This window comes from Balaenoptera physalus (genome assembly GCF_965194825.1).
Source record: "Balaenoptera physalus genome assembly, chromosome: 17".
Taxonomy (NCBI): domain Eukaryota; kingdom Metazoa; phylum Chordata; class Mammalia; order Artiodactyla; family Balaenopteridae; genus Balaenoptera; species Balaenoptera physalus.
The window spans coordinates 34,824,157-34,895,285 of NC_138895.1; positions in this window are offsets into that span (position 1 = coordinate 34,824,157).

The following is a 71,129-nucleotide window of genomic DNA, read 5'->3' on the forward strand; positions in this document are numbered from 1 at the left end:
TCATTGCCCTAGGCTGAGCAGCTCTGAGAAACCAAAACTGCTTCGCATTCCTTCTACAAAGTCATACCTTAAGACCCCATCCTTACAGGAGAAAGTCAGCTTGCGTTTCTGCTGTAACCAAAGCACAGATCTTCCTCTTACACTGCAGGGTTTTAGAAGAAGCTAAGCCAGATAGCCTACCTAGAGCGCTCCTTGGGGGAGGCTGTTGGCTACACGCAGAACTCCTTGCCAAATAAACTTTATTCAAGGAAGGGACCAGTGTTTAGCTAGAGTGTATATTTACTTGGTAGAAATCACAAGTAGGTAGGCCGCGTGTTCGCTGGAAACGGTGACCTTATGGCACAAGCCTTGCTTTCCCATTTGAATGCTCCATGCATGCTGCCTTGAAGTTACCTAAATAACAGTTTTAGGACCAGTCTTTAGTCATTGTAGGCAGGCCTCTGGGAAGGGAACGAGTGTTCTCTGCATCAACAGGGTGCTTTCATAGCCTGGGTGGGAGCCTCTCCTCAGACGCCCTAGAGATAAAGGAAACTTGAAGTGAGTTCTTTCCTCCAGGTAAAGCCTTGACTAGCCCTGCCGAAGCTGAGCTTGAAGCAGTTTCCTTGTGGCATTTGTTTTAGGTCTGTTTTCTTTTAAGGTTAGTAAGCTTGTCAAGACACCGAGGACCTCTCGTGGGCACCCTATTCCCTGCAAGAGCACCGAGTACCAGCAGGCTCCACTGGGCTACTAAGAAACATCCAGGCCCGGAAACGTTTCCCAGTCACTGTGTATTTTGTGTGTAGGGCAACACACTGCACTCTTCCTTGGAAGAGCTAGATTTCCTCAGCTCTCCAACAACTCCAGGCAATGTGTTCTCTCAATTCCTATATGTCATGCAAATCTCCCTCATTGCCCTAGGCTGAGCAGCACTGAGAAACCAAAACTGCAACGCATTCCTTCTTTAAAGTCAAACCTTAAGACCCCATCCTTACAGGAGAAAGTCGGCTTGCTTTCCTGCTGTAACCAAAGCACAGTTCTTCCTCTTACACTCCAGGGTTTTAGAAGAAGCAGAGCCCGATAGCCTACCCAGAGCGCTCCCAAGGGGAGGCGGTTGGCTACACGCAGAATTCCGTGCCAAATAAACTTTATTCAAGGAAGGGACCAGTGTGTAGCTAGAGTGTATATTTACTTGGTAGAAATCACAAGGAGGTAGGCTGCATGTTCGCTGGAACCGGGGAACTTATGGCACAAGCCTTGCTTACCACTTTGAATGCTCCCTTCAAGCTGCCTTGAAGCTACCTAAATTACAATGTTAGGACGGGTCTCTAGTGTCTGTAGGCAGGGCTCTGGGAAGGGAACGAGTGTTCTCTACATCAACAGGGTGCTTTCATAGACTGGGTAGGAGCCTCGCCTGAGACACTCTAGAGCTAAAAGGAAACTTGACGTGAGTCCTCTCCTCAAGGTAAAGCCTAGAAAAGCCCTGCCGAAGTGGAAGCTTGGAGCGGAGTTCTTGAGGCATTAGTTTCAGGTCTGTTTTCTTTTAAGGTTAGTAAGCTTTTCAAGGCCCTGAGGACCTCGCCTGGGCACCCTATTCCCTGCAAGAACACCCAGTACCGGCAGGCTCCACTGGGCTACTAAGAAACATCCAGGCCCGGAAACTTTTCCCATTCACTCTTTGTATTTTGTGTGTTGGCCAACGCACTACACTCTTCCTTGGAAGAGCTAGATTTCCTCAGCTCTCCAACAGCTCCAGGAAATGTGTTCTCTCACGTCCTACATATCATGCAAATCTGCCTCATTGCCCTAGGCTGACCGGCACTGAGAAACCAAAACTGCTTCACATTCCTTCTACAAAGTCATACCTTAACACCCCATCCTTACAGTAGAAAGTCGGCTTGCGTTTCTGCTGTAACCACAGCACAGTTCTTCCTCTTACACTCCAGGGTTTTAGAAGAAGCTAAGCCCGATAGCCTACCCAGAGCGATCCCTGGGGGAGGCGGTTGGCTACACGCAGAATTACGTGCCAAATAAACTTTATTCAAGGAAGGGACCAGTGTGTAGCTAGAGTGTATATTTACTTGGTAGAAATCACAAGGAGGTAGGCTGCATGTTCGCTGGAAACGGGGAACTTATGGCACAAGCCTTGCTTACCCATTTTGAATGTTCCATTCAAGCTGCCTTGAAGCTGCCTAAATAACAATTTTAGGACGGGTCTCTAGTCTCTGTAGGCAAGGCTCTGGGAAGGGAACGAGTGTTCTCTACATCAACAGGGTGCTTTCATAGCCTGGGTGGGAGCCTCTCCTCAGACGCTCTACAGCTAAAAGGAAACTTGACGTGAGTCCTTTCCTCAAGGTAAAGCCTAGAATAGCCCTGCCGAAGTGGAAGCTTGGAGCGGAGTCCTTGAGGCATTAGTTTCAGGTCTGTTTCCTTTTAAGGTTAGTAAGCTTTTCAGGACACCGAGGACCTCGCCTGGGCACCTTATTCCCTGGAAGACCACCGAGTACCGGCAGTCTCCACTGGGCTACTAAGAAACATCCAGGCCCGGACACCTTTCCCAGTCACTCTGTGTATTTTGTGTGTAGGCCAACACACTGCACTCTTCCTTGGAAGAGCTAGATTTCCTCAGCTCTCCAACAGCCCCAGGAAATGTGTTCTCTCACGTCCTACATATCATGCAAATCTGCCTCATTGCCCTAGGCTGAGCAGCTCTGAGAAACCAAAACTGCTTCGCATTCCTTCTACAAAGTCATACCTTAAGACCCCATCCTTACAGGAGAAAGTCAGCTTGCGTTTCTGCTGTAACCAAAGCACAGATCTTCCTCTTACACTGCAGGGTTTTAGAAGAAGCTAAGCCAGATAGCCTACCTAGAGCGCTCCTTGGGGGAGGCTGTTGGCTACACGCAGAACTCCGTGCCAAATAAACTTTATTCAAGGAAGGGACCAGTGTTTAGCTAGAGTGTATATTTACTTGGTAGAAATCACAAGTAGGTAGGCCGCGTGTTCGCTGGAAACGGTGACCTTATGGCACAAGCCTTGCTTTCCCATTTTGAATGCTCCATGCATGCTGCCTTGAAGTTACCTAAATAACAGTTTTAGGACGAGTCTTTAGTCATTGTAGGCAGGGCTCTGGGAAGGGAACGAGTGTTCTCTGCATCAACAGGGTGCTTTCATAGCCTGGGTGGGAGCCTCTCCTCAGACGCCCTAGAGATAAAGGAAACTTGACGTGAGTTCTTTCCTCCAGGTAAAGCCTTGACTAGCCCTGCCGAAGCTGAGCTTGAAGCAGTTTCCTTGTGGCATTTGTTTTAGGTCTGTTTTCTTTTAAGGTTAGTAAGCTTGTCAAGACACCGAGGACCTCTCGTGGGCACCCTATTCCCTGCAAGAGCACCGAGTACCAGCAGGCTCCACTGGGCTACTAAGAAACATCCAGGCCCGGAAACGTTTCCCAGTCACTGTGTATTTTGTGTGTAGGGCAACACACTGCACTCTTCCTTGGAAGAGCTAGATTTCCTCAGCTCTCCAACAACTCCAGGCAATGTGTTCTCTCAATTCCTATATGTCATGCAAATCTCCCTCATTGCCCTAGGCTGAGCAGCACTGAGAAACCAAAACTGCAACGCATTCCTTCTTTAAAGTCAAACCTTAAGACCCCATCCTTACAGGAGAAAGTCGGCTTGCTTTCCTGCTGTAACCAAAGCACAGTTCTTCCTCTTACACTCCAGGGTTTTAGAAGAAGCAGAGCCCGATAGCCTACCCAGAGCGCTCCCAAGGGGAGGCGGTTGGCTACACGCAGAATTCCGTGCCAAATAAACTTTATTCAAGGAAGGGACCAGTGTGTAGCTAGAGTGTATATTTACTTGGTAGAAATCACAAGGAGGTAGGCTGCATGTTCGCTGGAACCGGGGAACTTATGGCACAAGCCTTGCTTACCACTTTTGAATGCTCCCTTCAAGCTGCCTTGAAGCTACCTAAATTACAATGTTAGGACGGGTCTCTAGTGTCTGTAGGCAGGGCTCTGGGAAGGGAACGAGTGTTCTCTACATCAACAGGGTGCTTTCATAGACTGGGTAGGAGCCTCGCCTGAGACACTCTAGAGCTAAAAGGAAACTTGACGTGAGTCCTCTCCTCAAGGTAAAGCCTAGAAAAGCCCTGCCGAAGTGGAAGCTTGGAGCGGAGTTCTTGAGGCATTAGTTTCAGGTCTGTTTTCTTTTAAGGTTAGTAAGCTTTTCAAGGCCCTGAGGACCTCGCCTGGGCACCCTATTCCCTGCAAGAACACCCAGTACCGGCAGGCTCCACTGGGCTACTAAGAAACATCCAGGCCCGGAAACTTTTCCCATTCACTCTTTGTATTTTGTGTGTTGGCCAACGCACTACACTCTTCCTTGGAAGAGCTAGATTTCCTCAGCTCTCCAACAGCTCCAGGAAATGTGTTCTCTCACGTCCTACATATCATGCAAATCTGCCTCATTGCCCTAGGCTGACCGGCACTGAGAAACCAAAACTGCTTCACATTCCTTCTACAAAGTCATACCTTAACACCCCATCCTTACAGTAGAAAGTCGGCTTGCGTTTCTGCTGTAACCACAGCACAGTTCTTCCTCTTACACTCCAGGGTTTTAGAAGAAGCTAAGCCCGATAGCCTACCCAGAGCGATCCCTGGGGGAGGCGGTTGGCTACACGCAGAATTACGTGCCAAATAAACTTTATTCAAGGAAGGGACCAGTGTGTAGCTAGAGTGTATATTTACTTGGTAGAAATCACAAGGAGGTAGGCTGCATGTTCGCTGGAAACGGGGAACTTATGGCACAAGCCTTGCTTACCCATTTTGAATGCTCCATTCAAGCTGCCTTGAAGCTGCCTAAATAACAATTTTAGGACGGGTCTCTAGTCTCTGTAGGCAAGGCTCTGGGAAGGGAACGAGTGTTCTCTACATCAACAGGGTGCTTTCATAGCCTGGGTGGGAGCCTCTCCTCAGACGCTCTACAGCTAAAAGGAAACTTGACGTGAGTCCTTTCCTCAAGGTAAAGCCTAGAATAGCCCTGCCGAAGTGGAAGCTTGGAGCGGAGTCCTTGAGGCATTAGTTTCAGGTCTGTTTCCTTTTAAGGTTAGTAAGCTTTTCAGGACACCGAGGACCTCGCCTGGGCACCTTATTCCCTGGAAGACCACCGAGTACCGGCAGTCTCCACTGGGCTACTAAGAAACATCCAGGCCCGGACACCTTTCCCAGTCACTCTGTGTATTTTGTGTGTAGGCCAACACACTGCACTCTTCCTTGGAAGAGCTAGATTTCCTCAGCTCTCCAACAGCCCCAGGAAATGTGTTCTCTCACGTCCTACATATCATGCAAATCTGCCTCATTGCCCTAGGCTGAGCAGCTCTGAGAAACCAAAACTGCTTCGCATTCCTTCTACAAAGTCATACCTTAAGACCCCATCCTTACAGGAGAAAGTCAGCTTGCGTTTCTGCTGTAACCAAAGCACAGATCTTCCTCTTACACTGCAGGGTTTTAGAAGAAGCTAAGCCAGATAGCCTACCTAGAGCGCTCCTTGGGGGAGGCTGTTGGCTACACGCAGAACTCCGTGCCAAATAAACTTTATTCAAGGAAGGGACCAGTGTTTAGCTAGAGTGTATATTTACTTGGTAGAAATCACAAGTAGGTAGGCCGCGTGTTCGCTGGAAACGGTGACCTTATGGCACAAGCCTTGCTTTCCCATTTTGAATGCTCCATGCATGCTGCCTTGAAGTTACCTAAATAACAGTTTTAGGACCAGTCTTTAGTCATTGTAGGCAGGCCTCTGGGAAGGGAACGAGTGTTCTCTGCATCAACAGGGTGCTTTCATAGCCTGGGTGGGAGCCTCTCCTCAGACGCCCTAGAGATAAAGGAAACTTGAAGTGAGTTCTTTCCTCCAGGTAAAGCCTTGACTAGCCCTGCCGAAGCTGAGCTTGAAGCAGTTTCCTTGTGGCATTTGTTTTAGGTCTGTTTTCTTTTAAGGTTAGTAAGCTTGTCAAGACACCGAGGACCTCTCGTGGGCACCCTATTCCCTGCAAGAGCACCGAGTACCAGCAGGCTCCACTGGGCTACTAAGAAACATCCAGGCCCGGAAACGTTTCCCAGTCACTGTGTATTTTGTGTGTAGGGCAACACACTGCACTCTTCCTTGGAAGAGCTAGATTTCCTCAGCTCTCCAACAACTCCAGGCAATGTGTTCTCTCAATTCCTATATGTCATGCAAATCTCCCTCATTGCCCTAGGCTGAGCAGCACTGAGAAACCAAAACTGCAACGCATTCCTTCTTTAAAGTCAAACCTTAAGACCCCATCCTTACAGGAGAAAGTCGGCTTGCTTTCCTGCTGTAACCAAAGCACAGTTCTTCCTCTTACACTCCAGGGTTTTAGAAGAAGCAGAGCCCGATAGCCTACCCAGAGCGCTCCCAAGGGGAGGCGGTTGGCTACACGCAGAATTCCGTGCCAAATAAACTTTATTCAAGGAAGGGACCAGTGTGTAGCTAGAGTGTATATTTACTTGGTAGAAATCACAAGGAGGTAGGCTGCATGTTCGCTGGAACCGGGGAACTTATGGCACAAGCCTTGCTTACCACTTTGAATGCTCCCTTCAAGCTGCCTTGAAGCTACCTAAATTACAATTTTAGGACGGGTCTCTAGTGTCTGTAGGCAGGGCTCTGGGAAGGGAACGAGTGTTCTCTACATCAACAGGGTGCTTTCATAGACTGGGTAGGAGCCTCGCCTGAGACACTCTAGAGCTAAAAGGAAACTTGACGTGAGTCCTCTCCTCAAGGTAAAGCCTAGAAAAGCCCTGCCGAAGTGGAAGCTTGGAGCGGAGTTCTTGAGGCATTAGTTTCAGGTCTGTTTTCTTTTAAGGTTAGTAAGCTTTTCAAGGCCCTGAGGACCTCGCCTGGGCACCCTATTCCCTGCAAGAACACCCAGTACCGGCAGGCTCCACTGGGCTACTAAGAAACATCCAGGCCCGGAAACTTTTCCCATTCACTCTTTGTATTTTGTGTGTTGGCCAACGCACTACACTCTTCCTTGGAAGAGCTAGATTTCCTCAGCTCTCCAACAGCTCCAGGAAATGTGTTCTCTCACGTCCTACATATCATGCAAATCTGCCTCATTGCCCTAGGCTGACCGGCACTGAGAAACCAAAACTGCTTCACATTCCTTCTACAAAGTCATACCTTAACACCCCATCCTTACAGTAGAAAGTCGGCTTGCGTTTCTGCTGTAACCACAGCACAGTTCTTCCTCTTACACTCCAGGGTTTTAGAAGAAGCTAAGCCCGATAGCCTACCCAGAGCGATCCCTGGGGGAGGCGGTTGGCTACACGCAGAATTACGTGCCAAATAAACTTTATTCAAGGAAGGGACCAGTGTGTAGCTAGAGTGTATATTTACTTGGTAGAAATCACAAGGAGGTAGGCTGCATGTTCGCTGGAAACGGGGAACTTATGGCACAAGCCTTGCTTACCCATTTTGAATGTTCCATTCAAGCTGCCTTGAAGCTGCCTAAATAACAATTTTAGGACGGGTCTCTAGTCTCTGTAGGCAAGGCTCTGGGAAGGGAACGAGTGTTCTCTACATCAACAGGGTGCTTTCATAGCCTGGGTGGGAGCCTCTCCTCAGACGCTCTACAGCTAAAAGGAAACTTGACGTGAGTCCTTTCCTCAAGGTAAAGCCTAGAATAGCCCTGCCGAAGTGGAAGCTTGGAGCGGAGTCCTTGAGGCATTAGTTTCAGGTCTGTTTCCTTTTAAGGTTAGTAAGCTTTTCAGGACACCGAGGACCTCGCCTGGGCACCTTATTCCCTGGAAGACCACCGAGTACCGGCAGTCTCCACTGGGCTACTAAGAAACATCCAGGCCCGGACACCTTTCCCAGTCACTCTGTGTATTTTGTGTGTAGGCCAACACACTGCACTCTTCCTTGGAAGAGCTAGATTTCCTCAGCTCTCCAACAGCCCCAGGAAATGTGTTCTCTCACGTCCTACATATCATGCAAATCTGCCTCATTGCCCTAGGCTGAGCAGCTCTGAGAAACCAAAACTGCTTCGCATTCCTTCTACAAAGTCATACCTTAAGACCCCATCCTTACAGGAGAAAGTCAGCTTGCGTTTCTGCTGTAACCAAAGCACAGATCTTCCTCTTACACTGCAGGGTTTTAGAAGAAGCTAAGCCAGATAGCCTACCTAGAGCGCTCCTTGGGGGAGGCTGTTGGCTACACGCAGAACTCCGTGCCAAATAAACTTTATTCAAGGAAGGGACCAGTGTTTAGCTAGAGTGTATATTTACTTGGTAGAAATCACAAGTAGGTAGGCCGCGTGTTCGCTGGAAACGGTGACCTTATGGCACAAGCCTTGCTTTCCCATTTTGAATGCTCCATGCATGCTGCCTTGAAGTTACCTAAATAACAGTTTTAGGACGAGTCTTTAGTCATTGTAGGCAGGGCTCTGGGAAGGGAACGAGTGTTCTCTGCATCAACAGGGTGCTTTCATAGCCTGGGTGGGAGCCTCTCCTCAGACGCCCTAGAGATAAAGGAAACTTGACGTGAGTTCTTTCCTCCAGGTAAAGCCTTGACTAGCCCTGCCGAAGCTGAGCTTGAAGCAGTTTCCTTGTGGCATTTGTTTTAGGTCTGTTTTCTTTTAAGGTTAGTAAGCTTGTCAAGACACCGAGGACCTCTCGTGGGCACCCTATTCCCTGCAAGAGCACCGAGTACCAGCAGGCTCCACTGGGCTACTAAGAAACATCCAGGCCCGGAAACGTTTCCCAGTCACTGTGTATTTTGTGTGTAGGGCAACACACTGCACTCTTCCTTGGAAGAGCTAGATTTCCTCAGCTCTCCAACAACTCCAGGCAATGTGTTCTCTCAATTCCTATATGTCATGCAAATCTCCCTCATTGCCCTAGGCTGAGCAGCACTGAGAAACCAAAACTGCAACGCATTCCTTCTTTAAAGTCAAACCTTAAGACCCCATCCTTACAGGAGAAAGTCGGCTTGCTTTCCTGCTGTAACCAAAGCACAGTTCTTCCTCTTACACTCCAGGGTTTTAGAAGAAGCAGAGCCCGATAGCCTACCCAGAGCGCTCCCAAGGGGAGGCGGTTGGCTACACGCAGAATTCCGTGCCAAATAAACTTTATTCAAGGAAGGGACCAGTGTGTAGCTAGAGTGTATATTTACTTGGTAGAAATCACAAGGAGGTAGGCTGCATGTTCGCTGGAACCGGGGAACTTATGGCACAAGCCTTGCTTACCACTTTTGAATGCTCCCTTCAAGCTGCCTTGAAGCTACCTAAATTACAATGTTAGGACGGGTCTCTAGTGTCTGTAGGCAGGGCTCTGGGAAGGGAACGAGTGTTCTCTACATCAACAGGGTGCTTTCATAGACTGGGTAGGAGCCTCGCCTGAGACACTCTAGAGCTAAAAGGAAACTTGACGTGAGTCCTCTCCTCAAGGTAAAGCCTAGAATAGCCCTGCCGAAGTGGAAGCTTGGAGCGGAGTTCTTGAGGCATTAGTTTCAGGTCTGTTTTCTTTTAAGGTTAGTAAGCTTTTCAAGGCCCTGAAGACCTCGCCTGGGCACCCTATCCCCTGCAAGAACACCCAGTACCGGCAGGCTCCACTGGGATACTAAGAAACATCCAGGCCCGGAAACTTTTCCCATTCACTCTTTGTATTTTGTGTGTTGGCCAACGCACTACACTCTTCCTTGGAAGAGCTAGATTTCCTCAGCTCTCCAACAGCTCCAGGAAATGTGTTCTCTCACGTCCTACATATCATGCAAATCTGCCTCATTGCCCTAGGCTGACCGGCACTGAGAAACCAAAACTGCTTCACATTCCTTCTACAAAGTCATACCTTAACACCCCATCCTTACAGTAGAAAGTCGGCTTGCGTTTCTGCTGTAACCACAGCACAGTTCTTCCTCTTACACTCCAGGGTTTTAGAAGAAGCTAAGCCCGATAGCCTACCCAGAGCGATCCCTGGGGGAGGCGGTTGGCTACACGCAGAATTACGTGCCAAATAAACTTTATTCAAGGAAGGGACCAGTGTGTAGCTAGAGTGTATATTTACTTGGTAGAAATCACAAGGAGGTAGGCTGCATGTTCGCTGGAAACGGGGAACTTATGGCACAAGCCTTGCTTACCCATTTTGAATGCTCCATTCAAGCTGCCTTGAAGCTGCCTAAATAACAATTTTAGGACGGGTCTCTAGTCTCTGTAGGCAAGGCTCTGGGAAGGGAACGAGTGTTCTCTACATCAACAGGGTGCTTTCATAGCCTGGGTGGGAGCCTCTCCTCAGACGCTCTACAGCTAAAAGGAAACTTGACGTGAGTCCTTTCCTCAAGGTAAAGCCTAGAATAGCCCTGCCGAAGTGGAAGCATGGAGCGGAGTCCTTGAGGCATTAGTTTCAGGTCTGTTTCCTTTTAAGGTTAGTAAGCTTTTCAGGACACCGAGGACCTCGCCTGGGCACCTTATTCCCTGGAAGACCACCGAGTACCGGCAGTCTCCACTGGGCTACTAAGAAACATCCAGGCCCGGACACCTTTCCCAGTCACTCTGTGTATTTTGTGTGTAGGCCAACACACTGCACTCTTCCTTGGAAGAGCTAGATTTCCTCAGCTCTCCAACAGCCCCAGGAAATGTGTTCTCTCACGTCCTACATATCATGCAAATCTGCCTCATTGCCCTAGGCTGAGCAGCTCTGAGAAACCAAAACTGCTTCGCATTCCTTCTACAAAGTCATACCTTAAGACCCCATCCTTACAGGAGAAAGTCAGCTTGCGTTTCTGCTGTAACCAAAGCACAGATCTTCCTCTTACACTGCAGGGTTTTAGAAGAAGCTAAGCCAGATAGCCTACCTAGAGCGCTCCTTGGGGGAGGCTGTTGGCTACACGCAGAACTCCGTGCCAAATAAACTTTATTCAAGGAAGGGACCAGTGTTTAGCTAGAGTGTATATTTACTTGGTAGAAATCACAAGTAGGTAGGCCGCGTGTTCGCTGGAAACGGTGACCTTATGGCACAAGCCTTGCTTTCCCATTTTGAATGCTCCATGCATGCTGCCTTGAAGTTACCTAAATAACAGTTTTAGGACGAGTCTTTAGTCATTGTAGGCAGGGCTCTGGGAAGGGAACGAGTGTTCTCTGCATCAACAGGGTGCTTTCATAGCCTGGGTGGGAGCCTCTCCTCAGACGCCCTAGAGATAAAGGAAACTTGACGTGAGTTCTTTCCTCCAGGTAAAGCCTTGACTAGCCCTGCCGAAGCTGAGCTTGAAGCAGTTTCCTTGTGGCATTTGTTTTAGGTCTGTTTTCTTTTAAGGTTAGTAAGCTTGTCAAGACACCGAGGACCTCTCGTGGGCACCCTATTCCCTGCAAGAGCACCGAGTACCAGCAGGCTCCACTGGGCTACTAAGAAACATCCAGGCCCGGAAACGTTTCCCAGTCACTGTGTATTTTGTGTGTAGGGCAACACACTGCACTCTTCCTTGGAAGAGCTAGATTTCCTCAGCTCTCCAACAACTCCAGGCAATGTGTTCTCTCAATTCCTATATGTCATGCAAATCTCCCTCATTGCCCTAGGCTGAGCAGCACTGAGAAACCAAAACTGCAACGCATTCCTTCTTTAAAGTCAAACCTTAAGACCCCATCCTTACAGGAGAAAGTCGGCTTGCTTTCCTGCTGTAACCAAAGCACAGTTCTTCCTCTTACACTCCAGGGTTTTAGAAGAAGCAGAGCCCGATAGCCTACCCAGAGCGCTCCCAAGGGGAGGCGGTTGGCTACACGCAGAATTCCGTGCCAAATAAACTTTATTCAAGGAAGGGACCAGTGTGTAGCTAGAGTGTATATTTACTTGGTAGAAATCACAAGGAGGTAGGCTGCATGTTCGCTGGAACCGGGGAACTTATGGCACAAGCCTTGCTTACCACTTTTGAATGCTCCCTTCAAGCTGCCTTGAAGCTACCTAAATTACAATTTTAGGACGGGTCTCTAGTGTCTGTAGGCAGGGCTCTGGGAAGGGAACGAGTGTTCTCTACATCAACAGGGTGCTTTCATAGACTGGGTAGGAGCCTCGCCTGAGACACTCTAGAGCTAAAAGGAAACTTGACGTGAGTCCTCTCCTCAAGGTAAAGCCTAGAATAGCCCTGCCGAAGTGGAAGCTTGGAGCGGAGTTCTTGAGGCATTAGTTTCAGGTCTGTTTTCTTTTAAGGTTAGTAAGCTTTTCAAGTCCCTGAGGACCTCGCCTGGGCACCCTATCCCCTGCAAGAACACCCAGTACCGGCAGGCTCCACTGGGCTACTAAGAAACATCCAGGCCCGGAAACTTTTCCCATTCACTCTTTGTATTTTGTGTGTAGGCCAACGCACTACACTCTTCCTTGGAAGAGCTAGATTTCCTCAGCTCTCCAACAGCTCCAGGAAATGTGTTCTCTCACGTCCTACATATCATGCAAATCTGCCTCATTGCCCTAGGCTGACCGGCACTGAGAAACCAAAACTGCTTCACATTCCTTCTACAAAGTCATACCTTAACACCCCATCCTTACAGTAGAAAGTCGGCTTGCGTTTCTGCTGTAACCACAGCACAGTTCTTCCTCTTACACTCCAGGGTTTTAGAAGAAGCTAAGCCCGATAGCCTACCCAGAGCGATCCCTGGGGGAGGCGGTTGGCTACACGCAGAATTACGTGCCAAATAAACTTTATTCAAGGAAGGGACCAGTGTGTAGCTAGAGTGTATATTTACTTGGTAGAAATCACAAGGAGGTAGGCTGCATGTTCGCTGGAAACGGGGAACTTATGGCACAAGCCTTGCTTACCCATTTTGAATGCTCCATGCATGCTGCCTTGAAGTTACCTAAATAACAGTTTTAGGACCAGTCTCTAGTCTCTGTAGGCAAGGCTCTGGGAAGGGAACGAGTGTTCTCTGCATCAACAGGGTGCTTTCATAGCCTGGGTGGGAGCCTCTCCTCAGACGCCCTAGAGATAAAGGAAACTTGACGTGAGTTCTTTCCTCCAGGTAAAGCCTTGACTAGCCCTGCCGAAGCTGAGCTTGAAGCAGTTTCCTTGTGGCATTTGTTTTAGGTCTGTTTTCTTTTAAGGTTAGTAAGCTTGTCAAGACACCGAGGACCTCTCGTGGGCACCCTATTCCCTGCAAGAGCACCGAGTACCAGCAGGCTCCACTGGGCTACTAAGAAACATCCAGGCCCGGAAACGTTTCCCAGTCACTGTGTATTTTGTGTGTAGGGCAACACACTGCACTCTTCCTTGGAAGAGCTAGATTTCCTCAGCTCTCCAACAACTCCAGGCAATGTGTTCTCTCAATTCCTATATGTCATGCAAATCTCCCTCATTGCCCTAGGCTGAGCAGCACTGAGAAACCAAAACTGCAACGCATTCCTTCTTTAAAGTCAAACCTTAAGACCCCATCCTTACAGGAGAAAGTCGGCTTGCTTTCCTGCTGTAACCAAAGCACAGTTCTTCCTCTTACACTCCAGGGTTTTAGAAGAAGCAGAGCCCGATAGCCTACCCAGAGCGCTCCCAAGGGGAGGCGGTTGGCTACACGCAGAACTCCGTGCCAAATAAACTTTATTCAAGGAAGGGACCAGTGTTTAGCTAGAGTGTATATTTACTTGGTAGAAATCACAAGTAGGTAGGCCGCGTGTTCGCTGGAAACGGTGACCTTATGGCACAAGCCTTGCTTTCCCATTTTGAATGCTCCATGCATGCTGCCTTGAAGTTACCTAAATAACAGTTTTAGGACCAGTCTTTAGTCATTGTAGGCAGGGCTCTGGGAAGGGAACGAGTGTTCTCTGCATCAACAGGGTGCTTTCATAGCCTGGGTGGGAGCCTCTCCTCAGACGCCCTAGAGATAAAGGAAACTTCACGTGAGTTCTTTCCTCCAGGTAAAGCCTTGACTAGCCCTGCCGAAGCTGAGCTTGAAGCAGTTTCCTTGTGGCATTTGTTTTAGGTCTGTTTTCTTTTAAGGTTAGTAAGCTTGTCAAGACACCGAGGACCTCTCGTGGGCACCCTATTCCCTGCAAGAGCACCGAGTACCAGCAGGCTCCACTGGGCTACTAAGAAACATCCAGGCCCGGAAACGTTTCCCAGTCACTGTGTATTTTGTGTGTAGGGCAACACACTGCACTCTTCCTTGGAAGAGCTAGATTTCCTCAGCTCTCCAACAACTCCAGGCAATGTGTTCTCTCAATTCCTATATGTCATGCAAATCTCCCTCATTGCCCTAGGCTGAGCAGCACTGAGAAACCAAAACTGCAACGCATTCCTTCTTTAAAGTCAAACCTTAAGACCCCATCCTTACAGGAGAAAGTCGGCTTGTTTTCCTGCTGTAACCAAAGCACAGTTCTTCCTCTTACACTCCAGGGTTTTAGAAGAAGCAGAGCCCGATAGCCTACCCAGAGCGCTCCCAAGGGGAGGCGGTTGGCTACACGCAGAATTCCGTGCCAAATAAACTTTATTCAAGGAAGGGACCAGTGTGTAGCTAGAGTGTATATTTACTTGGTAGAAATCACAAGGAGGTAGGCTGCATGTTCGCTGGAACCGGGGAACTTATGGCACAAGCCTTGCTTACCACTTTTGAATGCTCCCTTCAAGCTGCCTTGAAGCTACCTAAATTACAATTTTAGGACGGGTCTCTAGTGTCTGTAGGCAGGGCTCTGGGAAGGGAACGAGTGTTCTCTACATCAACAGGGTGCTTTCATAGACTGGGTAGGAGCCTCGCCTGAGACACTCTAGAGCTAAAAGGAAACTTGACGTGAGTCCTCTCCTCAAGGTAAAGCCTAGAATAGCCCTGCCGAAGTGGAAGCTTGGAGCGGAGTTCTTGAGGCATTAGTTTCAGGTCTGTTTTCTTTTAAGGTTAGTAAGCTTTTCAAGGCACTGAGGACCTCGCCTGGGCACCCTATCCCCTGCAAGAACACCCAGTACCGGCAGGCTCCACTGGGCTACTAAGAAACATCCAGGCCCGGAAACTTTTCCCATTCACTCTTTGTATTTTGTGTGTAGGCCAACGCACTACACTCTTCCTTGGAAGAGCTAGATTTCCTCAGCTCTCCAACAGCTCCAGGAAATGTGTTCTCTCACGTCCTACATATCATGCAAATCTGCCTCATTGCCCTAGGCTGACCGGCACTGAGAAACCAAAACTGCTTCACATTCCTTCTACAAAGTCATACCTTAACACCCCATCCTTACAGTAGAAAGTCGGCTTGCGTTTCTGCTGTAACCACAGCACAGTTCTTCCTCTTACACTCCAGGGTTTTAGAAGAAGCTAAGCCCGATAGCCTACCCAGAGCGATCCCTGGGGGAGGCGGTTGGCTACACGCAGAATTCCGTGCCAAATAAACTTTATTCAAGGAGGGGACCAGTGTGTAGCTAGAGTGTATATTTACTTGGTAGAAATCACAAGGAGGTAGGCTGCATGTTCGCTGGAAACGGGGAACTTATGGCACAAGCCTTGCTTACCCATTTTGAATGCTCCATTCAAGCTGCCTTGAAGCTGCCTAAATAACAATTTTAGGACGGGTCTCTAGTCTCTGTAGGCAAGGCTCTGGGAAGGGAACGAGTGTTCTCTACATCAACAGGGTGCTTTCATAGCCTGGGTGGGAGCCTCTCCTCAGACGCTCTACAGCTAAAAGGAAACTTGACGTGAGTCCTTTCCTCAAGGTAAAGCCTAGAATAGCCCTGCCGAAGTGGAAGCTTGGAGCGGAGTCCTTGAGGCATTAGTTTCAGGTCTGTTTCCTTTTAAGGTTAGTAAGCTTTTCAGGACACCGAGGACCTCGCCTGGGCACCTTATTCCCTGGAAGACCACCGAGTACCGGCAGTCTCCACTGGGCTACAAAGAAACATCCAGGCCCGGACACCTTTCCCAGTCACTCTGTGTATTTTGTGTGTAGGCCAACACACTGCACTCTTCCTTGGAAGAGCTAGATTTCCTCAGCTCTCCAACAGCCCCAGGAAATGTGTTCTCTCACGTCCTACATATCATGCAAATCTGCCTCATTGCCCTAGGCTGAGCAGCTCTGAGAAACCAAAACTGCTTCGCATTCCTTCTACAAAGTCATACCTTAAGACCCCATCCTTACAGGAGAAAGTCAGCTTGCGTTTCTGCTGTAACCAAAGCACAGATCTTCCTCTTACACTGCAGGGTTTTAGAAGAAGCTAAGCCAGATAGCCTACCTAGAGCGCTCCTTGGGGGAGGCTGTTGGCTACACGCAGAACTCCGTGCCAAATAAACTTTATTCAAGGAAGGGACCAGTGTTTAGCTAGAGTGTATATTTACTTGGTAGAAATCACAAGTAGGTAGGCCGCGTGTTCGCTGGAAACGGTGACCTTATGGCACAAGCCTTGCTTTCCCATTTTGAATGCTCCATGCATGCTGCCTTGAAGTTACCTAAATAACAGTTTTAGGACGAGTCTTTAGTCATTGTAGGCAGGGCTCTGGGAAGGGAACGAGTGTTCTCTGCATCAACAGGGTGCTTTCATAGCCTGGGTGGGAGCCTCTCCTCAGACGCCCTAGAGATAAAGGAAACTTGACGTGAGTTCTTTCCTCCAGGTAAAGCCTTGACTAGCCCTGCCGAAGCTGAGCTTGAAGCAGTTTCCTTGTGGCATTTGTTTTAGGTCTGTTTTCTTTTAAGGTTAGTAAGCTTGTCAAGACACCGAGGACCTCTCGTGGGCACCCTATTCCCTGCAAGAGCACCGAGTACCAGCAGGCTCCACTGGGCTACTAAGAAACATCCAGGCCCGGAAACGTTTCCCAGTCACTGTGTATTTTGTGTGTAGGGCAACACACTGCACTCTTCCTTGGAAGAGCTAGATTTCCTCAGCTCTCCAACAACTCCAGGCAATGTGTTCTCTCAATTCCTATATGTCATGCAAATCTCCCTCATTGCCCTAGGCTGAGCAGCACTGAGAAACCAAAACTGCAACGCATTCCTTCTTTAAAGTCAAACCTTAAGACCCCATCCTTACAGGAGAAAGTCGGCTTGCTTTCCTGCTGTAACCAAAGCACAGTTCTTCCTCTTACACTCCAGGGTTTTAGAAGAAGCAGAGCCCGATAGCCTACCCAGAGCGCTCCCAAGGGGAGGCGGTTGGCTACACGCAGAATTCCGTGCCAAATAAACTTTATTCAAGGAAGGGACCAGTGTGTAGCTAGAGTGTATATTTACTTGGTAGAAATCACAAGGAGGTAGGCTGCATGTTCGCTGGAACCGGGGAACTTATGGCACAAGCCTTGCTTACCACTTTTGAATGCTCCCTTCAAGCTGCCTTGAAGCTACCTAAATTACAATTTTAGGACGGGTCTCTAGTGTCTGTAGGCAGGGCTCTGGGAAGGGAACGAGTGTTCTCTACATCAACAGGGTGCTTTCATAGACTGGGTAGGAGCCTCGCCTGAGACACTCTAGAGCTAAAAGGAAACTTGACGTGAGTCCTCTCCTCAAGGTAAAGCCTAGAATAGCCCTGCCGAAGTGGAAGCTTGGAGCGCAGTTCTTGAGGCATTAGTTTCAGGTCTGTTTTCTTTTAAGGTTAGTAAGCTTTTCAAGGCCCTGAGGACCTCGCCTGGGCACCCTATCCCCTGCAAGAACACCCAGTACCGGCAGGCTCCACTGGGCTACTAAGAAACATCCAGGCCCGGAAACTTTTCCCATTCACTCTTTGTATTTTGTGTGTAGGCCAACGCACTACACTCTTCCTTGGAAGAGCTAGATTTCCTCAGCTCTCCAACAGCTCCAGGAAATGTGTTCTCTCACGTCCTACATATCATGCAAATCTGCCTCATTGCCCTAGGCTGACCGGCACTGAGAAACCAAAACTGCTTCACATTCCTTCTACAAAGTCATACCTTAACACCCCATCCTTACAGTAGAAAGTCGGCTTGCGTTTCTGCTGTAACCACAGCACAGTTCTTCCTCTTACACTCCAGGGTTTTAGAAGAAGCTAAGCCCGATAGCCTACCCAGAGCGATCCCTGGGGGAGGCGGTTGGCTACACGCAGAATTACGTGCCAAATAAACTTTATTCAAGGAAGGGACCAGTGTGTAGCTAGAGTGTATATTTACTTGGTAGAAATCACAAGGACGTAGGCTGCATGTTCGCTGGAAACGGGGAACTTATGGCACAAGCCTTGCTTACCCATTTTGAATGCTCCATTCAAGCTGCCTTGAAGCTGCCTAAATAACAATTTTAGGACGGGTCTCTAGTCTCTGTAGGCAAGGCTCTGGGAAGGGAACGAGTGTTCTCTACATCAACAGGGTGCTTTCATAGCCTGGGTGGGAGCCTCTCCTCAGACGCTCTACAGCTAAAAGGAAACTTGACGTGAGTCCTTTCCTCAAGGTAAAGCCTAGAATAGCCCTGCCGAAGTGGAAGCTTGGAGCGGAGTCCTTGAGGCATTAGTTTCAGGTCTGTTTCCTTTTAAGGTTAGTAAGCTTTTCAGGACACCGAGGACCTCGCCTGGGCACCTTATTCCCTGGAAGACCACCGAGTACCGGCAGTCTCCACTGGGCTACTAAGAAACATCCAGGCCCGGAAACCTTTCCCAGTCACTCTGTGTATTTTGTGTGTAGGCCAACACACTGCACTCTTCCTTGGAAGAGCTAGATTTCCTCAGCTCTCCAACAGCCCCAGGAAATGTGTTCTCTCACGTCCTACATATCATGCAAATCTGCCTCATTGCCCTAGGCTGAGCAGCTCTGAGAAACCAAAACTGCTTCGCATTCCTTCTACAAAGTCATACCTTAAGACCCCATCCTTACAGGAGAAAGTCAGCTTGCGTTTCTGCTGTAACCAAAGCACAGATCTTCCTCTTACACTGCAGGGTTTTAGAAGAAGCTAAGCCAGATAGCCTACCTAGAGCGCTCCTTGGGGGAGGCTGTTGGCTACACGCAGAACTCCGTGCCAAATAAACTTTATTCAAGGAAGGGACCAGTGTTTACCTAGAGTGTATATTTACTTGGTAGAAATCACAAGTAGGTAGGCCGCGTGTTCGCTGGAAACGGTGACCTTATGGCACAAGCCTTGCTTTCCCATTTTGAATGCTCCATGCATGCTGCCTTGAAGTTACCTAAATAACAGTTTTAGGACGAGTCTTTAGTCATTGTAGGCAGGGCTCTGGGAAGGGAACGAGTGTTCTCTGCATCAACAGGGTGCTTTCATAGCCTGGGTGGGAGCCTCTCCTCAGACGCCCTAGAGATAAAGGAAACTTGACGTGAGTTCTTTCCTCCAGGTAAAGCCTTGACTAGCCCTGCCGAAGCTGAGCTTGAAGCAGTTTCCTTGTGGCATTTGTTTTAGGTCTGTTTTCTTTTAAGGTTAGTAAGCTTGTCAAGACACCGAGGACCTCTCGTGGGCACCCTATTCCCTGCAAGAGCACCGAGTACCAGCAGGCTCCACTGGGCTACTAAGAAACATCCAGGCCCGGAAACGTTTCCCAGTCACTGTGTATTTTGTGTGTAGGGCAACACACTGCACTCTTCCTTGGAAGAGCTAGATTTCCTCAGCTCTCCAACAACTCCAGGCAATGTGTTCTCTCAATTCCTATATGTCATGCAAATCTCCCTCATTGCCCTAGGCTGAGCAGCACTGAGAAACCAAAACTGCAACGCATTCCTTCTTTAAAGTCAAACCTTAAGACCCCATCCTTACAGGAGAAAGTCGGCTTGCTTTCCTGCTGTAACCACAGCACCGTTCTTCCTCTTACACTCCAGGGTTTTAGAAGAAGCAGAGCCCGATAGCCTACCCAGAGCGCTCCCAAGGGGAGGCGGTTGGCTACACGCAGAATTCCGTGCCAAATAAACTTTATTCAAGGAAGGGACCAGTGTGTAGCTAGAGTGTATATTTACTTGGTAGAAATCACAAGGAGGTAGGCTGCATGTTCGCTGGAACCGGGGAACTTATGGCACAAGCCTTGCTTACCACTTTTGAATGCTCCCTTCAAGCTGCCTTGAAGCTACCTAAATTACAATTTTAGGACGGGTCTCTAGTGTCTGTAGGCAGGGCTCTGGGAAGGGAACGAGTGTTCTCTACATCAACAGGGTGCTTTCATAGACTGGGTAGGAGCCTCGCCTGAGACACTCTAGAGCTAAAAGGAAACTTGACGTGAGTCCTCTCCTCAAGGTAAAGCCTAGAATAGCCCTGCCGAAGTGGAAGCTTGGAGCGGAGTTCTTGAGGCATTAGTTTCAGGTCTGTTTTCTTTTAAGGTTAGTAAGCTTTTCAAGGCCCTGAGGACCTCGCCTGGGCACCCTATCCCCTGCAAGAACACCCAGTACCGGCAGGCTCCACTGGGCTACTAAGAAACATCCAGGCCCGGAAACTTTTCCCATTCACTCTTTGTATTTTGTGTGTAGGCCAACGCACTACACTCTTCCTTGGAAGAGCTAGATTTCCTCAGCTCTCCAACAGCTCCAGGAAATGTGTTCTCTCACGTCCTACATATCATGCAAATCTGCCTCATTGCCCTAGGCTGACCGGCACTGAGAAACCAAAACTGCTTCACATTCCTTCTACAAAGTCATACCTTAACACCCCATCCTTACAGTAGAAAGTCGGCTTGCGTTTCTGCTGTAACCACAGCACAGTTCTTCCTCTTACACTCCAGGGTTTTAGAAGAAGCTAAGCCCGATAGCCTACCCAGAGCGATCCCTGGGGGAGGCGGTTGGCTACACGCAGAATTCCGTGCCAAATAAACTTTATTCAAGGAAGGGACCAGTGTGTAGCTAGAGTGTATATTTACTTGGTAGAAATCACAAGGAGGTAGGCTGCATGTTCGCTGGAAACGGGGAACTTATGGCACAAGCCTTGCTTACCCATTTTGAATGCTCCATTCAAGCTGCCTTGAAGCTGCCTAAATAACAATTTTAGGACGGGTCTCTAGTCTCTGTAGGCAAGGCTCTGGGAAGGGAACGAGTGTTCTCTACATCAACAGGGTGCTTTCATAGCCTGGGTGGGAGCCTCTCCTCAGACGCTCTACAGCTAAAAGGAAACTTGACGTGAGTCCTTTCCTCAAGGTAAAGCCTAGAATAGCCCTGCCGAAGTGGAAGCTTGGAGCGGAGTCCTTGAGGCATTAGTTTCAGGTCTGTTTCCTTTTAAGGTTAGTAAGCTTTTCAAGACACCGAGGACCTCGCCTGGGCACCTTATTCCCTGGAAGACCACCGAGTACCGGCAGTCTCCACTGGGCTACAAAGAAACATCCAGGCCCGGACACCTTTCCCAGTCACTCTGTGTATTTTGTGTGTAGGCCAACACACTGCACTCTTCCTTGGAAGAGCTAGATTTCCTCAGCTCTCCAACAGCCCCAGGAAATGTGTTCTCTCACGTCCTACATATCATGCAAATCTGCCTCATTGCCCTAGGCTGAGCAGCTCTGAGAAACCAAAACTGCTTCGCATTCCTTCTACAAAGTCATACCTTAAGACCCCATCCTTACAGGAGAAAGTCAGCTTGCGTTTCTGCTGTAACCAAAGCACAGATCTTCCTCTTACACTGCAGGGTTTTAGAAGAAGCTAAGCCAGATAGCCTACCTAGAGCGCTCCTTGGGGGAGGCTGTTGGCTACACGCAGAACTCCGTGCCAAATAAACTTTATTCAAGGAAGGGACCAGTGTTTAGCTAGAGTGTATATTTACTTGGTAGAAATCACAAGTAGGTAGGCCGCGTGTTCGCTGGAAACGGTGACCTTATGGCACAAGCCTTGCTTTCCCATTTTGAATGCTCCATGCATGCTGCCTTGAAGTTACCTAAATAACAGTTTTAGGACGAGTCTTTAGTCATTGTAGGCAGGGCTCTGGGAAGGGAACGAGTGTTCTCTGCATCAACAGGGTGCTTTCATAGCCTGGGTGGGAGCCTCTCCTCAGACGCCCTAGAGATAAAGGAAACTTGACGTGAGTTCTTTCCTCCAGGTAAAGCCTTGACTAGCCCTGCCGAAGCTGAGCTTGAAGCAGTTTCCTTGTGGCATTTGTTTTAGGTCTGTTTTCTTTTAAGGTTAGTAAGCTTGTCAAGACACCGAGGACCTCTCGTGGGCACCCTATTCCCTGCAAGAGCACCGAGTACCAGCAGGCTCCACTGGGCTACTAAGAAACATCCAGGCCCGGAAACGTTTCCCAGTCACTGTGTATTTTGTGTGTAGGGCAACACACTGCACTCTTCCTTGGAAGAGCTAGATTTCCTCAGCTCTCCAACAACTCCAGGCAATGTGTTCTCTCAATTCCTATATGTCATGCAAATCTCCCTCATTGCCCTAGGCTGAGCAGCACTGAGAAACCAAAACTGCAACGCATTCCTTCTTTAAAGTCAAACCTTAAGACCCCATCCTTACAGGAGAAAGTCGGCTTGCTTTCCTGCTGTAACCAAAGCACAGTTCTTCCTCTTACACTCCAGGGTTTTAGAAGAAGCAGAGCCCGATAGCCTACCCAGAGCGCTCCCAAGGGGAGGCGGTTGGCTACACGCAGAATTCCGTGCCAAATAAACTTTATTCAAGGAAGGGACCAGTGTGTAGCTAGAGTGTATATTTACTTGGTAGAAATCACAAGGAGGTAGGCTGCATGTTCGCTGGAACCGGGGAACTTATGGCACAAGCCTTGCTTACCACTTTTGAATGCTCCCTTCAAGCTGCCTTGAAGCTACCTAAATTACAATTTTAGGACGGGTCTCTAGTGTCTGTAGGCAGGGCTCTGGGAAGGGAACGAGTGTTCTCTACATCAACAGGGTGCTTTCATAGACTGGGTAGGAGCCTCGCCTGAGACACTCTAGAGCTAAAAGGAAACTTGACGTGAGTCCTCTCCTCAAGGTAAAGCCTAGAATAGCCCTGCCGAAGTGGAAGCTTGGAGAGGAGTTCTTGAGGCATTAGTTTCAGGTCTGTTTTCTTTTAAGGTTAGTAAGCTTTTCAAGGCCCTGAGGACCTCGCCTGGGCACCCTATCCCCTGCAAGAACACCCAGTACCGGCAGGCTCCACTGGGCTACTAAGAAACATCCAGGCCCGGAAACTTTTCCCATTCACTCTTTGTATTTTGTGTGTAGGCCAACGCACTACACTCTTCCTTGGAAGAGCTAGATTTCCTCAGCTCTCCAACAGCTCCAGGAAATGTGTTCTCTCACGTCCTACATATCATGCAAATCTGCCTCATTGCCCTAGGCTGACCGGCACTGAGAAACCAAAACTGCTTCACATTCCTTCTACAAAGTCATACCTTAACACCCCATCCTTACAGTAGAAAGTCGGCTTGCGTTTCTGCTGTAACCACAGCACAGTTCTTCCTCTTACACTCCAGGGTTTTAGAAGAAGCTAAGCCCGATAGCCTACCCAGAGCGATCCCTGGGGGAGGCGGTTGGCTACACGCAGAATTACGTGCCAAATAAACTTTATTCAAGGAAGGGACCAGTGTGTAGCTAGAGTGTATATTTACTTGGTAGAAATCACAAGGACGTAGGCTGCATGTTCGCTGGAAACGGGGAACTTATGGCACAAGCCTTGCTTACCCATTTTGAATGCTCCATTCAAGCTGCCTTGAAGCTGCCTAAATAACAATTTTAGGACGGGTCTCTAGTCTCTGTAGGCAAGGCTCTGGGAAGGGAACGAGTGTTCTCTACATCAACAGGGTGCTTTCATAGCCTGGGTGGGAGCCTCTCCTCAGACGCTCTACAGCTAAAAGGAAACTTGACGTGAGTCCTTTCCTCAAGGTAAAGCCTAGAATAGCCCTGCCGAAGTGGAAGCTTGGAGCGGAGTCCTTGAGGCATTAGTTTCAGGTCTGTTTCCTTTTAAGGTTAGTAAGCTTTTCAGGACACCGAGGACCTCGCCTGGGCACCTTATTCCCTGGAAGACCACCGAGTACCGGCAGTCTCCACTGGGCTACTAAGAAACATCCAGGCCCGGAAACCTTTCCCAGTCACTCTGTGTATTTTGTGTGTAGGCCAACACACTGCACTCTTCCTTGGAAGAGCTAGATTTCCTCAGCTCTCCAACAGCCCCAGGAAATGTGTTCTCTCACGTCCTACATATCATGCAAATCTGCCTCATTGCCCTAGGCTGAGCAGCTCTGAGAAACCAAAACTGCTTCGCATTCCTTCTACAAAGTCATACCTTAAGACCCCATCCTTACAGGAGAAAGTCAGCTTGCGTTTCTGCTGTAACCAAAGCACAGATCTTCCTCTTACACTGCAGGGTTTTAGAAGAAGCTAAGCCAGATAGCCTACCTAGAGCGCTCCTTGGGGGAGGCTGTTGGCTACACGCAGAACTCCGTGCCAAATAAACTTTATTCAAGGAAGGGACCAGTGTTTAGCTAGAGTGTATATTTACTTGGTAGAAATCACAAGTAGGTAGGCCGCGTGTTCGCTGGAAACGGTGACCTTATGGCACAAGCCTTGCTTTCCCATTTTGAATGCTCCATGCATGCTGCCTTGAAGTTACCTAAATAACAGTTTTAGGACGAGTCTTTAGTCATTGTAGGCAGGGCTCTGGGAAGGGAACGAGTGTTCTCTGCATCAACAGGGTGCTTTCATAGCCTGGGTGGGAGCCTCTCCTCAGACGCCCTAGAGATAAAGGAAACTTGACGTGAGTTCTTTCCTCCAGGTAAAGCCTTGACTAGCCCTGCCGAAGCTGAGCTTGAAGCAGTTTCCTTGTGGCATTTGTTTTAGGTCTGTTTTCTTTTAAGGTTAGTAAGCTTGTCAAGACACCGAGGACCTCTCGTGGGCACCCTATTCCCTGCAAGAGCACCGAGTACCAGCAGGCTCCACTGGGCTACTAAGAAACATCCAGGCCCGGAAACGTTTCCCAGTCACTGTGTATTTTGTGTGTAGGGCAACACACTGCACTCTTCCTTGGAAGAGCTAGATTTCCTCAGCTCTCCAACAACTCCAGGCAATGTGTTCTCTCAATTCCTATATGTCATGCAAATCTCCCTCATTGCCCTAGGCTGAGCAGCACTGAGAAACCAAAACTGCAACGCATTCCTTCTTTAAAGTCAAACCTTAAGACCCCATCCTTACAGGAGAAAGTCGGCTTGCTTTCCTGCTGTAACCAAAGCACAGTTCTTCCTCTTACACTCCAGGGTTTTAGAAGAAGCAGAGCCCGATAGCCTACCCAGAGCGCTCCCAAGGGGAGGCGGTTGGCTACACGCAGAATTCCGTGCCAAATAAACTTTATTCAAGGAAGGGACCAGTGTGTAGCTAGAGTGTATATTTACTTGGTAGAAATCACAAGGAGGTAGGCTGCATGTTCGCTGGAAACGGGGAACTTATGGCACAAGCCTTGCTTACCACTTTTGAATGCTCCCTTCAAGCTGCCTTGAAGCTACCTAAATTACAATTTTAGGACGGGTCTCTAGTGTCTGTAGGCAGGGCTCTGGGAAGGGAACGAGTGTTCTCTACATCAACAGGGTGCTTTCATAGACTGGGTAGGAGCCTCGCCTGCGACACTCTAGAGCTAAAAGGAAACTTGACGTGAGTCCTCTCCTCAAGGTAAAGCCTAGAATAGCCCTGCCGAAGTGGAAGCTTGGAGAGGAGTTCTTGAGGCATTAGTTTCAGGTCTGTTTTCTTTTAAGGTTAGTAAGCTTTTCAAGGCCCTGAGGACCTCGCCTGGGCACCCTATCCCTTGCAAGAACACCCAGTACCGGCAGGCTCCACTGGGCTACTAAGAAACATCCAGGCCCGGAAACTTTTCCCATTCACTCTTTGTATTTTGTGTGTAGGCCAACGCACTACACTCTTCCTTGGAAGAGCTAGATTTCCTCAGCTCTCCAACAGCTCCAGGAAATGTGTTCTCTCACGTCCTACATATCATGCAAATCTGCCTCATTGCCCTAGGCTGACCGGCACTGAGAAACCAAAACTGCTTCACATTCCTTCTACAAAGTCATACCTTAACACCCCATCCTTACAGTAGAAAGTCGGCTTGCGTTTCTGCTGTAACCACAGCACAGTTCTTCCTCTTACAATCCAGGGTTTTAGAAGAAGCTAAGCCCGATAGCCTACCCAGAGCGATCCCTGGGGGAGGCGGTTGGCTACACGCAGAATTCCGTGCCAAATAAACTTTATTCAAGGAAGGGACCGGTGTGTAGCTAGAGTGTATATTTACTTGGTAGAAATCACAAGGAGGTAGGCTGCATGTTCGCTGGAAACGGGGAACTTATGGCACAAGCCTTGCTTACCCATTTTGAATGCTCCATTCAAGCTGCCTTGAAGCTGCCTAAATAACAATTTTAGGACGGGTCTCTAGTCTCTGTAGGCAAGGCTCTGGGAAGGGAACGAGTGTTCTCTACATCAACAGGGTGCTTTCATAACCTGGGTGGGAGCCTCTCCTCAGACGCTCTACAGCTAAAAGGAAACTTGACGTGAGTCTTTTCCTCAAGGTAAAGCCTAGAATAGCCCTGCCGAAGTGGAAGCTTGGAGCGGAGTCCTTGAGGCATTAGTTTCAGGTCTGTTTCCTTTTAAGGTTAGTAAGCTTTTCAGGACACCGAGGACCTCGCCTGGGCACCTTATTCCCTGGAAGACCACCGAGTACCGGCAGTCTCCACTGGGCTACTAAGAAACATCCAGGCCCGGACACCTTTCCCAGTCACTCTGTGTATTTTGTGTGTAGGCCAACACACTGCACTCTTCCTTGGAAGAGCTAGATTTCCTCAGCTCTCCAACAGCCCCAGGAAATTTGTTCTCTCACGTCCTACATATCATGCAAATCTGCCTCATTGCCCTAGGCTGAGCAGCTCTGAGAAACCAAAACTGCTTCGCATTCCTTCTACAAAGTCATACCTTAAGACCCCATCCTTACAGGAGAAAGTCAGCTTGCGTTTCTGCTGTAACCAAAGCACAGATCTTCCTCTTACACTGCAGGATTTTAGAAGAAGCTAAGCCAGATAGCCTACCTAGAGCGCTCCTTGGGGGAGGCTGTTGGCTACACGCAGAACTCCGTGCCAAATAAACTTTATTCAAGGGAGGGACCAGTGTTTAGCTAGAGTGTATATTTACTTGGTAGAAATCACAAGTAGGTAGGCCGCGTGTTCGCTGGAAACGGTGACTTTATGGCACAAGCCTTGCTTTCCCATTTTGAATGCTGCATGCATGCTGCCTTGAAGTTACCTAAATAACAGTTTTAGGACGAGTCTTTAGTCATTGTAGGTAGGGCTCTGGGAAGGGAACGAGTGTTCTCTGCATCAACAGGGTGCTTTTATAGCCTGGGTGGGAGCCTCTCCTCAGACGCCCTAGAGATAAAGGAAACTTGACGTGAGTTCTTTCCTCCAGGTAAAGCCTTGACTAGCCCTGCCGAAGCTGAGCTTGAAGCAGTTTCCTTGTGGCATTTGTTTTAGGTCTGTTTTGTTTTAAGGTTAGTAAGCTTGTCAAGACACCGAGGACCTCTCGTGGGCACCCTATTCCCTGCAAGAGCACCGAGTACCAGCAGGCTCCACTGGGCTACTAAGAAACATCCAGGCCCGGAAACGTTTCCCAGTCACTGTGTATTTTGTGTGTAGGGCAACACACTGCACTCTTCCTTGGAAGAGCTAGATTTCCTCAGCTCTCCAACAACTCCAGGCAATGTGTTCTCTCAATTCCTATATGTCATGCAAATCTCCCTCATTGCCCTAGGCTGAGCAGCACTGAGAAACCAAAACTGCAACGCATTCCTTCTTTAAAGTCAAACCTTAAGACCCCATCCTTACAGGAGAAAGTCGGCTTGCTTTCCTGCTGTAACCAAAGCACAGTTCTTCCTCTTACACTCCAGGGTTTTAGAAGAAGCAGAGCCCGATAGCCTACCCAGAGCGCTCCCAAGGGGAGGCGGTTGGCTACACGCAGAATTCCGTGCCAAATAAACTTTATTCAAGGAAGGGACCAGTGTGTAGCTAGAGTGTATATTTACTTGGTAGAAATCACAAGGAGGTAGGCTGCATGTTCGCTGGAACCGGGGAACTTATGGCACAAGCCTTGCTTACCACTTTTGAATACTCCCTTCAAGCTGCCTTGAAGCTACCTAAATTACAATTTTAGGACGGGTCTCTAGTGTCTGTAGGCAGGGCTCTGGGAAGGGAACGAGTGTTCTCTACATCAACAGGGTGCTTTCATAGACTGGGTAGGAGCCTCGCCTGAGACACTCTAGAGCTAAAAGGAAACTTGACGTGAGTCCTCTCCTCAAGGTAAAGCCTAGAATAGCCCTGCCGAAGTGGAAGCTTGGAGACGAGTTCTTGAGGCATTAGTTTCAGGTCTGTTTTCTTTTAAGGTTAGTAAGCTTTTCAAGGCCCTGAGGACCTCGCCTGGGCACCCTATTCCCTGCAAGAACACCCAGTACCGGCAGGCTCCACTGGGCTACTAAGAAACATCCAGGCCCGGAAACTTTTCCCATTCACTCTTTGTATTTTGTGTGTAGGCCAACACACTACACTCTTCCTTGGAAGAGCTAGATTTCCTCAGCTCTCCAACAGCTCCAGGAAATGTGTTCTCTCACGTCCTACATATCATGCAAATCTGCCTCATTGCCCTAGGCTGACCGGCACTGAGAAACCAAAACTGCTTCACATTCCTTCTACAAAGTCATACCTTAACACCTCATCCTTACAGTAGAAAGTCGGCTTGCGTTTCTGCTGTAACCACAGCACAGTTCTTCCTCTTACACTCCAGGGTTTTAGAAGAAGCTAAGCCCGATAGCCTACCCAGAGCGATCCCTGGGGGAGGCGGTTGGCTACACGCAGAATTACGTGCCAAATAAACTTTATTCAAGGAAGGGACCAGTGTGTAGCTAGAGTGTATATTTACTTGGTAGAAATCACAAGGAGGTAGGCTGCATGTTCGCTGGAAACGGGGAACTTATGGCACAAGCCTTGCTTACCCATTTTGAATGCTCCATTCAAGCTGCCTTGAAGCTGCCTAAATAACAATTTTAGGACGGGTCTCTAGTCTCTGTAGGCAAGGCTCTGGGAAGGGAACGAGTGTTCTCTCCATCAACAGGGTGCTTTCATAGCCTGGGTGGGAGCCTCTCCTCAGACGCTCTACAGCTAAAAGGAAACTTGACGTGAGTCCTTTCCTCAAGGTAAAGCCTAGAATAGCCCTGCCGAAGTGGAAGCTTGGAGCGGAGTCCTTGAGGCAATAGTTTCAGGTCTGTTTCCTTTTAAGGTTAGTAAGCTTTTCAGGACACCGAGGACCTCGCCTGGGCACCTTATTCCCTGGAAGACCACCGAGTACCGGCAGTCTCCACTGGGCTACTAAGAAACATCCAGGCCCGGACACCTTTCCCAGTCACTCTGTGTATTTTGTGTGTAGGCCAACACACTGCACTCTTCCTTGGAAGAGCTAGATTTCCTCAGCTCTCCAACAGCCCCAGGAAATGTGTTCTCTCACGTCCTACATATCATGCAAATCTGCCTCATTGCCCTAGGCTGAGCAGCTCTGAGAAACCAAAACTGCTTCGCATTCCTTCTACAAAGTCATACCTTAAGACCCCATCCTTACAGGAGAAAGTCAGCTTGCGTTTCTGCTGTAACCAAAGCACAGATCTTCCTCTTACACTGCAGGGTTTTAGAAGAAGCTAAGCCAGATAGCCTACCTAGAGCGCTCCTTGGGGGAGGCTGTTGGCTACACGCAGAACTCCGTGCCAAATAAACTTTATTCAAGGAAGGGACCACTGTTTAGCTAGAGTGTATATTTACTTGGTAGAAATCACAAGTAGGTAGGCCGCGTGTTCGCTGGAAACGGTGACCTTATGGCACAAGCCTTGCTTTCCCATTTTGAATGCTCCATGCATGCTGCCTTGAAGTTACCTAAATAATAGTTTTAGGACGAGTCTTTAGTCATTGTAGGCAGGGCTCTGGGAAGGGAACGAGTGTTCTCTGCATCAACAGGGTGCTTTCATAGCCTGGGTGGGAGCCTCTCCTCAGACGCCCTAGAGATAAAGGAAACTTGACGTGAGTTCTTTCCTCCAGGTAAAGCCTTGACTAGCCCTGCCGAAGCTAAGCTTGAAGCAGTTTCCTTGTGGCATTTGTTTTAGGTCTGTTTTCTTTTAAGGTTAGTAAGCTTGTCAAGACACCGAGGACCTCTCGGGGGCACCCTATTCCCTGCAAGAGCACCGAGTACCAGCAGGCTCCACTGGGCTACTAAGAAATATCCAGGCCCGGAAACGTTTCCCAGTCACTGTGTATTTTGTGTGTAGGGCAACACACTGCACTCTTCCTTGGAAGAGCTAGATTTCCTCAGCTCTCCAACAACTCCAGGAAATGTGTTCTCTCAATTCCTATATGTTATTCAAATCTCCCTCATTGCCCTTAGGCTGAGCAGCACTGAGAAACCAAAACTGCAACGCATTCCTTCTTTAAAGTCAAACCTTAAGACCCCATCCTTACAGGAGAAAGTCGGCTTGCTTTCCTGCTGTAACCAAAGCACAGTTCTTCCTCTTACACTCCAGGGTTTTAGAAGAAGCAGAGCCCGATAGCCTACCCAGAGCGCTCCCAAGGGGAGTTGGTTGGCTACACGCAGAATTCCGTGCCAAATAAACTTTATTCAAGGAAGGGACCAGTGTGTAGCTAGAGTGTATATTTACTTGGTAGAAATCACAAGGAGGTAGGCTGCATGTTCGCTGGAAACGGGGAACTTATGGCAGAAGCCTTGCTTACCACTTTTGAATGCTCCCTTCAAGCTGCCTTGAAGCTACCTAAATTACAATTTTAGGACGGGTCTCTAGTGTCTGTAGGCAGGGCTCTGGGAAGGGAACGAGTGTTCTCTACATCAACAGGGTGCTTTCATAGACTGGGTAGGAGCCTCGCCTGCGACACTCTAGAGCTAAAAGGAAACTTGACGTGAGTCCTCTCCTCAAGGTAAAGCCTAGAATAGCCCTGCCGAAGTGGAAGCTTGGAGAGGAGTTCTTGAGGCATTAGTTTCAGGTCTGTTTTCTTTTAAGGTTAGTAAGCTTTTCAAGGCCCTGAGGACCTCGCCTGGGCACCCTATTCCCTGCAAGAACACCCAGTACCGGCAGGCTCCACTGGGCTACTAAGAAACATCCAGGCCCGGAAACTTTTCCCATTCACTCTTTGTATTTTGTGTGTAGGCCAACACACTACACTCTTCCTTGGAAGAGCTAGATTTCCTCAGCTCTCCAACAGCTCCAGGAAATGTGTTCTCTCACGTCCTACATATCATGCAAATCTGCCTCATTGCCCTAGGCTGACCGGCACTGAGAAACCAAAACTGCTTCACATTCCTTCTACAAAGTCATACCTTAACACCTCATCCTTACAGTAGAAAGTCGGCTTGCGTTTCTGCTGTAAGCACAGCACAGTTCTTCCTCTTACACTCCAGGGTTTTAGAAGAAGCTAAGCCCGATAGCCTACCCAGAGCGATCCCTGGGGGAGGCGGTTGGCTACACGCAGAATTACGTGCCAAATAAACTTTATTCAAGGAAGGGACCGGTGTGTAGCTAGAGTGTATATTTACTTGGTAGAAATCACAAGGAGGTAGGCTGCATGTTCGCTGGAAACGGGGAACTTATGGCACAAGCCTTGCTTACCCATTTTGAATGCTCCATTCAAGCTGCCTTGAAGCTGCCTAAATAACAATTTTAGGACGGGTCTCTAGTCTCTGTAGGCAAGGCTCTGGGAAGGGAACGAGTGTTTTCTACATCAACAGGGTGCTTTCATAGCCTGGTTGGGAGCCTCTCCTCAGTCGCTCTACAGCTAAAAGGAAACTTGACGTGAGTCCTTTCCTCAAGGTAAAGCCTAGAATAGCCCTGCCGAAGTGGAAGCTTGGAGCGGAGTCCTTGAGGCATTAGTTTCAGGTCTGTTTCCTTTTAAGGTTAGTAAGCTTTTCAGGACACCGAGGACCTCGCCTGGGCACCTTATTCCCTGGAAGACCACCGAGTACCGGCAGTCTCCACTGGGCTACTAAGAAACATCCAGGCCCGGACACCTTTCCCAGTCACTCTGTGTATTTTGTGTGTAGGCCAACACACTGCACTCTTCCTTGGAAGAGCTAGATTTCCTCAGCTCTCCAACAGCCCCAGGAAATGTGTTCTCTCACGTCCTACATATCATGCAAATCTGCCTCATTGCCCTAGGCTGAGCAGCTCTGAGAAACCAAAACTGCTTCGCATTCCTTCTACAAAGTCATACCTTAAGACGCCATCCTTAAAGGAGAAAGTCAGCTTGCGTTTCTGCTGTAACCAAAGCACAGATCTTCCTCTTACACTGCAGGGTTTTAGAAGAAGCTAAGCCAGATAGCCTACCTAGAGCGCTCCTTGGGGGAGGCTGTTGGCTACACGCAGAACTCCGTGCCAAATAAACTTTATTCAAGGAAGGGACCAGTGTTTAGCTAGAGTGTATATTTACTTGGTAGAAATCACAAGTAGGTAGGCCGCGTGTTCGCTGGAAACGGTGACCTTATGGCACAAGCCTTGCTTTCCCATTTTGAATGCTCCATGCATGCTGCCTTGAAGTTACCTAAATAACAGTTTTAGGACGAGTCTTTAGTCATTGTAGGCAGGGCTCTGGGAAGGGAACGAGTGTTCTCTGCATCAACAGGGTGCTTTCATAGCCTGGGTGGGAGCCTCTCCTCAGACGCCCTAGAGATAAAGGAAACTTGACGTGAGTTCTTTCCTCCAGGTAAAGCCTTGACTAGCCCTGCCGAAGCTGAGCTTGAAGCAGTTTCCTTGTGGCATTTGTTTTAGGTCTGTTTTCTTTTAAGGTTAGTAAGCTTGTCAAGACACCGAGGACCTCTCGTGGGCACCCTATTCCCTGCAAGAGCACCGAGTACCAGCAGGCTCCACTGGGCTACTAAGAAACATCCAGGCCCGGAAACGTTTCCCAGTCACTGTGTATTTTGTGTGTAGGGCAACACACTGCACTCTTCCTTGGAAGAGCTAGATTTCCTCAGCTCTCCAACAACTCCAGGAAATGTGTTCTCTCAATTCCTATATGTCATGCAAATCTCCCTCATTGCCCTAGGCTGAGCAGCACTGAGAAACCAAAACTGCAACGCATTCCTTCTTTAAAGTCAAACCTTAAGACCCCATCCTTACAGGAGAAAGTCGGCTTACTTTCCTGCTGTAACCAAAGCACAGTTCTTCCTCTTACACTCCAGGGTTTTAGAAGAAGCAGAGCCCGATAGCCTACCCAGAGCGCTCCCAAGGGGAGGCGGTTGGCTACACGCAGAATTCCGTGCCAAATAAACTTTATTCAAGGAAGGGACCAGTGTGTAGCTAGAGTGTATATTTACTTGGTAGAAATCACAAGGAGGTAGGCTGCATGTTCGCTGGAAACGGGGAACTTATGGCACAAGCCTTGCTTACCACTTTTGAATGCTCCCTTCAAGCTGCCTTGAAGCTACCTAAATTACAATTTTAGGACGGGTCTCTAGTGTCTGTAGGCAGGGCTCTGGGAAGGGAACGAGTGTTCTCTACATCAACAGGGTGCTTTCATAGACTGGGTAGGAGCCTCGCATGCGACACTCTAGAGCTAAAAGGAAACTTGACGTGAGTCCTTTCCTCAAGGTAAAGCCTAGAATAGCCCTGCCGAAGTGGAAGCTTGGAGCGGAGTCCTTGAGGCAATAGTTTCAGGTCTGTTTCCTTTTAAGGTTAGTAAGCTTTTCAGGACACCGAGGACCTCGCCTGGGCACCTTATTCCCTGGAAGACCACCGAGTACCGGCAGTCTCCACTGGGCTACTAAGAAACATCCAGGCCCGGACACCTTTCCCAGTCACTCTGTGTATTTTGTGTGTAGGCCAACACACTGCACTCTTCCTTGGAAGAGCTAGATTTCCTCAGCTCTCCAACAGCCCCAGGAAATGTGTTCTCTCACGTCCTACATATCATGCAAATCTGCCTCATTGCCCTAGGCTGAGCAGCTCTGAGAAACCAAAACTGCTTCGCATTCCTTCTACAAAGTCATACCTTAAGACCCCATCCTTACAGGAGAAAGTCAGCTTGCGTTTCTGCTGTAACCAAAGCACAGATCTTCCTCTTACACTGCAGGGTTTTAGAAGAAGCTAAGCCAGATAGCCTACCTAGAGCGCTCCTTGGGGGAGGCTGTTGGCTACACGCAGAACTCCGTGCCAAATAAACTTTATTCAAGGAAGGGACCACTGTTTAGCTAGAGTGTATATTTACTTGGTAGAAATCACAAGTAGGTAGGCCGCGTGTTCGCTGGAAACGGTGACCTTATGGCAGAAGCCTTGCTTTCCCATTTTGAATGCTCCATGCATGCTGCCTTGAAGTTACCTAAATAATAGTTTTAGGACGAGTCTTTAGTCATTGTAGGCAGGGCTCTGGGAAGGGAACGAGTGTTCTCTGCATCAACAGGGTGCTTTCATAGCCTGGGTGGGAGCCTCTCCTCAGACGCCCTAGAGATAAAGGAAACTTGACGTGAGTTCTTTCCTCCAGGTAAAGCCTTGACTAGCCCTGCCGAAGCTGAGCTTGAAGCAGTTTCCTTGTGGCATTTGTTTTAGGTCTGTTTTCTTTTAAGGTTAGTAAGCTTGTCAAGACACCGAGGACCTCTCGTGGGCACCCTATTCCCTGCAAGAGCACCGAGTACCAGCAGGCTCCACTGGGCTACTAAGAAACATCCAGGCCCGGAAACGTTTCCCAGTCACTGTGTATTTTGTGTGTAGGGCAACACACTGCACTCTTCCTTGGAAGAGCTAGATTTCCTCAGCTCTCCAACAACTCCAGGAAATGTGTTCTCTCAATTCCTATATGTCATGCAAATCTCCCTCATTGCCCTAGGCTGAGCAGCACTGAGAAACCAAAACTGCAGCTCATTCCTTCTTTAAAGTCAAACCTTAAGACCCCATCCTTACAGGAGAAAGTCGGCTTGCTTTCCTGCTGTAACCAAAGCACAGTTCTTCCTCTTACACTCCAGGGTTTTAGAAGAAGCAGAGCCCGATAGCCTACCCAGAGCGCTCCCAAGGGGAGGCGGTTGGCTACACGCAGAATTCCGTGCCAAATAAACTTTATTCAAGGAAGGGACCAGTGTGTAGCTAGAGTGTATATTTACTTGGTAGAAATCACAAGGAGGTAGGCTGCATGTTCGCTGGAACCGGGGAACTTATGGCACAAGCCTTGCTTACCACTTTTGAATGCTCCCTTCAAGCTGCCTTGAAGCTACCTAAATTACAATTTTAGGACGGGTCTCTAGTGTCTGTAGGCAGGGCTCTGGGAAGGGAACGAGTGTTCTCTACATCAACAGGGTGCTTTCATAGACTGGGTAGGAGCCTCGCCTGAGACACTCTAGAGCTAAAAGGAAACTTGACGTGAGTCCTCTCCTCAAGGTAAAGCCTAGAATAGCCCTGCCGAAGTGGAAGCTTGGAGAGGAGTTCTTGAGGCATTAGTTTCAGGTCTGTTTTCTTTTAAGGTTAGTAAGCTTTTCAAGGCCCTGAGGACCTCGCCTGGGCACCCTATTCCCTGCAAGAACACCCAGTACCGGCAGGCTCCACTGGGCTACTAAGAAACATCCAGGCCCGGAAACTTTTCCCATTCACTCTTTGTATTTTGTGTGTAGGCCAACACACTACACTCTTCCTTGGAAGAGCTAGATTTCCTCAGCTCTCCAACAGCTCCAGGAAATGTGTTCTCTCACGTCCTACATATCATGCAAATCTGCCTCATTGCCCTAGGCTGACCGGCACTGAGAAACCAAAACTGCTTCACATTCCTTCTACAAAGTCATACCTTAACACCTCATCCTTACAGTAGAAAGTCGGCTTGCGTTTCTGCTGTAACCACAGCACAGTTCTTCCTCTTACACTCCAGGGTTTTAGAAGAAGCTAAGCCCGATAGCCTACCCAGAGCGATCCCTGGGGGAGGCGGTTGGCTACACGCAGAATTACGTGCCAAATAAACTTTATTCAAGGAAGGGACCAGTGTGTAGCTAGAGTGTATATTTACTTGGTAGAAATCACAAGGAGGTAGGCTGCATGTTCGCTGGAAACGGGGAACTTATGGCACAAGCCTTGCTTACCCATTTTGAATGCTCCATTCAAGCTGCCTTGAAGCTGCCTAAATAACAATTTTAGGACGGGTCTCTAGTCTCTGTAGGCAAGGCTCTGGGAAGGGAACGAGTGTTCTCTCCATCAACAGGGTGCTTTCATAGCCTGGGTGGGAGCCTCTCCTCAGACGCTCTACAGCTAAAAGGAAACTTGACGTGAGTCCTTTCCTCAAGGTAAAGCCTAGAATAGCCCTGCCGAAGTGGAAGCTTGGAGCGGAGTCCTTGAGGCAATAGTTTCAGGTCTGTTTCCTTTTAAGGTTAGTAAGCTTTTCAGGACACCGAGGACCTCGCCTGGGCACCTTATTCCCTGGAAGACCACCGAGTACCGGCAGTCTCCACTGGGCTACTAAGAAACATCCAGGCCCGGACACCTTTCCCAGTCACTCTGTGTATTTTGTGTGTAGGCCAACACACTGCACTCTTCCTTGGAAGAGCTAGATTTCCTCAGCTCTCCAACAGCCCCAGGAAATGTGTTCTCTCACGTCCTACATATCATGCAAATCTGCCTCATTGCCCTAGGCTGAGCAGCTCTGAGAAACCAAAACTGCTTCGCATTCCTTCTACAAAGTCATACCTTAAGACCCCATCCTTACAGGAGAAAGTCAGCTTGCGTTTCTGCTGTAACCAAAGCACAGATCTTCCTCTTACACTGCAGGGTTTTAGAAGAAGCTAAGCCAGATAGCCTACCTAGAGCGCTCCTTGGGGGAGGCTGTTGGCTACACGCAGAACTCCGTGCCAAATAAACTTTATTCAAGGAAGGGACCACTGTTTAGCTAGAGTGTATATTTACTTGGTAGAAATCACAAGTAGGTAGGCCGCGTGTTCGCTGGAAACGGTGACCTTATGGCACAAGCCTTGCTTTCCCATTTTGAATGCTCCATGCATGCTGCCTTGAAGTTACCTAAATAATAGTTTTAGGACGAGTCTTTAGTCATTGTAGGCAGGGCTCTGGGAAGGGAACGAGTGTTCTCTGCATCAACAGGGTGCTTTCATAGCCTGGGTGGGAGCCTCTCCTCAGACGCCCTAGAGATAAAGGAAACTTGACGTGAGTTCTTTCCTCCAGGTAAAGCCTTGACTAGCCCTGCCGAAGCTAAGCTTGAAGCAGTTTCCTTGTGGCATTTGTTTTAGGTCTGTTTTCTTTTAAGGTTAGTAAGCTTGTCAAGACACCGAGGACCTCTCGGGGGCACCCTATTCCCTGCAAGAGCACCGAGTACCAGCAGGCTCCACTGGGCTACTAAGAAATATCCAGGCCCGGAAACGTTTCCCAGTCACTGTGTATTTTGTGTGTAGGGCAACACACTGCACTCTTCCTTGGAAGAGCTAGATTTCCTCAGCTCTCCAACAACTCCAGGAAATGTGTTCTCTCAATTCCTATATGTTATTCAAATCTCCCTCATTGCCCTTAGGCTGAGCAGCACTGAGAAACCAAAACTGCAACGCATTCCTTCTTTAAAGTCAAACCTTAAGACCCCATCCTTACAGGAGAAAGTCGGCTTGCTTTCCTGCTGTAACCAAAGCACAGTTCTTCCTCTTACACTCCAGGGTTTTAGAAGAAGCAGAGCCCGATAGCCTACCCAGAGCGCTCCCAAGGGGAGTTGGTTGGCTACACGCAGAATTCCGTGCCAAATAAACTTTATTCAAGGAAGGGACCAGTGTGTAGCTAGAGTGTATATTTACTTGGTAGAAATCACAAGGAGGTAGGCTGCATGTTCGCTGGAAACGGGGAACTTATGGCACAAGCCTTGCTTACCACTTTTGAATGCTCCCTTCAAGCTGCCTTGAAGCTACCTAAATTACAATTTTAGGACGGGTCTCTAGTGTCTGTAGGCAGGGCTCTGGGAAGGGAACGAGTGTTCTCTACATCAACAGGGTGCTTTCATAGACTGGGTAGGAGCCTCGCCTGCGACACTCTAGAGCTAAAAGGAAACTTGACGTGAGTCCTCTCCTCAAGGTAAAGCCTAGAATAGCCCTGCCGAAGTGGAAGCTTGGAGAGGAGTTCTTGAGGCATTAGTTTCAGGTCTGTTTTCTTTTAAGGTTAGTAAGCTTTTCAAGGCCCTGAGGACCTCGCCTGGGCACCCTATTCCCTGCAAGAACACCCAGTACCGGCAGGCTCCACTGGGCTACTAAGAAACATCCAGGCCCGGAAACTTTTCCCATTCACTCTTTGTATTTTGTGTGTAGGCCAACACACTACACTCTTCCTTGGAAGAGCTAGATTTCCTCAGCTCTCCAACAGCTCCAGGAAATGTGTTCTCTCACGTCCTACATATCATGCAAATCTGCCTCATTGCCCTAGGCTGACCGGCACTGAGAAACCAAAACTGCTTCACATTCCTTCTACAAAGTCATACCTTAACACCTCATCCTTACAGTAGAAAGTCGGCTTGCGTTTCTGCTGTAAGCACAGCACAGTTCTTCCTCTTACACTCCAGGGTTTTAGAAGAAGCTAAGCCCGATAGCCTACCCAGAGCGATCCCTGGGGGAGGCGGTTGGCTACACGCAGAATTACGTGCCAAATAAACTTTATTCAAGGAAGGGACCGGTGTGTAGCTAGAGTGTATATTTACTTGGTAGAAATCACAAGGAGGTAGGCTGCATGTTCGCTGGAAACGGGGAACTTATGGCACAAGCCTTGCTTACCCATTTTGAATGCTCCATTCAAGCTGCCTTGAAGCTGCCTAAATAACAATTTTAGGACGGGTCTCTAGTCTCTGTAGGCAAGGCTCTGGGAAGGGAACGAGTGTTTTCTACATCAACAGGGTGCTTTCATAGCCTGGTTGGGAGCCTCTCCTCAGTCGCTCTACAGCTAAAAGGAAACTTGACGTGAGTCCTTTCCTCAAGGTAAAGCCTAGAATAGCCCTGCCGAAGTGGAAGCTTGGAGCGGAGTCCTTGAGGCATTAGTTTCAGGTCTGTTTCCTTTTAAGGTTAGTAAGCTTTTCAGGACACCGAGGACCTCGCCTGGGCACCTTATTCCCTGGAAGACCACCGAGTACCGGCAGTCTCCACTGGGCTACTAAGAAACATCCAGGCCCGGACACCTTTCCCAGTCACTCTGTGTATTTTGTGTGTAGGCCAACACACTGCACTCTTCCTTGGAAGAGCTAGATTTCCTCAGCTCTCCAACAGCCCCAGGAAATGTGTTCTCTCACGTCCTACATATCATGCAAATCTGCCTCATTGCCCTAGGCTGAGCAGCTCTGAGAAACCAAAACTGCTTCGCATTCCTTCTACAAAGTCATACCTTAAGACGCCATCCTTAAAGGAGAAAGTCAGCTTGCGTTTCTGCTGTAACCAAAGCACAGATCTTCCTCTTACACTGCAGGGTTTTAGAAGAAGCTAAGCCAGATAGCCTACCTAGAGCGCTCCTTGGGGGAGGCTGTTGGCTACACGCAGAACTCCGTGCCAAATAAACTTTATTCAAGGAAGGGACCAGTGTTTAGCTAGAGTGTATATTTACTTGGTAGAAATCACAAGTAGGTAGGCCGCGTGTTCGCTGGAAACGGTGACCTTATGGCACAAGCCTTGCTTTCCCATTTTGAATGCTCCATGCATGCTGCCTTGAAGTTACCTAAATAACAGTTTTAGGACGAGTCTTTAGTCATTGTAGGCAGGGCTCTGGGAAGGGAACGAGTGTTCTCTGCATCAACAGGGTGCTTTCATAGCCTGGGTGGGAGCCTCTCCTCAGACGCCCTAGAGATAAAGGAAACTTGACGTGAGTTCTTTCCTCCAGGTAAAGCCTTGACTAGCCCTGCCGAAGCTGAGCTTGAAGCAGTTTCCTTGTGGCATTTGTTTTAGGTCTGTTTTCTTTTAAGGTTAGTAAGCTTGTCAAGACACCGAGGACCTCTCGTGGGCACCCTATTCCCTGCAAGAGCACCGAGTACCAGCAGGCTCCACTGGGCTACTAAGAAACATCCAGGCCCGGAAACGTTTCCCAGTCACTGTGTATTTTGTGTGTAGGGCAACACACTGCACTCTTCCTTGGAAGAGCTAGATTTCCTCAGCTCTCCAACAACTCCAGGAAATGTGTTCTCTCAATTCCTATATGTTATTCAAATCTCCCTCATTGCCCTTAGGCTGAGCAGCACTGAGAAACCAAAACTGCAACGCATTCCTTCTTTAAAGTCAAACCTTAAGACCCCATCCTTACAGGAGAAAGTCGGCTTGCTTTCCTGCTGTAACCAAAGCACAGTTCTTCCTCTTACACTCCAGGGTTTTAGAAGAAGCAGAGCCCGATAGCCTACCCAGAGCGCTCCCAAGGGGAGTTGGTTGGCTACACGCAGAATTCCGTGCCAAATAAACTTTATTCAAGGAAGGGACCAGTGTGTAGCTAGAGTGTATATTTACTTGGTAGAAATCACAAGGAGGTAGGCTGCATGTTCGCTGGAAACGGGGAACTTATGGCACAAGCCTTGCTTACCACTTTTGAATGCTCCCTTCAAGCTGCCTTGAAGCTACCTAAATTACAATTTTAGGACGGGTCTCTAGTGTCTGTAGGCAGGGCTCTGGGAAGGGAACGAGTGTTCTCTACATCAACAGGGTGCTTTCATAGACTGGGTAGGAGCCTCGCCTGCGACACTCTAGAGCTAAAAGGAAACTTGACGTGAGTCCTCTCCTCAAGGTAAAGCCTAGAATAGCCCTGCCGAAGTGGAAGCTTGGAGAGGAGTTCTTGAGGCATTAGTTTCAGGTCTGTTTTCTTTTAAGGTTAGTAAGCTTTTCAAGGCCCTGAGGACCTCGCCTGGGCACCCTATTCCCTGCAAGAACACCCAGTACCGGCAGGCTCCACTGGGCTACTAAGAAACATCCAGGCCCGGAAACTTTTCCCATTCACTCTTTGTATTTTGTGTGTAGGCCAACACACTACACTCTTCCTTGGAAGAGCTAGATTTCCTCAGCTCTCCAACAGCTCCAGGAAATGTGTTCTCTCACGTCCTACATATCATGCAAATCTGCCTCATTGCCCTAGGCTGACCGGCACTGAGAAACCAAAACTGCTTCACATTCCTTCTACAAAGTCATACCTTAACACCTCATCCTTACAGTAGAAAGTCGGCTTGCGTTTCTGCTGTAAGCACAGCACAGTTCTTCCTCTTACACTCCAGGGTTTTAGAAGAAGCTAAGCCCGATAGCCTACCCAGAGCGATCCCTGGGGGAGGCGGTTGGCTACACGCAGAATTACGTGCCAAATAAACTTTATTCAAGGAAGGGACCGGTGTGTAGCTAGAGTGTATATTTACTTGGTAGAAATCACAAGGAGGTAGGCTGCATGTTCGCTGGAAACGGGGAACTTATGGCACAAGCCTTGCTTACCCATTTTGAATGCTCCATTCAAGCTGCCTTGAAGCTGCCTAAATAACAATTTTAGGACGGGTCTCTAGTCTCTGTAGGCAAGGCTCTGGGAAGGGAACGAGTGTTTTCTACATCAACAGGGTGCTTTCATAGCCTGGTTGGGAGCCTCTCCTCAGTCGCTCTACAGCTAAAAGGAAACTTGACGTGAGTCCTTTCCTCAAGGTAAAGCCTAGAATAGCCCTGCCGAAGTGGAAGCTTGGAGCGGAGTCCTTGAGGCATTAGTTTCAGGTCTGTTTCCTTTTAAGGTTAGTAAGCTTTTCAGGACACCGAGGACCTCGCCTGGGCACCTTATTCCCTGGAAGACCACCGAGTACCGGCAGTCTCCACTGGGCTACTAAGAAACATCCAGGCCCGGACACCTTTCCCAGTCACTCTGTGTATTTTGTGTGTAGGCCAACACACTGCACTCTTCCTTGGAAGAGCTAGATTTCCTCAGCTCTCCAACAGCCCCAGGAAATGTGTTCTCTCACGTCCTACATATCATGCAAATCTGCCTCATTGCCCTAGGCTGAGCAGCTCTGAGAAACCAAAACTGCTTCGCATTCCTTCTACAAAGTCATACCTTAAGACGCCATCCTTAAAGGAGAAAGTCAGCTTGCGTTTCTGCTGTAACCAAAGCACAGATCTTCCTCTTACACTGCAGGGTTTTAGAAGAAGCTAAGCCAGATAGCCTACCTAGAGCGCTCCTTGGGGGAGGCTGTTGGCTACACGCAGAACTCCGTGCCAAATAAACTTTATTCAAGGAAGGGACCAGTGTTTAGCTAGAGTGTATATTTACTTGGTAGAAATCACAAGTAGGTAGGCCGCGTGTTCGCTGGAAACGGTGACCTTATGGCACAAGCCTTGCTTTCCCATTTTGAATGCTCCATGCATGCTGCCTTGAAGTTACCTAAATAACAGTTTTAGGACGAGTCTTTAGTCATTGTAGGCAGGGCTCTGGGAAGGGAACGAGTGTTCTCTGCATCAACAGGGTGCTTTCATAGCCTGGGTGGGAGCCTCTCCTCAGACGCCCTAGAGATAAAGGAAACTTGACGTGAGTTCTTTCCTCCAGGTAAAGCCTTGACTAGCCCTGCCGAAGCTGAGCTTGAAGCAGTTTCCTTGTGGCATTTGTTTTAGGTCTGTTTTCTTTTAAGGTTAGTAAGCTTGTCAAGACACCGAGGACCTCTCGTGGGCACCCTATTCCCTGCAAGAGCACCGAGTACCAGCAGGCTCCACTGGGCTACTAAGAAACATCCAGGCCCGGAAACGTTTCCCAGTCACTGTGTATTTTGTGTGTAGGGCAACACACTGCACTCTTCCTTGGAAGAGCTAGATTTCCTCAGCTCTCCAACAACTCCAGGAAATGTGTTCTCTCAATTCCTATATGTCATGCAAATCTCCCTCATTGCCCTAGGCTGAGCAGCACTGAGAAACCAAAACTGCAACGCATTCCTTCTTTAAAGTCAAACCTTAAGACCCCATCCTTACAGGAGAAAGTCGGCTTACTTTCCTGCTGTAACCAAAGCACAGTTCTTCCTCTTACACTCCAGGGTTTTAGAAGAAGCAGAGCCCGATAGCCTACCCAGAGCGCTCCCAAGGGGAGGCGGTTGGCTACACGCAGAATTCCGTGCCAAATAAACTTTATTCAAGGAAGGGACCAGTGTGTAGCTAGAGTGTATATTTACTTGGTAGAAATCACAAGGAGGTAGGCTGCATGTTCGCTGGAAACGGGGAACTTATGGCACAAGCCTTGCTTACCACTTTTGAATGCTCCCTTCAAGCTGCCTTGAAGCTACCTAAATTACAATTTTAGGACGGGTCTCTAGTGTCTGTAGGCAGGGCTCTGGGAAGGGAACGAGTGTTCTCTACATCAACAGGGTGCTTTCATAGACTGGGTAGGAGCCTCGCCTGCGACACTCTAGAGCTAAAAGGAAACTTGACGTGAGTCCTCTCCTCAAGGTAAAGCCTAGAATAGCCCTGCCGAAGTGGAAGCTTGGAGAGGAGTTCTTGAGGCATTAGTTTCAGGTCTGTTTTCTTTTAAGGTTAGTAAGCTTTTCAAGGCCCTGAGGACCTCGCCTGGGCACCCTATTCCCTGCAAGAACACCCAGTACCGGCAGGCTCCACTGGGCTACTAAGAAACATCCAGGCCCGGAAACTTTTCCCATTCACTCTTTGTATTTTGTGTGTAGGCCAACACACTACACTCTTCCTTGGAAGAGCTAGATTTCCTCAGCTCTCCAACAGCTCCAGGAAATGTGTTCTCTCACGTCCTACATATCATGCAAATCTGCCTCATTGCCCTAGGCTGACCGGCACTGAGAAACCAAAACTGCTTCACATTCCTTCTACAAAGTCATACCTTAACACCTCATCCTTACAGTAGAAAGTCGGCTTGCGTTTCTGCTGTAAGCACAGCACAGTTCTTCCTCTTACACTCCAGGGTTTTAGAAGAAGCTAAGCCCGATAGCCTACCCAGAGCGATCCCTGGGGGAGGCGGTTGGCTACACGCAGAATTACGTGCCAAATAAACTTTATTCAAGGAAGGGACCGGTGTGTAGCTAGAGTGTATATTTACTTGGTAGAAATCACAAGGAGGTAGGCTGCATGTTCGCTGGAAACGGGGAACTTATGGCACAAGCCTTGCTTACCCATTTTGAATGCTCCATTCAAGCTGCCTTGAAGCTGCCTAAATAACAATTTTAGGACGGGTCTCTAGTCTCTGTAGGCAAGGCTCTGGGAAGGGAACGAGTGTTTTCTACATCAACAGGGTGCTTTCATAGCCTGGTTGGGAGCCTCTCCTCAGTCGCTCTACAGCTAAAAGGAAACTTGACGTGAGTCCTTTCCTCAAGGTAAAGCCTAGAATAGCCCTGCCGAAGTGGAAGCTTGGAGCGGAGTCCTTGAGGCATTAGTTTCAGGTCTGTTTCCTTTTAAGGTTAGTAAGCTTTTCAGGACACCGAGGACCTCGCCTGGGCACCTTATTCCCTGGAAGACCACCGAGTACCGGCAGTCTCCACTGGGCTACTAAGAAACATCCAGGCCCGGACACCTTTCCCAGTCACTCTGTGTATTTTGTGTGTAGGCCAACACACTGCACTCTTCCTTGGAAGAGCTAGATTTCCTCAGCTCTCCAACAGCCCCAGGAAATGTGTTCTCTCACGTCCTACATATCATGCAAATCTGCCTCATTGCCCTAGGCTGAGCAGCTCTGAGAAACCAAAACTGCTTCGCATTCCTTCTACAAAGTCATACCTTAAGACCCCATCCTTACAGGAGAAAGTCAGCTTGCGTTTCTGCTGTAACCAAAGCACAGATCTTCCTCTTACACTGCAGGGTTTTAGAAGAAGCTAAGCCAGATAGCCTACCTAGAGCGCTCCTTGGGGGAGGCTGTTGGCTACACGCAGAACTCCGTGCCAAATAAACTTTATTCAAGGAAGGGACCAGTGTTTAGCTAGAGTGTATATTTACTTGGTAGAAATCACAAGTAGGTAGGCCGCGTGTTCGCTGGAAACGGTGACCTTATGGCACAAGCCTTGCTTTCCCATTTTGAATGCTGCATGCATGCTGCCTTGAAGTTACCTAAATAACAGTTTTAGGACGAGTCTTTAGTCATTGTAGGCAGGGCTCTGGGAAGGGAACGAGTGTTCTCTGCATCAACAGGGTGCTTTCATAGCCTGGGTGGGAGCCTCTCCTCAGACGCCCTAGAGATAAAGGAAACTTGACGTGAGTTCTTTCCTCCAGGTAAAGCCTTGACTAGCCCTGCCGAAGCTGAGCTTGAAGCAGTTTCCTTGTGGCATTTGTTTTAGGTCTGTTTTCTTTTAAGGTTAGTAAGCTTGTCAAGACACCGAGGACCTCTCGTGGGCACCCTATTCCCTGCAAGAGCACCGAGTACCAGCAGGCTCCACTGGGCTACTAAGAAACATCCAGGCCCGGAAACGTTTCCCAGTCACTGTGTATTTTGTGTGTAGGGCAACACACTGCACTCTTCCTTGGAAGAGCTAGATTTCCTCAGCTCTCCAACAACTCCAGGCAATGTGTTCTCTCAATTCCTATATGTCATGCAAATCTCCCTCATTGCCCTAGGCTGAGCAGCACTGAGAAACCAAAACTGCAACGCATTCCTTCTTTAAAGTCAAACCTTAAGACCCCATCCTTACAGGAGAAAGTCGGCTTGCTTTCCTGCTGTAACCAAAGCACAGTTCTTCCTCTTACACTCCAGGGTTTTAGAAGAAGCAGAGCCCGATAGCCTACCCAGAGCGCTCCCAAGGGGAGTTGGTTGGCTACACGCAGAATTCCGTGCCAAATAAACTTTATTCAAGGAAGGGACCAGTGTGTAGCTAGAGTGTATATTTACTTGGTAGAAATCACAAGGAGGTAGGCTGCATGTTCGCTGGAAACGGGGAACTTATGGCACAAGCCTTGCTTACCACTTTTGAATGCTCCCTTCAAGCTGCCTTGAAGCTACCTAAATTACAATTTTAGGACGGGTCTCTAGTGTCTGTAGGCAGGGCTCTGGGAAGGGAACGAGTGTTCTCTACATCAACAGGGTGCTTTCATAGACTGGGTAGGAGCCTCGCCTGCGACACTCTAGAGCTAAAAGGAAACTTGACGTGAGTCCTCTCCTCAAGGTAAAGCCTAGAATAGCCCTGCCGAAGTGGAAGCTTGGAGAGGAGTTCTTGAGGCATTAGTTTCAGGTCTGTTTTCTTTTAAGGTTAGTAAGCTTTTCAAGGCCCTGAGGACCTCGCCTGGGCACCCTATTCCCTGCAAGAACACCCAGTACCGGCAGGCTCCACTGGGCTACTAAGAAACATCCAGGCCCGGAAACTTTTCCCATTCACTCTTTGTATTTTGTGTGTAGGCCAACACACTACACTCTTCCTTGGAAGAGCTAGATTTCCTCAGCTCTCCAACAGCTCCAGGAAATGTGTTCTCTCACGTCCTACATATCATGCAAATCTGCCTCATTGCCCTAGGCTGACCGGCACTGAGAAACCAAAACTGCTTCACATTCCTTCTACAAAGTCATACCTTAACACCTCATCCTTACAGTAGAAAGTCGGCTTGCGTTTCTGCTGTAAGCACAGCACAGTTCTTCCTCTTACACTCCAGGGTTTTAGAAGAAGCTAAGCCCGATAGCCTACCCAGAGCGATCCCTGGGGGAGGCGGTTGGCTACACGCAGAATTACGTGCCAAATAAACTTTATTCAAGGAAGGGACCGGTGTGTAGCTAGAGTGTATATTTACTTGGTAGAAATCACAAGGAGGTAGGCTGCATGTTCGCTGGAAACGGGGAACTTATGGCACAAGCCTTGCTTACCCATTTTGAATGCTCCATTCAAGCTGCCTTGAAGCTGCCTAAATAACAATTTTAGGACGGGTCTCTAGTCTCTGTAGGCAAGGCTCTGGGAAGGGAACGAGTGTTTTCTACATCAACAGGGTGCTTTCATAGCCTGGTTGGGAGCCTCTCCTCAGTCGCTCTACAGCTAAAAGGAAACTTGACGTGAGTCCTTTCCTCAAGGTAAAGCCTAGAATAGCCCTGCCGAAGTGGAAGCTTGGAGCGGAGTCCTTGAGGCATTAGTTTCAGGTCTGTTTCCTTTTAAGGTTAGTAAGCTTTTCAGGACACCGAGGACCTCGCCTGGGCACCTTATTCCCTGGAAGACCACCGAGTACCGGCAGTCTCCACTGGGCTACTAAGAAACATCCAGGCCCGGACACCTTTCCCAGTCACTCTGTGTATTTTGTGTGTAGGCCAACACACTGCACTCTTCCTTGGAAGAGCTAGATTTCCTCAGCTCTCCAACAGCCCCAGGAAATGTGTTCTCTCACGTCCTACATATCATGCAAATCTGCCTCATTGCCCTAGGCTGAGCAGCTCTGAGAAACCAAAACTGCTTCGCATTCCTTCTACAAAGTCATACCTTAAGACGCCATCCTTAAAGGAGAAAGTCAGCTTGCGTTTCTGCTGTAACCAAAGCACAGATCTTCCTCTTACACTGCAGGGTTTTAGAAGAAGCTAAGCCAGATAGCCTACCTAGAGCGCTCCTTGGGGGAGGCTGTTGGCTACACGCAGAACTCCGTGCCAAATAAACTTTATTCAAGGAAGGGACCAGTGTTTAGCTAGAGTGTATATTTACTTGGTAGAAATCACAAGTAGGTAGGCCGCGTGTTCGCTGGAAACGGTGACCTTATGGCACAAGCCTTGCTTTCCCATTTTGAATGCTCCATGCATGCTGCCTTGAAGTTACCTAAATAACAGTTTTAGGACGAGTCTTTAGTCATTGTAGGCAGGGCTCTGGGAAGGGAACGAGTGTTCTCTGCATCAACAGGGTGCTTTCATAGCCTGGGTGGGAGCCTCTCCTCAGACGCCCTAGAGATAAAGGAAACTTGACGTGAGTTCTTTCCTCCAGGTAAAGCCTTGACTAGCCCTGCCGAAGCTGAGCTTGAAGCAGTTTCCTTGTGGCATTTGTTTTAGGTCTGTTTTCTTTTAAGGTTAGTAAGCTTGTCAAGACACCGAGGACCTCTCGTGGGCACCCTATTCCCTGCAAGAGCACCGAGTACCAGCAGGCTCCACTGGGCTACTAAGAAACATCCAGGCCCGGAAACGTTTCCCAGTCACTGTGTATTTTGTGTGTAGGGCAACACACTGCACTCTTCCTTGGAAGAGCTAGATTTCCTCAGCTCTCCAACAACTCCAGGCAATGTGTTCTCTCAATTCCTATATGTCATGCAAATCTCCCTCATTGCCCTAGGCTGAGCAGCACTGAGAAACCAAAACTGCAACGCATTCCTTCTTTAAAGTCAAACCTTAAGACCCCATCCTTACAGGAGAAAGTCGGCTTGCTTTCCTGCTGTAACCAAAGCACAGTTCTTCCTCTTACACTCCAGGGTTTTAGAAGAAGCAGAGCCCGATAGCCTACCCAGAGCGCTCCCAAGGGGAGTTGGTTGGCTACACGCAGAATTCCGTGCCAAATAAACTTTATTCAAGGAAGGGACCAGTGTGTAGCTAGAGTGTATATTTACTTGGTAGAAATCACAAGGAGGTAGGCTGCATGTTCGCTGGAAACGGGGAACTTATGGCACAAGCCTTGCTTACCACTTTTGAATGCTCCCTTCAAGCTGCCTTGAAGCTACCTAAATTACAATTTTAGGACGGGTCTCTAGTGTCTGTAGGCAGGGCTCTGGGAAGGGAACGAGTGTTCTCTACATCAACAGGGTGCTTTCATAGACTGGGTAGGAGCCTCGCCTGCGACACTCTAGAGCTAAAAGGAAACTTGACGTGAGTCCTCTCCTCAAGGTAAAGCCTAGAATAGCCCTGCCGAAGTGGAAGCTTGGAGAGGAGTTCTTGAGGCATTAGTTTCAGGTCTGTTTTCTTTTAAGGTTAGTAAGCTTTTCAAGGCCCTGAGGACCTCGCCTGGGCACCCTATTCCCTGCAAGAACACCCAGTACCGGCAGGCTCCACTGGGCTACTAAGAAACATCCAGGCCCGGAAACTTTTCCCATTCACTCTTTGTATTTTGTGTGTAGGCCAACACACTACACTCTTCCTTGGAAGAGCTAGATTTCCTCAGCTCTCCAACAGCTCCAGGAAATGTGTTCTCTCACGTCCTACATATCATGCAAATCTGCCTCATTGCCCTAGGCTGACCGGCACTGAGAAACCAAAACTGCTTCACATTCCTTCTACAAAGTCATACCTTAACACCTCATCCTTACAGTAGAAAGTCGGCTTGCGTTTCTGCTGTAAGCACAGCACAGTTCTTCCTCTTACACTCCAGGGTTTTAGAAGAAGCTAAGCCCGATAGCCTACCCAGAGCGATCCCTGGGGGAGGCGGTTGGCTACACGCAGAATTACGTGCCAAATAAACTTTATTCAAGGAAGGGACCGGTGTGTAGCTAGAGTGTATATTTACTTGGTAGAAATCACAAGGAGGTAGGCTGCATGTTCGCTGGAAACGGGGAACTTATGGCACAAGCCTTGCTTACCCATTTTGAATGCTCCATTCAAGCTGCCTTGAAGCTGCCTAAATAACAATTTTAGGACGGGTCTCTAGTCTCTGTAGGCAAGGCTCTGGGAAGGGAACGAGTGTTTTCTACATCAACAGGGTGCTTTCATAGCCTGGTTGGGAGCCTCTCCTCAGTCGCTCTACAGCTAAAAGGAAACTTGACGTGAGTCCTTTCCTCAAGGTAAAGCCTAGAATAGCCCTGCCGAAGTGGAAGCTTGGAGCGGAGTCCTTGAGGCATTAGTTTCAGGTCTGTTTCCTTTTAAGGTTAGTAAGCTTTTCAGGACACCGAGGACCTCGCCTGGGCACCTTATTCCCTGGAAGACCACCGAGTACCGGCAGTCTCCACTGGGCTACTAAGAAACATCCAGGCCCGGACACCTTTCCCAGTCACTCTGTGTATTTTGTGTGTAGGCCAACACACTGCACTCTTCCTTGGAAGAGCTAGATTTCCTCAGCTCTCCAACAGCCCCAGGAAATGTGTTCTCTCACGTCCTACATATCATGCAAATCTGCCTCATTGCCCTAGGCTGAGCAGCTCTGAGAAACCAAAACTGCTTCGCATTCCTTCTACAAAGTCATACCTTAAGACCCCATCCTTACAGGAGAAAGTCAGCTTGCGTTTCTGCTGTAACCAAAGCACAGATCTTCCTCTTACACTGCAGGGTTTTAGAAGAAGCTAAGCCAGATAGCCTACCTAGAGCGCTCCTTGGGGGAGGCTGTTGGCTACACGCAGAACTCCGTGCCAAATAAACTTTATTCAAGGAAGGGACCAGTGTTTAGCTAGAGTGTATATTTACTTGGTAGAAATCACAAGTAGGTAGGCCGCGTGTTCGCTGGAAACGGTGACCTTATGGCACAAGCCTTGCTTTCCCATTTTGAATGCTGCATGCATGCTGCCTTGAAGTTACCTAAATAACAGTTTTAGGACGAGTCTTTAGTCATTGTAGGCAGGGCTCTGGGAAGGGAACGAGTGTTCTCTGCATCAACAGGGTGCTTTCATAGCCTGGGTGGGAGCCTCTCCTCAGACGCCCTAGAGATAAAGGAAACTTGACGTGAGTTCTTTCCTCCAGGTAAAGCCTTGACTAGCCCTGCCGAAGCTGAGCTTGAAGCAGTTTCCTTGTGGCATTTGTTTTAGGTCTGTTTTCTTTTAAGGTTAGTAAGCTTGTCAAGACACCGAGGACCTCTCGTGGGCACCCTATTCCCTGCAAGAGCACCGAGTACCAGCAGGCTCCACTGGGCTACTAAGAAACATCCAGGCCCGGAAACGTTTCCCAGTCACTGTGTATTTTGTGTGTAGGGCAACACACTGCACTCTTCCTTGGAAGAGCTAGATTTCCTCAGCTCTCCAACAACTCCAGGCAATGTGTTCTCTCAATTCCTATATGTCATGCAAATCTCCCTCATTGCCCTAGGCTGAGCAGCACTGAGAAACCAAAACTGCAACGCATTCCTTCTTTAAAGTCAAACCTTAAGACCCCATCCTTACAGGAGAAAGTCGGCTTGCTTTCCTGCTGTAACCAAAGCACAGTTCTTCCTCTTACACTCCAGGGTTTTAGAAGAAGCAGAGCCCGATAGCCTACCCAGAGCGCTCCCAAGGGGAGTTGGTTGGCTACACGCAGAATTCCGTGCCAAATAAACTTTATTCAAGGAAGGGACCAGTGTGTAGCTAGAGTGTATATTTACTTGGTAGAAATCACAAGGAGGTAGGCTGCATGTTCGCTGGAAACGGGGAACTTATGGCACAAGCCTTGCTTACCACTTTTGAATGCTCCCTTCAAGCTGCCTTGAAGCTACCTAAATTACAATTTTAGGACGGGTCTCTAGTGTCTGTAGGCAGGGCTCTGGGAAGGGAACGAGTGTTCTCTACATCAACAGGGTGCTTTCATAGACTGGGTAGGAGCCTCGCCTGCGACACTCTAGAGCTAAAAGGAAACTTGACGTGAGTCCTCTCCTCAAGGTAAAGCCTAGAATAGCCCTGCCGAAGTGGAAGCTTGGAGAGGAGTTCTTGAGGCATTAGTTTCAGGTCTGTTTTCTTTTAAGGTTAGTAAGCTTTTCAAGGCCCTGAGGACCTCGCCTGGGCACCCTATTCCCTGCAAGAACACCCAGTACCGGCAGGCTCCACTGGGCTACTAAGAAACATCCAGGCCCGGAAACTTTTCCCATTCACTCTTTGTATTTTGTGTGTAGGCCAACACACTACACTCTTCCTTGGAAGAGCTAGATTTCCTCAGCTCTCCAACAGCTCCAGGAAATGTGTTCTCTCACGTCCTACATATCATGCAAATCTGCCTCATTGCCCTAGGCTGACCGGCACTGAGAAACCAAAACTGCTTCACATTCCTTCTACAAAGTCATACCTTAACACCTCATCCTTACAGTAGAAAGTCGGCTTGCGTTTCTGCTGTAAGCACAGCACAGTTCTTCCTCTTACACTCCAGGGTTTTAGAAGAAGCTAAGCCCGATAGCCTACCCAGAGCGATCCCTGGGGGAGGCGGTTGGCTACACGCAGAATTACGTGCCAAATAAACTTTATTCAAGGAAGGGACCGGTGTGTAGCTAGAGTGTATATTTACTTGGTAGAAATCACAAGGAGGTAGGCTGCATGTTCGCTGGAAACGGGGAACTTATGGCACAAGCCTTGCTTACCCATTTTGAATGCTCCATTCAAGCTGCCTTGAAGCTGCCTAAATAACAATTTTAGGACGGGTCTCTAGTCTCTGTAGGCAAGGCTCTGGGAAGGGAACGAGTGTTTTCTACATCAACAGGGTGCTTTCATAGCCTGGTTGGGAGCCTCTCCTCAGTCGCTCTACAGCTAAAAGGAAACTTGACGTGAGTCCTTTCCTCAAGGTAAAGCCTAGAATAGCCCTGCCGAAGTGGAAGCTTGGAGCGGAGTCCTTGAGGCATTAGTTTCAGGTCTGTTTCCTTTTAAGGTTAGTAAGCTTTTCAGGACACCGAGGACCTCGCCTGGGCACCTTATTCCCTGGAAGACCACCGAGTACCGGCAGTCTCCACTGGGCTACTAAGAAACATCCAGGCCCGGACACCTTTCCCAGTCACTCTGTGTATTTTGTGTGTAGGCCAACACACTGCACTCTTCCTTGGAAGAGCTAGATTTCCTCAGCTCTCCAACAGCCCCAGGAAATGTGTTCTCTCACGTCCTACATATCATGCAAATCTGCCTCATTGCCCTAGGCTGAGCAGCTCTGAGAAACCAAAACTGCTTCGCATTCCTTCTACAAAGTCATACCTTAAGACGCCATCCTTAAAGGAGAAAGTCAGCTTGCGTTTCTGCTGTAACCAAAGCACAGATCTTCCTCTTACACTGCAGGGTTTTAGAAGAAGCTAAGCCAGATAGCCTACCTAGAGCGCTCCTTGGGGGAGGCTGTTGGCTACACGCAGAACTCCGTGCCAAATAAACTTTATTCAAGGAAGGGACCAGTGTTTAGCTAGAGTGTATATTTACTTGGTAGAAATCACAAGTAGGTAGGCCGCGTGTTCGCTGGAAACGGTGACCTTATGGCACAAGCCTTGCTTTCCCATTTTGAATGCTCCATGCATGCTGCCTTGAAGTTACCTAAATAACAGTTTTAGGACGAGTCTTTAGTCATTGTAGGCAGGGCTCTGGGAAGGGAACGAGTGTTCTCTGCATCAACAGGGTGCTTTCATAGCCTGGGTGGGAGCCTCTCCTCAGACGCCCTAGAGATAAAGGAAACTTGACGTGAGTTCTTTCCTCCAGGTAAAGCCTTGACTAGCCCTGCCGAAGCTGAGCTTGAAGCAGTTTCCTTGTGGCATTTGTTTTAGGTCTGTTTTCTTTTAAGGTTAGTAAGCTTGTCAAGACACCGAGGACCTCTCGTGGGCACCCTATTCCCTGCAAGAGCACCGAGTACCAGCAGGCTCCACTGGGCTACTAAGAAACATCCAGGCCCGGAAACGTTTCCCAGTCACTGTGTATTTTGTGTGTAGGGCAACACACTGCACTCTTCCTTGGAAGAGCTAGATTTCCTCAGCTCTCCAACAACTCCAGGCAATGTGTTCTGTCAATTCCTATATGTCATGCAAATCTCCCTCATTGCCCTAGGCTGAGCAGCACTGAGAAACCAAAACTGCAACGCATTCCTTCTTTAAAGTCAAACCTTAAGACCCCATCCTTACAGGAGAAAGTCGGCTTGCTTTCCTGCTGTAACCAAAGCACAGTTCTTCCTCTTACACTCCAGGGTTTTAGAAGAAGCAGAGCCCGATAGCCTACCCAGAGCGCTCCCAAGGGGAGTTGGTTGGCTACACGCAGAATTCCGTGCCAAATAAACTTTATTCAAGGAAGGGACCAGTGTGTAGCTAGAGTGTATATTTACTTGGTAGAAATCACAAGGAGGTAGGCTGCATGTTCGCTGGAAACGGGGAACTTATGGCACAAGCCTTGCTTACCACTTTTGAATGCTCCCTTCAAGCTGCCTTGAAGCTACCTAAATTACAATTTTAGGACGGGTCTCTAGTGTCTGTAGGCAGGGCTCTGGGAAGGGAACGAGTGTTCTCTACATCAACAGGGTGCTTTCATAGACTGGGTAGGAGCCTCGCCTGCGACACTCTAGAGCTAAAAGGAAACTTGACGTGAGTCCTCTCCTCAAGGTAAAGCCTAGAATAGCCCTGCCGAAGTGGAAGCTTGGAGAGGAGTTCTTGAGGCATTAGTTTCAGGTCTGTTTTCTTTTAAGGTTAGTAAGCTTTTCAAGGCCCTGAGGACCTCGCCTGGGCACCCTATTCCCTGCAAGAACACCCAGTACCGGCAGGCTCCACTGGGCTACTAAGAAACATCCAGGCCCGGAAACTTTTCCCATTCACTCTTTGTATTTTGTGTGTAGGCCAACACACTACACTCTTCCTTGGAAGAGCTAGATTTCCTCAGCTCTCCAACAGCTCCAGGAAATGTGTTCTCTCACGTCCTACATATCATGCAAATCTGCCTCATTGCCCTAGGCTGACCGGCACTGAGAAACCAAAACTGCTTCACATTCCTTCTACAAAGTCATACCTTAACACCTCATCCTTACAGTAGAAAGTCGGCTTGCGTTTCTGCTGTAAGCACAGCACAGTTCTTCCTCTTACACTCCAGGGTTTTAGAAGAAGCTAAGCCCGATAGCCTACCCAGAGCGATCCCTGGGGGAGGCGGTTGGCTACACGCAGAATTACGTGCCAAATAAACTTTATTCAAGGAAGGGACCGGTGTGTAGCTAGAGTGTATATTTACTTGGTAGAAATCACAAGGAGGTAGGCTGCATGTTCGCTGGAAACGGGGAACTTATGGCACAAGCCTTGCTTACCCATTTTGAATGCTCCATTCAAGCTGCCTTGAAGCTGCCTAAATAACAATTTTAGGACGGGTCTCTAGTCTCTGTAGGCAAGGCTCTGGGAAGGGAACGAGTGTTTTCTACATCAACAGGGTGCTTTCATAGCCTGGTTGGGAGCCTCTCCTCAGTCGCTCTACAGCTAAAAGGAAACTTGACGTGAGTCCTTTCCTCAAGGTAAAGCCTAGAATAGCCCTGCCGAAGTGGAAGCTTGGAGCGGAGTCCTTGAGGCATTAGTTTCAGGTCTGTTTCCTTTTAAGGTTAGTAAGCTTTTCAGGACACCGAGGACCTCGCCTGGGCACCTTATTCCCTGGAAGACCACCGAGTACCGGCAGTCTCCACTGGGCTACTAAGAAACATCCAGGCCCGGACACCTTTCCCAGTCACTCTGTGTATTTTGTGTGTAGGCCAACACACTGCACTCTTCCTTGGAAGAGCTAGATTTCCTCAGCTCTCCAACAGCCCCAGGAAATGTGTTCTCTCACGTCCTACATATCATGCAAATCTGCCTCATTGCCCTAGGCTGAGCAGCTCTGAGAAACCAAAACTGCTTCGCATTCCTTCTACAAAGTCATACCTTAAGACGCCATCCTTAAAGGAGAAAGTCAGCTTGCGTTTCTGCTGTAACCAAAGCACAGATCTTCCTCTTACACTGCAGGGTTTTAGAAGAAGCTAAGTCAGATAGCCTACCTAGAGCGCTCCTTGGGGGAGGCTGTTGGCTACACGCAGAACTCCGTGCCAAATAAACTTTATTCAAGGAAGGGACCAGTGTTTAGCTAGAGTGTATATTTACTTGGTAGAAATCACAAGTAGGTAGGCCGCGTGTTCGCTGGAAACGGTGACCTTATGGCACAAGCCTTGCTTTCCCATTTTGAATGCTCCATGCATGCTGCCTTGAAGTTACCTAAATAACAGTTTTAGGACGAGTCTTTAGTCATTGTAGGCAGGGCTCTGGGAAGGGAACGAGTGTTCTCTGCATCAACAGGGTGCTTTCATAGCCTGGGTGGGAGCCTCTCCTCAGACGCCCTAGAGATAAAGGAAACTTGACGTGAGTTCTTTCCTCCAGGTAAAGCCTTGACTAGCCCTGCCGAAGCTGAGCTTGAAGCAGTTTCCTTGTGGCATTTGTTTTAGGTCTGTTTTCTTTTAAGGTTAGTAAGCTTGTCAAGACACCGAGGACCTCTCGTGGGCACCCTATTCCCTGCAAGAGCACCGAGTACCAGCAGGCTCCACTGGGCTACTAAGAAACATCCAGGCCCGGAAACGTTTCCCAGTCACTGTGTATTTTGTGTGTAGGGCAACACACTGCACTCTTCCTTGGAAGAGCTAGATTTCCTCAGCTCTCCAACAACTCCAGGCAATGTGTTCTCTCAATTCCTATATGTCATGCAAATCTCCCTCATTGCCCTAGGCTGAGCAGCACTGAGAAACCAAAACTGCAACGCATTCCTTCTTTAAAGTCAAACCTTAAGACCCCATCCTTACAGGAGAAAGTCGGCTTACTTTCCTGCTGTAACCAAAGCACAGTTCTTCCTCTTACACTCCAGGGTTTTAGAAGAAGCAGAGCCCGATAGCCTACCCAGAGCGCTCCCAAGGGGAGGCGGTTGGCTACACGCAGAATTCCGTGCCAAATAAACTTTATTCAAGGAAGGGACCAGTGTGTAGCTAGAGTGTATATTTACTTGGTAGAAATCACAAGGAGGTAGGCTGCATGTTCGCTGGAAACGGGGAACTTATGGCACAAGCCTTGCTTACCACTTTTGAATGCTCCCTTCAAGCTGCCTTGAAGCTACCTAAATTACAATTTTAGGACGGGTCTCTAGTGTCTGTAGGCAGGGCTCTGGGAAGGGAACGAGTGTTCTCTACATCAACAGGGTGCTTTCATAGACTGGGTAGGAGCCTCGCCTGCGACACTCTAGAGCTAAAAGGAAACTTGACGTGAGTCCTCTCCTCAAGGTAAAGCCTAGAATAGCCCTGCCGAAGTGGAAGCTTGGAGAGGAGTTCTTGAGGCATTAGTTTCAGGTCTGTTTTCTTTTAAGGTTAGTAAGCTTTTCAAGGCCCTGAGGACCTCGCCTGGGCACCCTATTCCCTGCAAGAACACCCAGTACCGGCAGGCTCCACTGGGCTACTAAGAAACATCCAGGCCCGGAAACTTTTCCCATTCACTCTTTGTATTTTGTGTGTAGGCCAACACACTACACTCTTCCTTGGAAGAGCTAGATTTCCTCAGCTCTCCAACAGCTCCAGGAAATGTGTTCTCTCACGTCCTACATATCATGCAAATCTGCCTCATTGCCCTAGGCTGACCGGCACTGAGAAACCAAAACTGCTTCACATTCCTTCTACAAAGTCATACCTTAACACCTCATCCTTACAGTAGAAAGTCGGCTTGCGTTTCTGCTGTAAGCACAGCACAGTTCTTCCTCTTACACTCCAGGGTTTTAGAAGAAGCTAAGCCCGATAGCCTACCCAGAGCGATCCCTGGGGGAGGCGGTTGGCTACACGCAGAATTACGTGCCAAATAAACTTTATTCAAGGAAGGGACCGGTGTGTAGCTAGAGTGTATATTTACTTGGTAGAAATCACAAGGAGGTAGGCTGCATGTTCGCTGGAAACGGGGAACTTATGGCACAAGCCTTGCTTACCCATTTTGAATGCTCCATTCAAGCTGCCTTGAAGCTGCCTAAATAACAATTTTAGGACGGGTCTCTAGTCTCTGTAGGCAAGGCTCTGGGAAGGGAACGAGTGTTTTCTACATCAACAGGGTGCTTTCATAGCCTGGTTGGGAGCCTCTCCTCAGTCGCTCTACAGCTAAAAGGAAACTTGACGTGAGTCCTTTCCTCAAGGTAAAGCCTAGAATAGCCCTGCCGAAGTGGAAGCTTGGAGCGGAGTCCTTGAGGCATTAGTTTCAGGTCTGTTTCCTTTTAAGGTTAGTAAGCTTTTCAGGACACCGAGGACCTCGCCTGGGCACCTTATTCCCTGGAAGACCACCGAGTACCGGCAGTCTCCACTGGGCTACTAAGAAACATCCAGGCCCGGACACCTTTCCCAGTCACTCTGTGTATTTTGTGTGTAGGCCAACACACTGCACTCTTCCTTGGAAGAGCTAGATTTCCTCAGCTCTCCAACAGCCCCAGGAAATGTGTTCTCTCACGTCCTACATATCATGCAAATCTGCCTCATTGCCCTAGGCTGAGCAGCTCTGAGAAACCAAAACTGCTTCGCATTCCTTCTACAAAGTCATACCTTAAGACCCCATCCTTACAGGAGAAAGTCAGCTTGCGTTTCTGCTGTAACCAAAGCACAGATCTTCCTCTTACACTGCAGGGTTTTAGAAGAAGCTAAGCCAGATAGCCTACCTAGAGCGCTCCTTGGGGGAGGCTGTTGGCTACACGCAGAACTCCGTGCCAAATAAACTTTATTCAAGGAAGGGACCAGTGTTTAGCTAGAGTGTATATTTACTTGGTAGAAATCACAAGTAGGTAGGCCGCGTGTTCGCTGGAAACGGTGACCTTATGGCACAAGCCTTGCTTTCCCATTTTGAATGCTGCATGCATGCTGCCTTGAAGTTACCTAAATAACAGTTTTAGGACGAGTCTTTAGTCATTGTAGGCAGGGCTCTGGGAAGGGAACGAGTGTTCTCTGCATCAACAGGGTGCTTTCATAGCCTGGGTGGGAGCCTCTCCTCAGACGCCCTAGAGATAAAGGAAACTTGACGTGAGTTCTTTCCTCCAGGTAAAGCCTTGACTAGCCCTGCCGAAGCTGAGCTTGAAGCAGTTTCCTTGTGGCATTTGTTTTAGGTCTGTTTTCTTTTAAGGTTAGTAAGCTTGTCAAGACACCGAGGACCTCTCGTGGGCACCCTATTCCCTGCAAGAGCACCGAGTACCAGCAGGCTCCACTGGGCTACTAAGAAACATCCAGGCCCGGAAACGTTTCCCAGTCACTGTGTATTTTGTGTGTAGGGCAACACACTGCACTCTTCCTTGGAAGAGCTAGATTTCCTCAGCTCTCCAACAACTCCAGGCAATGTGTTCTCTCAATTCCTATATGTCATGCAAATCTCCCTCATTGCCCTAGGCTGAGCAGCACTGAGAAACCAAAACTGCAACGCATTCCTTCTTTAAAGTCAAACCTTAAGACCCCATCCTTACAGGAGAAAGTCGGCTTGCTTTCCTGCTGTAACCAAAGCACAGTTCTTCCTCTTACACTCCAGGGTTTTAGAAGAAGCAGAGCCCGATAGCCTACCCAGAGCGCTCCCAAGGGGAGTTGGTTGGCTACACGCAGAATTCCGTGCCAAATAAACTTTATTCAAGGAAGGGACCAGTGTGTAGCTAGAGTGTATATTTACTTGGTAGAAATCACAAGGAGGTAGGCTGCATGTTCGCTGGAAACGGGGAACTTATGGCACAAGCCTTGCTTACCACTTTTGAATGCTCCCTTCAAGCTGCCTTGAAGCTACCTAAATTACAATTTTAGGACGGGTCTCTAGTGTCTGTAGGCAGGGCTCTGGGAAGGGAACGAGTGTTCTCTACATCAACAGGGTGCTTTCATAGACTGGGTAGGAGCCTCGCCTGCGACACTCTAGAGCTAAAAGGAAACTTGACGTGAGTCCTCTCCTCAAGGTAAAGCCTAGAATAGCCCTGCCGAAGTGGAAGCTTGGAGAGGAGTTCTTGAGGCATTAGTTTCAGGTCTGTTTTCTTTTAAGGTTAGTAAGCTTTTCAAGGCCCTGAGGACCTCGCCTGGGCACCCTATTCCCTGCAAGAACACCCAGTACCGGCAGGCTCCACTGGGCTACTAAGAAACATCCAGGCCCGGAAACTTTTCCCATTCACTCTTTGTATTTTGTGTGTAGGCCAACACACTACACTCTTCCTTGGAAGAGCTAGATTTCCTCAGCTCTCCAACAGCTCCAGGAAATGTGTTCTCTCACGTCCTACATATCATGCAAATCTGCCTCATTGCCCTAGGCTGACCGGCACTGAGAAACCAAAACTGCTTCACATTCCTTCTACAAAGTCATACCTTAACACCTCATCCTTACAGTAGAAAGTCGGCTTGCGTTTCTGCTGTAAGCACAGCACAGTTCTTCCTCTTACACTCCAGGGTTTTAGAAGAAGCTAAGCCCGATAGCCTACCCAGAGCGATCCCTGGGGGAGGCGGTTGGCTACACGCAGAATTACGTGCCAAATAAACTTTATTCAAGGAAGGGACCGGTGTGTAGCTAGAGTGTATATTTACTTGGTAGAAATCACAAGGAGGTAGGCTGCATGTTCGCTGGAAACGGGGAACTTATGGCACAAGCCTTGCTTACCCATTTTGAATGCTCCATTCAAGCTGCCTTGAAGCTGCCTAAATAACAATTTTAGGACGGGTCTCTAGTCTCTGTAGGCAAGGCTCTGGGAAGGGAACGAGTGTTTTCTACATCAACAGGGTGCTTTCATAGCCTGGTTGGGAGCCTCTCCTCAGTCGCTCTACAGCTAAAAGGAAACTTGACGTGAGTCCTTTCCTCAAGGTAAAGCCTAGAATAGCCCTGCCGAAGTGGAAGCTTGGAGCGGAGTCCTTGAGGCATTAGTTTCAGGTCTGTTTCCTTTTAAGGTTAGTAAGCTTTTCAGGACACCGAGGACCTCGCCTGGGCACCTTATTCCCTGGAAGACCACCGAGTACCGGCAGTCTCCACTGGGCTACTAAGAAACATCCAGGCCCGGACACCTTTCCCAGTCACTCTGTGTATTTTGTGTGTAGGCCAACACACTGCACTCTTCCTTGGAAGAGCTAGATTTCCTCAGCTCTCCAACAGCCCCAGGAAATGTGTTCTCTCACGTCCTACATATCATGCAAATCTGCCTCATTGCCCTAGGCTGAGCAGCTCTGAGAAACCAAAACTGCTTCGCATTCCTTCTACAAAGTCATACCTTAAGACGCCATCCTTAAAGGAGAAAGTCAGCTTGCGTTTCTGCTGTAACCAAAGCACAGATCTTCCTCTTACACTGCAGGGTTTTAGAAGAAGCTAAGCCAGATAGCCTACCTAGAGCGCTCCTTGGGGGAGGCTGTTGGCTACACGCAGAACTCCGTGCCAAATAAACTTTATTCAAGGAAGGGACCAGTGTTTAGCTAGAGTGTATATTTACTTGGTAGAAATCACAAGTAGGTAGGCCGCGTGTTCGCTGGAAACGGTGACCTTATGGCACAAGCCTTGCTTTCCCATTTTGAATGCTCCATGCATGCTGCCTTGAAGTTACCTAAATAACAGTTTTAGGACGAGTCTTTAGTCATTGTAGGCAGGGCTCTGGGAAGGGAACGAGTGTTCTCTGCATCAACAGGGTGCTTTCATAGCCTGGGTGGGAGCCTCTCCTCAGACGCCCTAGAGATAAAGGAAACTTGACGTGAGTTCTTTCCTCCAGGTAAAGCCTTGACTAGCCCTGCCGAAGCTGAGCTTGAAGCAGTTTCCTTGTGGCATTTGTTTTAGGTCTGTTTTCTTTTAAGGTTAGTAAGCTTGTCAAGACACCGAGGACCTCTCGTGGGCACCCTATTCCCTGCAAGAGCACCGAGTACCAGCAGGCTCCACTGGGCTACTAAGAAACATCCAGGCCCGGAAACGTTTCCCAGTCACTGTGTATTTTGTGTGTAGGGCAACACACTGCACTCTTCCTTGGAAGAGCTAGATTTCCTCAGCTCTCCAACAACTCCAGGCAATGTGTTCTCTCAATTCCTATATGTCATGCAAATCTCCCTCATTGCCCTAGGCTGAGCAGCACTGAGAAACCAAAACTGCAACGCATTCCTTCTTTAAAGTCAAACCTTAAGACCCCATCCTTACAGGAGAAAGTCGGCTTGCTTTCCTGCTGTAACCAAAGCACAGTTCTTCCTCTTACACTCCAGGGTTTTAGAAGAAGCAGAGCCCGATAGCCTACCCAGAGCGCTCCCAAGGGGAGTTGGTTGGCTACACGCAGAATTCCGTGCCAAATAAACTTTATTCAAGGAAGGGACCAGTGTGTAGCTAGAGTGTATATTTACTTGGTAGAAATCACAAGGAGGTAGGCTGCATGTTCGCTGGAAACGGGGAACTTATGGCACAAGCCTTGCTTACCACTTTTGAATGCTCCCTTCAAGCTGCCTTGAAGCTACCTAAATTACAATTTTAGGACGGGTCTCTAGTGTCTGTAGGCAGGGCTCTGGGAAGGGAACGAGTGTTCTCTACATCAACAGGGTGCTTTCATAGACTGGGTAGGAGCCTCGCCTGCGACACTCTAGAGCTAAAAGGAAACTTGACGTGAGTCCTCTCCTCAAGGTAAAGCCTAGAATAGCCCTGCCGAAGTGGAAGCTTGGAGAGGAGTTCTTGAGGCATTAGTTTCAGGTCTGTTTTCTTTTAAGGTTAGTAAGCTTTTCAAGGCCCTGAGGACCTCGCCTGGGCACCCTATTCCCTGCAAGAACACCCAGTACCGGCAGGCTCCACTGGGCTACTAAGAAACATCCAGGCCCGGAAACTTTTCCCATTCACTCTTTGTATTTTGTGTGTAGGCCAACACACTACACTCTTCCTTGGAAGAGCTAGATTTCCTCAGCTCTCCAACAGCTCCAGGAAATGTGTTCTCTCACGTCCTACATATCATGCAAATCTGCCTCATTGCCCTAGGCTGACCGGCACTGAGAAACCAAAACTGCTTCACATTCCTTCTACAAAGTCATACCTTAACACCTCATCCTTACAGTAGAAAGTCGGCTTGCGTTTCTGCTGTAAGCACAGCACAGTTCTTCCTCTTACACTCCAGGGTTTTAGAAGAAGCTAAGCCCGATAGCCTACCCAGAGCGATCCCTGGGGGAGGCGGTTGGCTACACGCAGAATTACGTGCCAAATAAACTTTATTCAAGGAAGGGACCAGTGTGTAGCTAGAGTGTATATTTACTTGGTAGAAATCACAAGGAGGTAGGCTGCATGTTCGCTGGAAACGGGGAACTTATGGCACAAGCCTTGCTTACCCATTTTGAATGCTCCATTCAAGCTGCCTTGAAGCTGCCTAAATAACAATTTTAGGACGGGTCTCTAGTCTCTGTAGGCAAGGCTCTGGGAAGGGAACGAGTGTTTTCTACATCAACAGGGTGCTTTCATAGCCTGGTTGGGAGCCTCTCCTCAGTCGCTCTACAGCTAAAAGGAAACTTGACGTGAGTCCTTTCCTCAAGGTAAAGCCTAGAATAGCCCTGCCGAAGTGGAAGCTTGGAGCGGAGTCCTTGAGGCATTAGTTTCAGGTCTGTTTCCTTTTAAGGTTAGTAAGCTTTTCAGGACACCGAGGACCTCGCCTGGGCACCTTATTCCCTGGAAGACCACCGAGTACCGGCAGTCTCCACTGGGCTACTAAGAAACATCCAGGCCCGGACACCTTTCCCAGTCACTCTGTGTATTTTGTGTGTAGGCCAACACACTGCACTCTTCCTTGGAAGAGCTAGATTTCCTCAGCTCTCCAACAGCCCCAGGAAATGTGTTCTCTCACGTCCTACATATCATGCAAATCTGCCTCATTGCCCTAGGCTGAGCAGCTCTGAGAAACCAAAACTGCTTCGCATTCCTTCTACAAAGTCATACCTTAAGACCCCATCCTTACAGGAGAAAGTCAGCTTGCGTTTCTGCTGTAACCAAAGCACAGATCTTCCTCTTACACTGCAGGGTTTTAAAAGAAGCTAAGCCAGATAGCCTACCTAGAGCGCTCCTTGGGGGAGGCTGTTGGCTACACGCAGAACTCCGTGCCAAATAAACTTTATTCAAGGAAGGGACCAGTGTTTAGCTAGAGTGTATATTTACTTGGTAGAAATCACAAGTAGGTAGGCCGCGTGTTCGCTGGAAACGGTGACCTTATGGCACAAGCCTTGCTTTCCCATTTTGAATGCTCCATGCATGCTGCCTTGAAGTTACCTAAATAACAGTTTTAGGACGAGTCTTTAGTCATTGTAGGCAGGGCTCTGGGAAGGGAACGAGTGTTCTCTGCATCAACAGGGTGCTTTCATAGCCTGGGTGGGAGCCTCTCCTCAGACGCCCTAGAGATAAAGGAAACTTGACGTGAGTTCTTTCCTCCAGGTAAAGCCTTGACTAGCCCTGCCGAAGCTGAGCTTGAAGCAGTTTCCTTGTGGCATTTGTTTTAGGTCTGTTTTCTTTTAAGGTTAGTAAGCTTGTCAAGACACCGAGGACCTCTCGTGGGCACCCTATTCCCTGCAAGAGCACCGAGTACCAGCAGGCTCCACTGGGCTACTAAGAAACATCCAGGCCCGGAAACGTTTCCCAGTCACTGTGTATTTTGTGTGTAGGGCAACACACTGCACTCTTCCTTGGAAGAGCTAGATTTCCTCAGCTCTCCAACAACTCCAGGCAATGTGTTCTCTCAATTCCTATATGTCATGCAAATCTCCCTCATTGCCCTAGGCTGAGCAGCACTGAGAAACCAAAACTGCAACGCATTCCTTCTTTAAAGTCAAACCTTAAGACCCCATCCTTACAGGAGAAAGTCGGCTTGCTTTCCTGCTGTAACCAAAGCACAGTTCTTCCTCTTACACTCCAGGGTTTTAGAAGAAGCAGAGCCCGATAGCCTAGCCAGAGCGCTCCCAAGGGGAGGCGGTTGGCTACACGCAGAATTCCGTGCCAAATAAACTTTATTCAAGGAAGGGACCAGCGTGTAGCTAGAGTGTATATTTACTTGGTAGAAATCACAAGGAGGTAGGCTGCATGTTCGCTGGAAACGGGGAACTTATGGCACAAGCCTTGCTTACCACTTTTGAATGCTCCCTTCAAGCTGCCTTGAAGCTACCTAAATTACAATTTTAGGACGGGTCTCTAGTGTCTGTAGGCAGGGCTCTGGGAAGGGAACGAGTGTTCTCTACATCAACAGGGTGCTTTCATAGACTGGGTAGGAGCCTCGCCTGCGACACTCTAGAGCTAAAAGGAAACTTGACGTGAGTCCTCTCCTCAAGGTAAAGCCTAGAATAGCCCTGCCGAAGTGGAAGCTTGGAGAGGAGTTCTTGAGGCATTAGTTTCAGGTCTGTTTTCTTTTAAGGTTAGTAAGCTTTTCAAGGCCCTGAGGACCTCGCCTGGGCACCCTATTCCCTGCAAGAACACCCAGTACCGGCAGGCTCCACTGGGCTACTAAGAAACATCCAGGCCCGGAAACTTTTCCCATTCACTCTTTGTATTTTGTGTGTAGGCCAACACACTACACTCTTCCTTGGAAGAGCTAGATTTCCTCAGCTCTCCAACAGCTCCAGGAAATGTGTTCTCTCACGTCCTACATATCATGCAAATCTGCCTCATTGCCCTAGGCTGACCGGCACTGAGAAACCAAAACTGCTTCACATTCCTTCTACAAAGTCATACCTTAACACCCCATCCTTACAGTAGAAAGTCGGCTTGCGTTTCTGCTGTAACCACAGCACAGTTCTTCCTCTTACACTCCAGGGTTTTAGAAGAAGCTAAGCCCGATAGCCTACCCAGAGCGATCCCTGGGGGAGGCGGTTGGCTACACGCAGAATTACGTGCCAAATAAACTTTATTTAAGGAAGGGACCGGTGTGTAGCTAGAGTGTATATTTACTTGGTAGAAATCACAAGGAGGTAGGCTGCATGTTCGCTGGAAACGGGGAACTTATGGCACAAGCCTTGCTTACCCATTTTGAATGCTCCATTCAAGCTGCCTTGAAGCTGCCTAAATAACAATTTTAGGACGGGTCTCTAGTCTCTGTAGGCAAGGCTCTGGGAAGGGAACGAGTGTTCTCTCCATCAACAGGGTGCTTTCATAGCCTGGGTGGGAGCCTCTCCTCAGACGCTCTACAGCTAAAAGGAAACTTGACGTGAGTCCTTACCTCAAGGTAAAGCCTAGAATAGCCCTGCCGAAGTGGAAGCTTGGAGCGGAGTCCTTGAGGCATTAGTTTCAGGTCTGTTTCCTTTTAAGGTTAGTAAGCATTTCAGGACACCGAGGACCTCGCCTGGGCACCTTATTCCCTGGAAGACCAACGAGTACCGGCAGTCTCCACTGGGCTACTAAGAAACATCCAGGCCCGGACACCTTTCCCAGTCACTCTGTGTATTTTGTGTGTAGGCCAACACACTGCACTCTTCCTTGGAAGAGCTAGATTTCCTCAGCTCTCCAACAGCCCCAGGAAATTTGTTCTCTCACGTCCTACATATCATGCAAATCTGCCTCATTGCCCTAGGCTGAGCAGCTCTGAGAAACCAAAACTGCTTCGCATTCCTTCTACAAAGTCATACCTTAAGACCCCATCCTTACAGGAGAAAGTCAGCTTGCGTTTCTGCTGTAACCAAAGCACAGATCTTCCTCTTACACTGCAGGGTTTTAGAAGAAGCTAAGCCAGATAGCCTACCTAGAGCGCTCCTTGGGGGAGGCTGTTGGCTACACGCAGAACTCCGTGCCAAATAAACTTTATTCAAGGGAGGGACCAGTGTTTAGCTAGAGTGTATATTTACTTGGTAGAAATCACAAGTAGGTAGGCCGCGTGTTCGCTGGAAACGGTGACCTTATGGCACAAGCCTTGCTTTCCCATTTTGAATGCTGCATGCATGCTGCCTTGAAGTTACCTAAATAACAGTTTTAGGACGAGTCTTTAGTCATTGTAGGCAGGGCTCTGGGAAGGGAACGAGTGTTCTCTGCATCAACAGGGTGCTTTCATAGCCTGGGTGGGAGCCTCTCCTCAGACGCCCTAGAGATAAAGGAAACTTGACGTGAGTTCTTTCCTCCAGGTAAAGCCTTGACTAGCCCTGCCGAAGCTGAGCTTGAAGCAGTTTCCTTGTGGCATTTGTTTTAGGTCTGTTTTCTTTTAAGGTTAGTAAGCTTGTCAAGACACCGAGGACCTCTCGTGGGCACCCTATTCCCTGCAAGAGCACCGAGTACCAGCAGGCTCCACTGGGCTACTAAGAAACATCCAGGCCCGGAAACGTTTCCCAGTCACTGTGTATTTTGTGTGTAGGGCAACACACTGCACTCTTCCTTGGAAGAGCTAGATTTCCTCAGCTCTCCAACAACTCCAGGCAATGTGTTCTCTCAATTCCTATATGTCATGCAAATCTCCCTCATTGCCCTAGGCTGAGCAGCACTGAGAAACCAAAACTGCAACGCATTCCTTCTTTAAAGTCAAACCTTAAGACCCCATCCTTACAGGAGAAAGTCGGCTTGCTTTCCTGCTGTAACCAAAGCACAGTTCTTCCTCTTACACTCCAGGGTTTTAGAAGAAGCAGAGCCCGATAGCCTACCCAGAGCGCTCCCAAGGGGAGTTGGTTGGCTACACGCAGAATTCCGTGCCAAATAAACTTTATTCAAGGAACGGACCAGTGTGTAGCTAGAGTGTATATTTACTTGGTAGAAATCACAAGGAGGTAGGCTGCATGTTCGCTGGAAACGGGGAACTTATGGCACAAGCCTTGCTTACCACTTTTGAATGCTCCCTTCAAGCTGCCTTGAAGCTACCTAAATTACAATTTTAGGACGGGTCTCTAGTGTCTGTAGGCAGGGCTCTGGGAAGGGAACGAGTGTTCTCTACATCAACAGGGTGCTTTCATAGACTGGGTAGGAGCCTCGCCTGCGACACTCTAGAGCTAAAAGGAAACTTGACGTGAGTCCTCTCCTCAAGGTAAAGCCTAGAATAGCCCTGCCGAAGTGGAAGCTTGGAGAGGAGTTCTTGAGGCATTAGTTTCAGGTCTGTTTTCTTTTAAGGTTAGTAAGCTTTTCAAGGCCCTGAGGACCTCGCCTGGGCACCCTATTCCCTGCAAGAACACCCAGTACCGGCAGGCTCCACTGGGCTACTAAGAAACATCCAGGCCCGGAAACTTTTCCCATTCACTCTTTGTATTTTGTGTGTAGGCCAACACACTACACTCTTCCTTGGAAGAGCTAGATTTCCTCAGCTCTCCAACAGCTCCAGGAAATGTGTTCTCTCACGTCCTACATATCATGCAAATCTGCCTCATTGCCCTAGGCTGACCGGCACTGAGAAACCAAAACTGCTTCACATTCCTTCTACAAAGTCATACCTTAACACCTCATCCTTACAGTAGAAAGTCGGCTTGCGTTTCTGCTGTAAGCACAGCACAGTTCTTCCTCATACACTCCAGGGTTTTAGAAGAAGCTAAGCCCGATAGCCTACCCAGAGCGATCCCTGGGGGAGGCGGTTGGCTACACGCAGAATTACGTGCCAAATAAACTTTATTCAAGGAAGGGACCGGTGTGTAGCTAGAGTGTATATTAACTTGGTAGAAATCACAAGGAGGTAGGCTGCATGTTCGCTGGAAACGGGGAACTTATGGCACAAGCCTTGCTTACCCATTTTGAATGCTCCATTCAAGCTGCCTTGAAGCTGCCTAAATAACAATTTTAGGACGGGTCTCTAGTCTCTGTAGGCAAGGCTCTGGGAAGGGAACGAGTGTTCTCTACATCAACAGGGTGCTTTCATAGCCTGGTTGGGAGCCTCTCCTCAGACGCTCTACAGCTAAAAGGAAACTTGACGTGAGTCCTTTCCTCAAGGTAAAGCCTAGAATAGCCCTGCCGAAGTGGAAGCTTGGAGCGGAGTCCTTGAGGCATTAGTTTCAGGTCTGTTTCCTTTTAAGGTTAGTAAGCTTTTCAGGACACCGAGGACCTCGCCTGGGCACCTTATTCCCTGGAAGACCACCGAGTACCGGCAGTCTCCACTGGGCTACTAAGAAACATCCAGGCCCGGACACCTTTCCCAGTCACTCTGTGTATTTTGTGTGTAGGCCAACACACTGCACTCTTCCTTGGAAGAGCTAGATTTCCTCAGCTCTCCAACAGCCCCAGGAAATGTGTTCTCTCACGTCCTACATATCATGCAAATCTGCCTCATTGCCCTAGGCTGAGCAGCTCTGAGAAACCAAAACTGCTTCGCATTCCTTCTACAAAGTCATACCTTAAGACCCCATCCTTACAGGAGAAAGTCAGCTTGCGTTTCTGCTGTAACCAAAGCACAGATCTTCCTCTTACACTGCAGGGTTTTAGAAGAAGCTAAGCCAGATAGCCTACCTAGAGCGCTCCTTGGGGGAGGCTGTTGGCTACACGCAGAACTCCCTGCCAAATAAACTTTATTCAAGGGAGGGACCAGTGTTTAGCTAGAGTGTATATTTACTTGGTAGAAATCACAAGTAGGTAGGCCGCGTGTTCGCTGGAAACGGTGACCTTATGGCACAAGCCTTGCTTTCCCATTTTGAATGCTGCATGCATGCTGCCTTGAAGTTACCTAAATAACAGTTTTAGGACGAGTCTTTAGTCATTGTAGGCAGGGCTCTGGGAAGGGAACGAGTGTTCTCTGCATCAACAGGGTGCTTTCATAGCCTGGGTGGGAGCCTCTCCTCAGACGCCCTAGAGATAAAGGAAACTTGACGTGAGTTCTTTCCTCCAGGTAAAGCCTTGAGTAGCCCTGCCGAAGCTGAGCTTGAAGCAGTTTCCTTGTGGCATTTGTTTTAGGTCTGTTTTCTTTTAAGGTTAGTAAGCTTGTCAAGACACCGAGGACCTCTTGTGGGCACCCTATTCCCTGCAAGAGCACCGAGTACCAGCAGGCTCCACTGGGCTACTAAGAAACATCCAGGCCCGGAAACGTTTCCCAGTCACTGTGTATTTTGTGTGTAGGGCAACACACTGCACTCTTCCTTGGAAGAGCTAGATTTCCTCAGCTCTCCAACAACTCCAGGAAATGTGTTCTCTCAATTCCTATATGTCATGCAAATCTCCCTCATTGCCCTAGGCTGAGCAGCACTGAGAAACCAAAACTGCAACGCATTCCTTCTTTAAAGTCAAACCTTAAGACCCCATCCTTACAGGAGAAAGTCGGCTTGCTTTCCTGCTGTAACCAAAGCACAGTTCTTCCTCTTACACTCCAGGGTTTTAGAAGAAGCAGAGCCCGATAGCCTACCCAGAGCGCTCCCAAGGGGAGGCGGTTGGCTACACACAGAATTCCGTGCCAAATAAACTTTATTCAAGGAAGGGACCAGTGTGTAGCTAGAGTGTATATTTACTTGGTAGAAATCACAAGGAGGTAGGCTGCATGTTCGCTGGAAACGGGGAACTTATGGCACAAGCCTTGCTTACCACTTTTGAATGCTCCCTTCAAGCTGCCTTGAAGCTACCTAAATTACTATTTTAGGACGGGTCTCTAGTGTCTGTAGGCAGGGCTCTGGGAAGGGAACGAGTGTTCTCTACATCAACAGGGTGCCTTCATAGACTGGGTAGGAGCCTCGCCTGCGACACTCTAGAACTAAAAGGAAACTAGACGTGAGTCCTCTCCTCAAGGTAAAGCCTAGAATAGCCCTGCCGAAGTGGAAGCTTGGAGAGGAGTTCTTGAGGCATTAGTTTCAGATCTGTTTTCTTTTAAGGTTAGTAAGCTTTTCAAGGCCCTGAGGACCTCGCCTGGGCAACCTATTCCCTGCAAGAACACCAGGTACCGGCAGGCTCCACTGGGCTACTAAGAAACATCCAGGCCCGGAAACTTTTCCCATTCACTCTTTGTATTTTGTGTGTAGGCCAACACACTACACTCTTCCTTGGAAGAGCTAGATTTCCTCAGCTCTCCAACAGCTCCAGGAAATGTGTTCTCTCACGTCCTACATATCATGCAAATCTGCCTCATTGCCCTAGGCTGACCGGCACTGAGAAACCAAAACTGCTTCACATTCCTTCTACAAAGTCATACCTTAACACCTCATCCTTACAGTAGAAAGTCGGCTTGCGTTTCTGCTGTAACCACAGCACAGTTCTACCTCTTACACTCCAGGGTTTTAGAAGAAGCTAAGCCCGATAGCCTACCCAGAGCGATCCCTGGGGGAGGCGGTTGGCTACACGCAGAATTACGTGCCAAATAAACTTTATTCAAGGAAGGGACCAGTGTGTAGCTAGAGTGTATATTTACTTGGTAGAAATCACAAGGAGGTAGGCTGCATGTTCGCTGGAAACGGGGAACTTATGGCACAAGCCTTGCTTACCCATTTTGAATGCTCCATTCAAGCTGCCTTGAAGCTGCCTAAATAACAATTTTAGGACGGGTCTCTAGTCTCTGTAGGCAAGGCTCTGGGAAGGGAATGAGAGTTCTCTACATCAACAGGGTGCTTTCATAGCCTGGGTGGGAGCCTCTCCTCAGACGCTCTACTGCTAAAAGGAAACTTGACGTGAGTCCTTTCCTCAAGGTAAAGCCTAGAATAGCCCTGCCGAAGTGGAAGCTTGGAGCGGAGTCCTTGAGGCATTAGTTTCAGGTCTGTTTCCTTTTAAGGTTAGTAAGCTTTTCAGGACACCGAGGACCTCGCCTGGGCACCTTATTCCCTGGAAGACCACCGAGTACCGGCAGTCTCCACTGGGCTACTAAGAAACATCCAGGCCCGGACACCTTTCCCAGTCACTCTGTGTATTTTGTGTGTAGGCCAACACACTGCACTCTTCCTTGGAAGAGCTAGATTTCCTCAGCTCTCCAACAGCCCCAGGAAATGTGTTCTCTCACGTCCTACATATCATGCAAATCTGCCTCATTGCCCTAGGCTGAGCAGCTCTGAGAAACCAAAACTGC